Source organism: Mytilus californianus, unplaced genomic scaffold (assembly GCF_021869535.1).
Source record: "Mytilus californianus isolate M0D057914Y unplaced genomic scaffold, xbMytCali1.0.p SCAF_3, whole genome shotgun sequence".
NCBI classification, from domain to species: domain Eukaryota; kingdom Metazoa; phylum Mollusca; class Bivalvia; order Mytilida; family Mytilidae; genus Mytilus; species Mytilus californianus.
The window spans coordinates 22000420-22057623 of NW_026262679.1; the positions used below are offsets into that span (position 1 = coordinate 22000420).

The window sequence follows — 57204 nt, forward strand, 5'->3', positions numbered from 1 at the left end:
AAAATACGTTGATAAGTAAAATTAAGTGATAGAGCGGAATAGTAATCACCGTCGATCCTGAAAATTTTCTGACCAAAACATTTGACCGAATACGAATTTTTCTAATTGAAGCACGTTTTTTTTTTTTTTTTTTTTTTTTTTTGGGCGAGAGGATAGACAAGACTGTTCCCGGTAGAAACAACACAGACATAGAAAAATAAAAAAAGCATAAAGTATAACACTGAAAACTAAAGCAAGAGCAACACGAACCCTTTTTTTTAACTCCAATCGATGGAATGAAACACTTACGGTCAAGTCGCAGTAAAAAGCCGGGCTGACATGAACTTATCTTTGCAGTTCCTGTATAATATATATATATACATATCCTAACATCACTGAAGAGACATTAATTGTCGAAATCCGGATAATGGTGTACAAATTTTTTGCACCTCAAGTTTGCGGTATACCATCTTTTCTGCAAGTTTATTGTTTTCTGTTTGGTAATAAATTAATAATAAGATCTATTTTGTTACATATTGTGATCCGTTTATTTGTTAATCGCCAATGGCAGTCAGCAGGGTTTAAGAACATCAGTTGTTCGACCTGCTAGTCAAATGCGTTTTGTTAAAATATACCTTTTCACTCATCTGGTCTTTTGGAAAATGTTGTTTGTGCTGTATTTAGACCCCTCTACCAAGAAATTTGTTTTGCATGCACACGTATAAAAATTGCGGTTTTTATCCAACGCAATCATAGGTTTGAACGTTGTTTTCAATTTAGACTTATATATATATATATATATATATATATATATATATTCGAGATATCACATAACATATTGGCACTCAGGGTATTTGGAACCATTGACTACATCCAATTTCCAAATTAAACAAAGAATCTGCAATACAAATTTCAATACCCAATGCCGCTATTATTACTTGCATGCATTTTTTATTTTTTTACTGAAGTACATTTTTCGGAACAATGCTTTCCAAAGTTTTCAATTTGGGACTTAAACGTGACTATTGGTCCTTGCTTTGATTATTGAGAGTTTTTGGTTGACAAACCAATACCAAAATTACTTCCATTTACTTACTGCAACATTGCATTTTCTTATTTGAAACAGAATCCAGCACCTGATATATTATTAATGAAAATAGTTGTGTAATATGTGTTTATTACAGGTTACCGTAGATGATTAGTTAGATGTTGTATTATCTAAACTACTAGAAACATATATATGTCGTCATCGTTTAACTACTAGTATTAAAGACAAAGGTGGAATTTTAATTTGAAAGAAGTAACCTCAATATAATTTTACTGTAACTAGATCAGAGCTGTAACACTATATTCTGTAAGTCAAAAGTTTGATACATAGGTCAATTAAGATGGCCATGAAAGAAGGGTTATATATCAAAACCCACCTTTGTCTTTGTCAGATAATCATCACTGATGTTAATCTTAATTGTACTATATCAGTACAATTACTTAATATCAATAACCAAAATAACAAGCAGGTTGACAAAACTAGTTACGTACATACTTGAGAAAAACAGGTCAAAAGATATAACAATTTTGTTTTCACAAAAAAAGCCTGACTGTCTTGTCGTTAATTGTTTGTCTACTTTATTGTGTGCAATCTTTGCTGTTATTTCTATTAACTTCTTAACATATTTCACATGCATTTGTAAAACAGTTCTGTAAACTATGTATTTAGGGTATGAAGAAGTTATCGAAAGCTGTATTTAAAATATGTGGAAGCAACTAACAATCAGATAGTCACATTGGCTGACCATTCCAAGGTTCTATTCCATTTGTATCAAATGATATCTTTCCTGTTTTGTCCTGTTAAAATATTGCAATTATACTTTCACATCTTTTTGTTTAATCAGATTTCATCTTTGACAGCAAATGGGCTTGTTTGGAAATTAGATTAATTTATCAATAAAATATACCCCAATACCATTCATATTTCATGGTGGAGATCGTGTCATTAAGAGTTAAAAAAGATAATCTTGATTTGCAGACGAGATTTTAAAATAAGATTATTCATAAACTTGTTCATGCACATGCACCAACACCAGTTAACATGGTCATCTTATTTTGTGTCAAAAGTTGTCAAAACGATAAGGCAAAAGGATCACAGTAAAACCATTTCAATAAAATTTACTTGAGTAAGAAGAAGCTTTAAGAATGAACCAGGTTGTAGGTCGTTTTGTATGCTAAGGTTATTTGATTGCTGGTTGCTTCACCCCAGCAACAAATTGGTTGCCTTGTTTCGATTGGGTTGTAAAAGACGAAGATTTATATTATCATAAAGACAGACCACATAAATTATTTCAAACTACATTTGAATCTTACAAACAATACAGGAAAAAAAAGTGATTCTTCTTAAAAATTGCAAGTTATTTGCATTTATCATTACTTTAATTATCTGCCCTTAATCTGAAAAGACCACTCAATGTACATGTAACATACTTCATTACTTGGCTTGCTGTGATACTCATCTTGAGCCAGATAAAATTATTGAGGAAATCGGGTGGTTTATAGATAGCAAGTCTCATGTATATAACACAGAATGGAAAAGGACACAATACAATTCAGCCCAAGAACCATTTTATAAGAGCAACACAAAACGTGTCCTATAGAGCAGGATCTCTTGTTGAGCACCTATGTTCACCTAGATCATGTTCCTCAGTCTTTAGTTATCTGTGTACCATATTGAGGACTGTTGTTTATCTTTTTTTTCTTATGTCCGTGATATTGGTCTTTCCTCAACTTATGTTTTTTATTGCTCCATTTGTATCTTCTATTTTTTTTTTTTATATATGTATAATTCTTTAGTTACAAATATTGGTTATAGTATATTTAATCAAACCAAGCCTATTTGGTGAAAAATACCAAGATTTTATTATAATAACCAACCATTATGTAAATCCTTGGACATAAACCAAGTGCAGTAGATTCATTATTATTCATGGAATATATATTTTCGTGGATTTCGCGGGTTTATGTGTGTATGAAAAAGTAACAAAATCAACTATCCATGAAAATATAATTTTTCCTCAATCCTTGAAAATTGGTATCCAGGAAAAGTGAATGAACCCACAGCAGGCACCTCCATCATTCTGACCCAAATTTTCATGATAGCACAGATAACTGATTACTTGGAAAACAATGTCCCATTATATTTCCAAAAATGCTCTTATTCATGTGTTTCTTGAATCCCCACCTTAAAATCTTTAGATGGATGGCTGTTTAACGTCAAGTGGCATATTAAATGCATATTTAGGACGAGAACATGTTAGTTGATATGAATATGAACCCTGCTTTGTAAAATCTGTGGATTCAAAACAGTGACACTGCACTTCTCAAATGTGCACATAACATCTCAAGTTGTTCAATGTTCTCCTTGTAAGTTGTAGTTTCAATAATATAAGGTGCAATCTTGACTTTCAAGTTGTCCCAATTGATCATTTTTTGAATAAGAAATTGTGTTCATCTGATTTGACAGTCAGATTGACCCAAAAAAGACAGATGTAGAGTGATGTCTATAACTCATATGGAGACAATCTTATAAGTATTTTTTTTTTGTATTCTTGTTTCAAAATTCCTTTAGGGAACACATCGGGAACACATATTACATGATTTAAGTAATTAAATAATTTTTAAGACGTTCGGGCCACTGGCCTTCTTCAGTTTCTTTATTGTCCTTCTTAACTACATGGTAGATATGCTGTATGGGCTTTGTTCATTGTTGAAGGCTCTATGATGACCTATAGTTGTTAACTTATATTTCATTTGGTATCTGGTGGAGAGTTTTCTCATTGGCAATCAAACTCCATCTTAATTTTATGTAACTTTCACAATCATTAAGATGAAAGTAAATACCCTTTGTACATTTTTTCCTAATCTATACCAATATGTTGTCAAATTTTTGCATACAAAATGGTCTGTCAACAATTTTGGTCACATGGCTATGTTATTGTTTATTGTCTTGTCTGACAAGATGTCAGACTATTTAAGTTACAATATATTAAAGATGACCAGTTAAACAAAAGCACATTATATTTGAATATTATTTATTTCTTGTATCCCCAATTGGCACAAATATTCTCAAAACAAAAGAAAACAAGTAACAAAGTGTAATTTATGATATTGCATATATACTCAAAAACATTTATAACAATCTCATTCAAACAAAATAACAACAAAACATTTGTCACTAACATCAACAAAAATTTACAAGTTACAAAAAGCATTATACACAGCAAATGTACATACTCACAATATTATTGTTTTATTTCATTCATTCTAATTTGCATTCAAATTCAGGAGCCTGTAATTCAGTGGTTGTCGTATGTTGCTGTATATTATATTAGTTTTTCGTTTATCGTTTTGAACATAAAGCCGGTCGTTGGTATATATTTACAAATAAATCCAATCTTGCTGACATTTTTTCTTTTTTTTTTGTAAATAAAATACCATATGCTATATATATATATATATATATCGACATTGTATCTCCAGAATCAAAACAACACAACAATCCTTAACAACGGCTAATAATTTTATCTATTTGTTCATACTGTATTTAACAAAACAACACAACATAATTGATGAATTTTCAACTTCCAACGTGTAAATCCAACCTGAAAATTATATATAAAAAAACCTGTGCACACAAAAACTATCATTTTTGTAATATTCAAGATCTGTCTAATCATATCAACCATTCAATCAAATCTTGTTAATACTACATAATAACTGAATTTCCGGCTATCCGTTGTCTTCTAATGGCAATCTAATTAAAATGGTCAAGCAAACATCCTAACAAAGCAAGTCAACCAAACTTTTGGTCCTTACCAATCCACCATTTTCTACATAAGAAAATGCCTGTACCAAGTCAGGATTATGACAGTTGTGATCCATTCGTTTGATGTGTTTGTTTTTTTGATTTTGCCATTTGATTGGGGACTTTCCTTTTTGAATTTTCCTCGGAGTTCAGTATTTTTGTGATTTTACTCTTTATGTGAGATAACTATGACCTCAGTCTTCATGCAATTGTATAATAGCTTAAAATTCTACGAGGTCATTTGGTCTCTAGAGGATAGTTGTCTCATTGGCAATCATACCACATTTCCTTACTTTATATCGCTAATTTTTAGAGCTTTGCTGTATTGTTTGAGTACATTGACCTTAAGTAAAGCTTTTTTTATTTTGTATTTTAGCTAAACACAGTCTTTTAATGGATGTAATTTAGAGACAAGTTATATTATAAAGAGCAATATACCTACGTTGGACCATTTTCGATCTCTTAAGACTTTTATAAGTAAAATATGTCCGGGAGGCTCAGTGTACTTCGTAAATAAAAGGTAAAGTTTGCATGTTTGTTAAATCAGCTATGGATTCCTTTTAAGCAATTGAAGAAACCAATTGGCCAAACAGGTTTTTCAGTCATCCTTTAGTTTCTTATCGTAAGAATTGTTTGCCATGTACATTTTGAATAACTATAGTGACTGTTCCAAAATGTAGACAACAAATATGACATGTATTGTATGACCCATCTTTTAAACGGGTAAGCTTAACTTCCTTGTTCTTTCTATAACCAAAAGTGCATTAACTGTAAAGCCTCAAATACAATATCTGCTCACATCAATTTCGAAACCCATGTCCACTACTACTAAGGGGGTGATTAACGACCTCGACTACCCATGAGGTTCTCGCACGGTCGGTCACTTTGTCCGTGAAAACTAGCTAAATTCTAAGTTTAGACTTTTTTCTTAGAGTCTTTGCTGTTTTTTTTTTTGTTTTTTTTTATCTTCCAACAAAAATGATAATAATGTGCACATGTACTACTTGGTTAGTTATTACTTCACATATCCTGCTCAATTAAGTATTTTCAGTCCTATACAAAAAAGGGATAAAATGTTTACTTATTTTTTATTCTTCATCATGGTTTTATCGTACGTGCAAACGGTGTATTTATATATTGGTATATCACAATTGTAGTCCGTCATGTGCTGTATCTATGTCTATGTACAAGTCAGTGGGAATTTCCTTGCGCGGTTTTAATGTAAAAAGTGCGAAAATTATCTATATCTCGGAAATTGTGTTTACAACTAAAGCTTATGTTACAGTATCTGAATACCAAAACGAGATCATTTTGCATTCTTATACGTTTTTGTGTTTCCAGAAATAATTATTATTTTCAATTACGAACTTCCCTATAACGGATGTTTACAGATACTAAAATATTCAGTTTCCTTTTATAAAATCTATGTTTCTTTAAGTTATGCGTAAATTCTTGCATAAATTATGAAAAGGCATGAAAAAAAGTCAAAGTAAATAGCAGACCTTGACGGAATTATGCAGCAATATCTGATTTCCATATTTTTAAATACAACGTCAGAAATGACAACACCTTAGGTCCCATACATTAGAATAAATTATATAATCAACGTGATCAAAATCACTGGGTGGAATGATTGGAAGAATTGTGTGCATTTTCAATCCATACATATACTTAAATCTTCCATTTCGGTGTGATGGATAACAAAGATAAATAAGAATATAGTACTTTTAGATTAACATTTAGTTGCATTACTGCCATTTTTCAGACGGTTTAGAAATGTTTGTTCTGACTGTGGCGTTTTGCTGTTTGGCAAAATTTCTGACCACTTGCAACTTTTGATTTAATAAAAGTTTGCAGTTGTTTATGTATTTTTAATGAATTGTAATAGAAAAAAAAAAACACACGCGGAAGATACAAAGGGAATATTTAAAACCCATAAGTCGAGAGAAATGAATAAGCCATGGCAAAAAAAACGAAGGACAACGAAAAGACAAACAAGTACACAAAACACTACATATAGAAAACTACAGATTGAGTAACAAGAACCCAACCACATTTTGGGGTGCTCTTGAAGAATTATTAGATCCTATTCCACTAGTGGCATAAAAGAGAGGCGAAAGATACCAAAGGGACATTCAAACTAATAAGTTAAAAATAAACTGACAATGCCATGGCTTAAAAAGAAAACAGTACACAAAACCCAACATAGAAAACTTAAATCTGAGCAACACCAACCCCACCAAAAACTAGGGATGATCTCAGGTGCTCTGGAAGGGTAAGCATATCCTGCTCCACATGTGGCTCATGTAAGTACAAATCCGGTGATAAGTCTATTTCGGTAGGTCACATTCGAGGAAAAGGAGACGGGATTGTAGTTACGACAATTGGAACATATTCGTCATCATCTGTCAAACAGATATTCCATAACGGTCAACTAACTCGTGATGGCGTCCGTAAAATTTACGAAGGGATAATTTCAACTTCACCACTTGGAACTCTTGATTTAATAGCTTCCTTGGGAGCAGCAGCCCTCTATCAAGGAAATCATGATAGGAAATACAAGCCCTGTAATATCGTATCAACTGGGAGATATATACTCCGCTGCTGGAATGTTGCTGCATAGAAATGGAAAGTTCACAATTGGGAAGCTAGACTCATCTCTTTTGTCGAAGGTTTTGTTTTCAACCAACCCACAATGTCAATTTCCAGATGTAAGTCAAGATATGAGGCGGACTTAACTGTAATTTTGAATTATTTAGTGTATGAACATCATCTATATAGCGGAAAGTTAAGTTAAAGGATACTGATAACTTCTTTTCTTTCTTCCTTAGAAATTCCTGTATGAGTCAGCCTCATATGAATAAATGAACAAGTCGACAAGAAGAGAAGCACAGTTGGTTCACATGGGAAGGCCGATTATTTGTTGAAAAACACGTCCTCCAAACGTAACAAATATGTTGTCAATCAAGAAATCAAACATCTTGATAATGTCAGTTTCAGAGATTTTTTTGTTTGAATCAGAGTGATTATTTACAAAATACGATTTATCCCTTCCTTAGACAAGATACTTGTATCTACGTTAGCCATTCCTTTTTATGAAACAAAGAAGGACCAACTCTTTCAATTTGTCTTTTAGTTTGAATAATTAGGGGAATAATAACATTAACGGTACCAATTTGTCTGCACCAGATGCGCATTTCGACAATAAATGTCTCTTCAGTGATGATCGAGGTCGAAATATTTGAAAATCCAAAGCTTATTAAAAAGATGAATACTTGTGTAAAGTGTAGAAAAGTCAAATGTTTTAATACTATTGCAAGATGAAAGAGTCTTAGATTGTATGTACCCTAAAAGATCTTTAGAATTTTTTAGTATCCACATCTGATTTACGCCACCTATAGAAAAGGCAGTTTCACAATAACTTTGAAGCCCGGCTTTGATTGCTGATAAAACGTTGTATAGTTTAGGTATCAAATACTGTGAATGAAGATCCAGTTCTTCTCTTTGGTTGAAATTCCAAAGGAACATAGTACATACCTTTGATTATCCAGGATTTCCTCCTTGTTAAGTGTCGTGGGGGTATATGTTGACTTTCCAAGTGAATTGTCAATACCAAAATTAATTTACTGAGCAGTTAATGTAATGTGATTTAAACACAAAAACGATGTTGTGCGGGGACATCCGTTTAATATGCTATGAAATACGTTGATAAGTTAATTAAAGTGATAGAGTGGAATAGTAGTCACCATCGATCCTGAAAATTTTCTAACCATAACATTTGACCGTATACGATTTTTTTAAAACTTTTTTTACAGAGGATAGAAAAGACTGTTCCCGGAAAAAACAACACAGACATAGAAAAGTAAAAAAAGCACATAGTACAACACTGAAAACTAAAGCAAGAGCAAGACGAGCCCCTTTTAAACTCCAATCGATGGTGTGAAATACTTGCGGTCAAGTCGCAGTAAAAAGCCAGGCTTACATGAACTTATCCTTGCAGTTCCTGCAATATATATGCGAGATGTCACATAAGGGTTATGTAATATGTGTTTATTACAACACTGAAAACTAAAACAAGAGCAACGCGAACCCCTCGATAGCCGGTCTTACATCGATGAACTTATCCTTGCAATTTCTGTATAAAAAAATATATATATATTTGACATACACATAACATATTGGCTTTCAGGGCATTATGAACAATTGACTTCATTCAATTTCCAAAATAAACAATAATACAACTTGTAATACCCAAGGCCGCTATTATTACTTAGATATAAGACGATGTGGTATGAGTGCCGATGAGACAACTCTCCATCCAAGTCAAAATTTATAAAAGTAAACCATTATAGGTCAAAGTACGGTCTTCAACACGGAGCCTTGGCTCACACCGAACAGCAAGCTATAAAGGGCCCCAAAAATTACTAATGTAAAACCATTCAAACGGGAAAACAAACGGTCTAATCTATATAAAAAACGAGAAACACTTAATTATGAACCTCATCAACAAACGACAACTACTGCATGCATTTTTTATTTTTGCTAAAGTGCATTTTTATTTTTCGGAACAATGTTTTCTAAAGTTACAATTTGGGACTTAAACGTGACTATTGGTCCCTGCTTTGATTATTGAGAGTTGACAAACCAATACCAAAATAACTTCCATTTACTTACTGCAACATTGCATTTTCTTATTTGAAACGTAATCCAGCACCTGACATATTATTAATGAAAAGAGTTGTGTAATATGTGTTTGTTACAGGTTACCGTAGATGATTAGTATAAAGATGTTGCTTTATCTAAATAATTATATGTCTTCATCATCTAACTTCTAGTAATAAAGACAAAGGTGGAATTTTAATTTTAAAGAAGTATAATCTCAATATAATTTTTCTGTAACTAGATCAGAGCTGTAACACTATATTCTGTAAGTCAAAGTTTAATACTTAGGTCAATTCGGATTGACATGAAAGAAAGGTTATATATCAAAACCCTACCTTTGTCTTTGTTAGATAATCATGACCGATGCCAATCTTAATTGTACTAACTTAATATCAATAACCAAAACAACAAGCAGGTTGAGAAAACTAGTTACGTACATGTTTGGAAAAAACAGTTCAAAAGATATAACAAATTTTTTTTCACAAAAAAAGCCAGACTTTCTTGTCCCACGTTCTTATATAGTCATTTTTTTTTTTTTATTGTTTGTCTAATTTGTTGTATTCAATCTTTGCTGTTATTTCTATTAACTTCTTTATATATATCGTTGTCAATATAATGGAATTTGATGCGACTGTCTTACAAGTGAAAGGTTTAGCTAGCTATAAAACCAGGTTCAATCCACCATTTTCTACATAAGAAAATGCCTTTACCAAGTCAGGAATATGACAGTTGTTATCCATTCGTTTGATGTCTTTGAGCTTTTGATATTGCAATTTGATTAGGGACTTTCCTTTTTGAATTTTCCTCGGAGTTCAGTATTTTTGTGTTTTTACTTTTCACATGCATTTGTTAAACAGTATCATGTTCTGTAAACTATTTATTTAGGATATGAAGAAGTTATCGATAGTATGTGGAAGTAACTAACAATCAGATAGTCACATTGGCTTACCCTTTCAAAGTGCTATATAATTTGTAAAAAATGATATCTTTCCTGTTTTGTCCTGTAAAAATATTGTTATTATACTTTCACATCATATGTTTTTTATTGCTCTCCCTTTTTATCTTCTCTTTTTTTCTATATAGTTCTTCAGTTACAAATATTGGTTATAGTATATTTAATCAAACCAAGCCTATTTGGTGAAAAATACCAAGTTTTTATTATAGTAGCCAAACATTATGTAAATCCTTGGACATATACCAAGTGCAGTGGATTCGTTATTATTCTTGGAATATATATTTTCGCACGAAAACTTTGGAAAAGCAACAAAATCAAATATCCATGAAAATATAATTTTTCCTCAAGCCTTGAAATTGGTATCCACGAAAAATGAATGAATCCACAGCAGGCACCTCCATCATTCTGACCAAAATTTTCATAATAGCATAAATTACTGGTTACTTGGAATTTTTACAAAAATGCTCTTATTCAGGTGTTTCTTGACTCCTCACCTTAAAATCTTTAGATGGATGGCTGTTTAACGTCAAGTGGCATATTAAATGCATATTTAGGACGAGAACATGTTAGTCGATATGAATATGAACCCTGCTTTGTAAAATCTGTGGATTCAAAATAGTGACACTGCACTTCTCAAATGTGCACATAACATCTCAAGTTGTTCAATGTTCTCCTTGTAAGTTGTAGTTTCAATGTCCCAATTGATCAGTTTTTGAATAAGAAATCTTGTTCAACTGATTTGACAGTCAGCTGACATGACTCAATGGAGCAATCTTATAAGTATTTTTTTGCATTCTTGTTTCAAAATTCCATTAGAGAACACCCAGTGGCGGATCCCGGGGAGAGGGGGGTGTTTCCGGGGGTTGGAACCCCCCTTTTTTTTGACGATCAATGCATTTGAATGGGGACATATAGTTGGACCCCCCCCCCAACCCCTTTATCCTGGGTAAGGAACCCCCTTTTATAAATGGCTGGATCCGCCCCTGACACGTATTACACTATTTTAGTAATTAAACCATTTTTTTAAGACGTTCGAGCCACTAGCCTTCTTCAGTTTCTTTCTTATCCTTCTTAACTACATGGTAGACATGCTGTATGGGTTTTGTTCATTGTTGAAGGTCGTATGATGACCTATAGTTGTAGTACTAGTATGGTTGAGAGTTGTCTCATTGGGAATCATCCTCCATCTTATTTTTATGCAACTTTCACAATCATTAAGACGAAAGTAAACACTCTTTGTTCAATTTGTCCTAATCTATACCAATACGCCAGTTCTGGTATACGGTAGTTAGTTGAATCTGTCATGTGACTTCCATCACCACGTAACCAAAATGTAGGCATCGTCACTTCCAACACATATCGAGTTAACGGGTGAAAAAGTTTGATCTTATACTGCACAAATTATTTGGGAAATTAAGATTAAGTACTTATGGAACATATATTATTTCTAGACTACCCTGCATAATGACGATTCTGAAAGTGCTTGAAACTTTAATAGAGCAGGGATACAGGAGCGCCTTCTATCTGGTCAATGACGTCATAAAGGTGTGCGAAATTGACAATTTTTTCCGGTGAAAGACATGATTCCAGAAATAGCCTATAAGTTGTCAGATTTTTGCATACAAAATGGTCTATCAACAATTTTGGTCATATGGTATGGAACGCCACAGCTGTCTTATGTGGAACTCTGATATTACTTTATGTTGTTTTATTATTACTTGATGATATTTTGTCTCTACTTAATATGGTTTTGACATTACGTAATGATGTTTTGATATAACTCAATATGGAATAGTCATTACTTAATGAATTTCGATATTACACGATATGGTTTCGTATTGACTTGATATAGTTTTGTCATTACTCAATATGGTTTTGTCATTACTCGATGTGGTTTCACCATTATTTAATGTGGTTGTGTCATTAGTCAATGTGGTTTTAACATTACTTGATGTGAATGTGACTTAACGTTATGTAGTTGTTTCATTACATGATGTGGTTTTGTTATTTTGTAATGAACATTACGCAATGATGTTTCAAAATTTGACGATTTTACACTACATGATGTGTTTGTTTCATTATTTGATGTGGTCCTGTCATTCTTTGATGTGGTTATCCCATTACTTGATTAGGTAAAATCACGTGACCAATTCGGAAAAACCTGTTCTATTTTTAGATAGATTTCCATGTTGTATGTGCCTTGGATGAGTGTGGCCATCCATCGAATTAGAGTTCAAATTAAAGTTCGGGTTACTGTTTGAGTTAAACTTTGAGTTAGTCTTCGATTTCGAATTCAAGTCATTATTAGAATTAAAGTTTTAGTTAGCATTAAGTTTCGAGTTGGACTTCGAGTTTGAGTCACATTTAACTGAGGTAGTAAGAGTTCTAGTTACAACATTAAATTTGAGTCACTTTTTGAGGTAGAGTTTGAGTAAGATTCGAATTTAAGTCTCATTTAGATTAATTAAGATTTTGAGTTGAAATTCGAGCTATCTTATATGAGTTCGTAATTAAATTTTCTATCGCGGAACAAGGACTTTTGCTCGGGCTTCCGAAAATAGGGCTCAGGGGTATGCGTACAAAAGATAAACAATGTTACAGTATACAAAACGCAACATTGAAGTTGAAATAAAGTTAGATGTGGTGTGATTGACAATGAGACAACTATCCATCAGAGTTTAAATGCAGTGGATGTAAGAAATCATATATAGGCAACCGTACAGCCTTCAACACACCGTTTAGTCAGCTACAAAAGGCCACCATGCAACATGTGAAAAAATTCAAACGAAAAAACAAACGGTCTTATTTATAAATAAACAATCTACAAAAAAAAATGACACACATTTATACGACAACAATTGAACTTCATGCTCCTGACTTGGGGCAGGTACATAAAGAAAGTGCACGTGGCGGAGTTTAACATGTATGTGAGCGCTAAATCCTAACCTTACATCGGACTGTTACAGTTGTGTAACAGCACAACACGGGAAAAAAATGTAAACTAGACAAAGTGATGCCCCCGCACTCAACTCATTTAACCGCTTATACCCCAAAAATGACAAAAAAAAATTCAATTATCTCCCAAAAGAGCAAAAGATAATAAAAATAAAAACCCTGAACACATGCACACCTTCAATATATGTACAAACAGACAGTAAAGAGAAAACTTCCTAGGACTCAAACTGTAGGAAGAGTTATGCGGAATAACTATATACCCATAATGGGACAGACAGACGGACGGACGGACAGGGGTAAAACAATATGCCCCCCCCCCCCCAACTTTCAGTTGCGGTGGCATACAAAACAGTTTCATTTGGCTTTTTCAATAGATCGGTATGACTGGGTAATATAAATCCATCAGGGTGATCTCGGATGCTCCAGAAAGGCACCCGTCGTGTTATTCGAGAAAGTACAAACCCAGTGATTTGGTTTTATTTGGTAGTTTACATTCAAGGAAAAGATGACGGTTTTATGGTTACGACCACTGGAACATGTCCGTCGTCACATATGAAACAGATATTCCAAAAAGTTTATTTTTCAATTAGTGCGAGGTAGATTAGGGAATTCAATTGATTACAAATAAAAGATTGATATTCGTATAAGTTCAAATGATCATTTACGCTAAAAAAAATCGGAGAATTCTTATTTTATAGTATTGATGCTTTGTCGCTTAGTCCGAGCCCCCCTCCCCCCGTTTCCCTGTAACTTTAGTGTGAGTTGATTTGAAGTGTTTCATTTGTTAACAATAAAGTTCAAGTCTTTTGATTTGTGTCGAGCCTGCGACATCAATGTAGCGGCAGTGAGACACAACAAACCTATATTTCGTCGTCGATAGTGGCGTCGGCGTTTCCATCTCCATTTTTTTATTTCTATTGAGTTTAACCTTTCATTATACATGTTACTAAACTTGTATGCCATGTATATTACTTTTAGAATATCATACTCGATTTGTTTACCTCGACTATTGTATCTGTATTTATATTGTATGTTTCTCTGTAAACTTGTATTTAGTTTTTAGAGAATAAAGTATCTATCTATCTATCTATCTATAGATCGTTAGGTTTCTAGTTTTTTACATTTTTCATTTCAGGATCTTTTATAGCTTACTATAGGGTATGGGTTTTACTCATTGTTGAAAACCATACAGTTTTGTTTGAGTTAAATAAAACCGAATTAAACTGTTTTGACATGATAAATTTGTAAACCTCCATGAAGTGTTTTAAAACTTGTATAGGAGTTATTCCTCAATTTCAAGAAAAAGCATCTACAGAAAAACTGAACAACTACTCGAACTTTAATTTGAACTTTAACTCAATGGATAGCGATACCCATCCAAAGCACATTAAACAAACGATATATTGAAATCTGTTTAAAAATAGAACATATTTTTTTCCGAATTGGTCACGTGGTTTTACCTCATCAAGTAATGGGATAACCACATCAAAGAATGACAGGACCACATCAAATAATGAAACAAACACTTCATGTAGTGTAAAATCGTCAAATTTTGAAACATCATTGCGTCATGTTAAAACCATATAAAGAAAAGGCAAATCATCATTACGAAATAACAAAACCACATCATGTAATGAAACAACTACATAACGTTAAGTCACATTCACATCAGGTAATGTTAAAACCACATTGACTAATGACACAACCACATTAAATAATGGTGAAACCACATCGAGTAATGACAAAACCATATTGAGTAATGACAAAACTATATCAAGTCAATACGAAACCATATCGTGTAATATCGAAATATCATTAAGTAATGACTATTCCATATTGAGTTATATCAAAACATCATTATGTAATGTCAAAACCATATTAAGTAAAGACAAAATATCATCAAGTAATAATAAAACAACATAAAGTAATATCAGAGTTCCACATAAGACAGCTGTGGCGTTCCATAATATGGCTTTGTTATTATTCATTGTATTGTCTGACAAAATACCAGACTATTAAAATTACAATATATTAAAGATGGCCGATTATACAAAAGCACATAGTATTTGAACATGATTTATTTCTTGTATCCCCAATTGGCACAAGTATTCTCAAAACAAAAGAAAATAAGTAACAAAATGTAATTTATGATATTGCATATATACTTAAAAACATTTATAACAATCTCATTCAAACAAAATAACAACCAAACATTTGTCACTAACATCAACAAAAATTTACAAGTTACAAAAAGCATTATACACAGCAAATACACTTACTCACAATATTATTGTTTTACTTCATTCGTTCTAATTTGCATTCAAAATTTTTTGTTCTCTTCATCTCTTTTCCAAGGATATATCCCCACAATTCCTGTTTCAAAACCCCTGAATCCATCCCTCTCCCCATAAAATCCCACCACAGCTTTTCAATACCACTAGTCACTCCAATAAATAAATTTAGGGAGACTGGTGGATAATTAACAGTGACATTTGCAGCTTCTTTCTACCAATAACTGTTTGCCTATATATCTCAATAAAAATCTCTTGCCCTTTTTGCCAATTTACCTTACATCTATTGTCTTTGAATAAAAGGTTCTCTTCCCTTTTCCAATCATAAAGGGATCACTTTTTTTCAGCAACCACCAAATGTATACAAATGGGTTTCCTTTATTTTAGCCCAAACATGTCCCATCAACACAATCTGCTTTCCCAATTGAATCAAAATTTTAAGTAGATTAAGAAATATAAGAAAATCTTCTGCATTACACGTGATAAATATTTAAAATACATTATCATCCCAATTTAACCTAAAAAATATTTTTTATCTTAAACATGAGAGAATTTTCCATACCAAGAACCATTCCCACTTCCATCACTAAGGAAATTTGAAGCATCAGGTACTAATTGAAATAACTGTCAAGAGGAACTTCTCTGACTGAATATTTCACTGAGATTAATTTCTGATTTCCTTAATACTCTAATGGAACTGTAGTTATTGATAAGCAGCTGTCAATTTATCTGTACCAATATGTACCAGTACTAGATTTTAACAGTAAGTTTTATTGGTCAAAGACTGCTAATTTTCAGTAAACATTTGAAGTCTGAAATTAGAGAGAAAATTTAAATGTACAGAAATAGGATTTTTAGTACTTTAATATATTAGAATTTCAAAGAAAGCAATAAATCACATTAAATGCAATCATTAGTGATGATTTTAAACATTCCCAAGTCCATATTTAACATTATTTCCCCACTATAGTTGATTGTTGATTAATTTACTGATATATGAATCACCATAGTTTAACATCTGTCTACAAAAACACTATCCTATTTTGCTAATCTTGATTGTAAATTGACATGTAATTTTGTGAAAACTAATATTAAAATTGTACAATAATGATATAACAACACATCTGATGACTGGGTGAATGGAGTCCTATAGTGAGGTATTGATTATATGATTCAACATACATGCAATATGTTCACACTCCTCAAGCACATATAAGCACGAGGAATTGTCAATTATGAAATAACATACATGCATAATGATACAAAGCTGTCCATGTATATCACAATCTTTATATATATAAGGCTGGTTAATAAAACCTATCACATATTCATTACAGTTATATACAAGTTACATATAGATTACATTCATGATTTTGAGTTAGAGCTTAAATGAAAAACTTTTATTCTTTGTGGATATATATCTAGGCCCTAAAAGCTTAAAAATCTTAACTCTTTATATACACAAGGTACTTCATGAACTTTATAAGAAATCAAAGTACTAAATTAATAATGTATAAAGAAAAACATGGATTCTTATCTAAATTTCAATACTGCAATGTTGTTACGTGAATAGGTAATAAGTCTTAAAGATAATGAAAAAGACGGGTCCCAGATTAATACTGTTCACATATCATCTAAACTTCAAAAGTCAAAAACGAAACAGAGAACTGTATAACTAGCCTTCAAATTGATATTTAGAACTAGTTTTTTGCCAACAATGATTGAAAAAAAAATTTTCATAGTTTTTTTTCCACACAGGCTTGCCACCTAAATATTTTTCTATTTCATGTTTTTGGCCATTTTTTCTGTTTTAAATTATATAAAAGTTATTGATAAAAAAATCCCTAATCATGTGCACTCTGCATCCTCCTTTTTGAAACTACTCTGCCAATAAAAATTCAGGGAAAAAGCATTGCTTACACAGGCTTTTCATATTTTATCATGTTTATGTCTTAGAAAGGCTTATCTTGGCTTACAGTGAACATATCACAGCATTTCTAAGTTTATTTGCATAAAGCATTATACAACATTGAAAAATACATAAAGTGTAAAAGAGAAGGTACATTTTGGGATTTACAAAGCCCTGTAAATTTACTGAAGAAGAAAAAAATAAGCTTCCTGATTAAATATGTAGGGCGAGGATTCTGTATAATTTATCTGAATGTCTGCTTCCAATGGATAAGATTTAAACAATTTTGTCATATTACTACACTTTTACTTCATGGCTGTAAAACCTTTTTAGTGGAAATATATTTAACAAAAAAAGTACTCAGTTCTAATGAAGTTTTGAAGTGTTTTTGTATTAAGGGCCGGTTTGGTTCTAAATTGTACATTCTCCTTTAACTGGCTTGAGCAAAACAAAAGAAACCCTGAATGTAATAATTAAAAGCATGCTTCGTTTACATAAATCAATAATTCTCTGTCATTGTCCTCTGGTTGAGTGGGATGTCTTCTCATCAACAGATTGATTACAGCAGAAGATAAACTTAACCTAATCAAACTCTTCTGCCATCCTAATATAGAACTGAATAAATACTGTTGTTATCAAACCATTGTCTTATATGGATTGATGCAACGATGTAGCTTCATATAACCTCGGGCATAGAGGACTTCCTGCTTTTTAAGAACAGTTATAGAGCAATAAAGGATTTTTTTTGGCAAAACCAACTTTAATTAAGCATAACTATAAAAACTAGACAAGTGTTCTAAAAACATTCCAGCAGATTTTTCCTCATCCAAACAGTTATAAATTAACATTAAGTCATAAAATCCTTATCAAACTGTTTTATAACATTAACAAAACTAACTAAATGCAAAATATTGGCAAAAAGATAAACTCAACCAATTTACTGTTTCATATAACTACTGAACTGTATAAATTTAATGTTCTCCAAAGACACTTATGCAATGCTCCCCGTTCTGCCATAAAACCATTTGGAAGCAATTTAAATAAATAAAGTCAGATATTCATAATTTCAGTGCTAAAATTCATTATCACTCTAACAAATTAGAAGAATACGGAAATCCCAAAGGTTTGATAGAATTAACCTAGTTTGCTATTCTCCCAGATCCACGTAGAAATAACAGACATCTAGACACTAATCACATTACATTGATTTTTACGTTTAACAGTCAGAAAAATTGTATAATATCCATTCACAGTAGAAAATTATATCACACGCTTCATTCTAACACCATTGAGAGAACACCTTTTGATATTAATATTGAATAAAACATTATAGAGATGATAAAGTAGCATTCTGTTTGTCCCCAATAACCTCAACATAATTTACAAACCAGGGAGACACCTTCATTTACTTATCTAATTCAATTTCTGGACAAAGAGCCATTAAGTTAATGTTACCATTCCTACTAATTAATTTTCAATTTGGACAATAAAGATGTCATTTAATTTAAGGGAAAACAATTATAATACATTCAGTATGGTCACTGTTAATAATCAGATGGATATGTAATGATTTATAATACAATAAAACTACATGTATGTATGTAAAATCCAGAAATCTTTGATGTTTATTTCAGAGAAGCATGTCTATTGTCTAAGCAACAGTTTAATTAATAAGACTCCATCTCTATTACTCTAGGTATACATTTTAAATGACCCATTACTAAAGAACCTTTCATCATAACATACTTAGTCTAACATTTTATAGAATATATGGACAATTGGAATAATTATATGATATTAGATTGGAAAAACCACAAATATCAATAATTACCATCAGAAAAAGCAAACAGACCAATATAAATGTTATAAGATCAAACTTTATGGCAGTAAATATGATCAAATGATTACAGCATACAGACGATGGTCTGAGGTCTGATTGATTAAGTCAGTGCCATTAGAAAAATGTGCTTAAAACACCAATACTATAGTGGATGAATGTTTTTAATAAAACTAATGTTGATTAAAATAACTGATATGGTAAAACGGAAATATTCATACTTGGTTCCAGACATTTCTAATATATTTGTTGACTATGAAAAATTATATAATGTTATCACTTATTCACTTATTCTGAACTGTTTCCAACTAAGAAAAATCATGAATCTAATGCATATTATTAAGAACTCTATCATGATTTTGATAAAGATGACAGCAAGAGTGAAAACTAGGCATTAAGTGTACATTCACAAAATTCCAAAAGAATTTCATAAAAAGAAGAAAAGACTTATAAAAAATGATGTTTATGTAATTTTGTATGTTTAAAATGACTTTTAAAATAAAAAGGTTCTAAAGTAAAAAACACTTATAAAATGTAGGATGTACATACAAAATGACTTCTCATGAATTTTAGCTGAACTATTGCTTGTAATTTGTGATGAATTAATAATTATATGTCAGACAGGACTGTCAGTTTCTAGGGACATTGTGTTAGTATACATACACTAAGTGTACAATGATTCCACATTTTGTTAGTATACATACACGAAGTGTACAATGATTCCACATTGTGTTAGTATACATACACTAGTTAGTGTACAATCATTCCACATTGTGTTAGTATACATACACCAAGTTTACAATGATTCCACATTGTGTCAGTATACATACACGAAGTGTACAATGATTCCACATAGTGTTAGTATACAAACGCTGAGTGTACAATGATTCCATAATAGAATAACACTGTCAAATGGTACTACAAACAAAGCTACTTATATACACTTAGAAAAAAACTTTGACATGACAATCTCATTTGATTAATTTACATACTAGCACCTCACATATATATCACAAATGTTAAACCAACACAACTATACAATGTACATGGTATATTTGATTGCAAAAAATGTAAACCAAATCTTGAAAAATTGATACATATTACATCTACTTTTATAAGCTTTTAATAAGGAATACTTTTTTAAGGAACAAAGGAAAATTATTTAAAGTTATGTTATCATTTCATCTTTAAAAATTCATTACCATACATTTTTTGTCAGATTAATCGGCAAAATCAGTGAACTTGTAGATACACATCTTAAATACCTTCCACTGCCAATTTAGTTATGCTTGGTCAGGTCATGATACAAAAACCTCAACTATTTCAAATAAAACAAAAAAGTGTATATTGTAAAAAAAATTATAAACCAGCAAGACAATTTAGAAAATATAGTAACTGCAATGCACAAAATTAATAATATCACCTGTATCACACTTAAAGCAAAAGCTTTCAAAAGATAGTCAAAAGTGAACAACTGGAAAATAATTCTTTGCATACAAAGCTGTATCATTAACATGACAAGCATACAAAGCTGTATCATTACAATGACATGCATACAAAAGACTTTAAAATCACATTCACAATGCATAGTTAAATGGTTAAAACAAAAGGTCACAGAAAATCACAATCATGAATGTCAAACAACCAATAAAATCATTTCACTCTAATCTGGATCATGTTGTTAAAAATGTTTAAATGTTTAATTTTTTTAATCATTGCAGCTAAAATCATCATAGAGTGAAACAAAAGAGATTCCTAACAAAATTATAACACTTGTGTATTCATTACCTTTCTGTATACTTATTGAACTGTTCCTTCATATCTTCTAATTGTATCTCTACATTTAAGAGATTTTAGTGTTTATTAAGTACATTCTTCATGCAACATGTTAAAGTACAACAACAGCAAAAAATATCCTTTTTGGAGATAAAATTTGTTTATAAATTTTGTTTAACATATAACATAACAAATTTGACTTGTATTTAAGGGAAAAATCTTGGTGTAGCAAGGTAGCACTAGTTCAATAATATTTTTTGGCAACACATGGAAGTATTTTTATAACAAAATAATGATAAACAAAAAATGCACATTCAGTGTAAGATGATAAGAACAAATTTCAATTACACCCAATACTGATTATCACGTAAAACAGGATTTGTGGTTCTACAGTGCTGCAGAATTTCAGGATCCATTAAAGATGACCATTCAAAGAGTTCAGTACTTGTATCTGATTTAACACTGTATCCAGACATTCTACTTGCACTTTCATTGTCGTCTGCTAATAACGTCACTTTACATTGTGGCACTTTTGAACCAACTTCTGATTTTCCATCAGCATGTGTTATGAGTCTATACTCATCATTTCTGCCTCTCAGTGGCGGTAAGTTATAGTAATTTTGATGATCATCAAAAAAGGATGCCTCATCATCGGAACATGGAGTCACTTCCTGTTTAGGTTCAATATGAACATGAGGTTGGTCTAATGTCAGAGGGCCAGATATTGACGGCCTAAGTCTTTTTTCATTAGAAGGTGGGACATATTCTTGGTGGTGACGTCTTCTCCAAATGAAATAAATCACTAACAAAACTATAATGAGTAAAATGAACAATGGAATAAGAATAGCTAAAACAATCACAAAATCACTTCTGACATCAGGTTCTATCACCTCTCGTCCTTTTGGATTTACATCTGTACTATTACCATCTGGAGGTGCTAGTTTTATACTAAATCTACCGGCAGCAGGTTGTACACTGTCAGCTGACAGCATGTACCCAAAGCTATCCCACAATCCTTCCTGGTATGGAATGTTATCAACGGAATAAAACACGTTACCGTGTACGATATCATCATGAGAGAAATATGCAATGTCATCATAATGAGTTTCCGAATCAGTATTTCGTTTCACCCTTTTTGGACCTAATATTCTGCCATGTTTTGGCTTCTCAATGATTTTGAATTGAGGCATATGTCCAGTAATGTTAGCAAGCTTCCCTGCATCTAAATACTTAGTAGTTATTGCCACTTTCTCACCTATTCTGGCTGTAAATGGGTTTGTAACAATCAGTGGTTCTACACCTATATTAATCTGTCTATTATGTATGACAGCTGTAGGGACTATTCCAGGATAAAACACATCCACAATAAAGTAATCCACATAAGAACTCAGATCATGTTGTTTATAGTATATATTCTCCTCATCTATGTCGGTCTGTTTAAAAGACAAGACCACCGACTTGCCAGAATAAATAGCTCCATAACGAGGTGGGGTAGTGATATTATAGTACACATTATTCTTGAGACCATTAGTTTTAACAGCTACGTTCTGACTTGTTATATCTACAATGTTATCTGACTGCATTAGCTGTATATGTTGTTCATTTATAAGTTCTATAGACACTGGAATGACAGTAATGTAACACGACCTGCTGATGGCGGGGAAAGTTCCATCAGATACACGGAAATGAAAAGTTGTTGATGGATTTTTACCATCATGTTGGAACTGTAATTTCCCATCATCTATATCCTTTTGAGAAAATCTATTTATCAGCTGACGAGGATTATCCTTGAAAGCTATAATTCCATTTTTTGGTAAAATTGTAAGTTCATAAATAATTTGATCAGAGGGAGTATCTAAATCTTCAGTTTTTAAGTCATTACTTGTAATATCAACCTTGAGCCCTTGAACAACATATAAACGTGGATTGGTTGTTACAAGTTGGAATAATTCATCATTTACAGGTGTAACTTTGACAGTAAAATTTAATGATGCACTGTTTGGAAGTTTACCACCATCCAAAAGTTCTAACTTCACCATAAAATTATCCTCAATGGTTTCTGAATCGTCATGTTTGTATTTAACTTGCCGCCTATTGATATTATCCTGTGTAAAAGACTGGCCAAGCATCAATTCATTTCCATGCAACAAGATATTGCCATGCTTTGGTATAGCAGCCAATATAAATGAAACATCAACACGGTGTCTATCTACAGTATGCAATCTCTGAATGTAATCAGTCACATCAACATGATCTCTGGTAAGAGTTACTTCCCCTCCTTCTTTAACGGATAATTTTCCTTTTTCATTAAAACTGGCTCCACCTCTACTATCTATGTTAGTGTATGAAATATCTATCTGAAACCTTTGATTTTGGACTGGTGAGGCATATAATGATGAAACTTCAAAAGTAAACACATCTGTTTCATCCCATTCAGTATCAAATGATGTGTGTTCATAAAAGATAAGTCCATTTTCTATGTCATCTTGCTTGAATGACTGTAGTTCTAGTGGTCGTTGATTATATCGTGTGATGATTCTCCCTTTTTTTGGTTTTGCCATTACATTGTATATGATTGGATGAGTTTGACGAGGATCATTTGTTTTGGCATATAAATGACTGATGGTAATGGCTTGAGTTCTACCAGGATAAACCTTTAGTTGTACATTTCTTACCAATGTGACAAACAATGACTTTGCAGTCACATAAAACTTGTGTAAGCGACCATCACTGTTGACACCATCAGAAACATGGAAGCTGAATTCACCGTTATCTGCCCCTGAAAAAATACAATGTAAAATTAGGGTCAATACAACTTCTAAAGGTGTCCAACACCAATTTAATCATAGAATGCACAAAATTGTAATACTTTGAACACAGAGCAGTTTGAAAATAAACGGAGAATGTGTCATTGGGACACAGATGATGCCCCCACTTGCATATAACATTATAAAGGGACATAACTCAAGAACTGTAAAATTGACACAACCCAAATTCAAAGTGTTTTGTTGTAATAAGCATTGTGTATAAGTTTCATAACATTTGGTTGAGGCAAACTAAATTTAGAGGACAGAAAATAATGTTGGGACGTACAGACAGACAAGGGTAACACTTAATGCCCCCTCCACTGTGGCAAGGGAATAACAATATCTATATTAGCACAAATGTTGCATAAAGTGAAGTGAATATTATGGCCTGATAAGAATTGAAAATAAATAATTAATTTTGCCCAAGACAAGATGCAAATGAATATTCTGCTCTATCAAAATGCAAGAAATAATCTTGTACAAAGTCCAAAATAAATTTATGTGCGGTTATAAATGTTGGTACAACAGGTGAAAATGAATATTCCCTCTGCAAAAACAGAGGAAAATATATGGTTTAGGGGTGAGAAGTCCAATATTTTCAAGATAGTTGAACATTTTCAAATGTCAGGGAGTGGGAATGACCCCTGGGGAATCACCCTATAGTTCATTTGATTGGTCTTGTTACATTATGTAGAAACATTTATTAGAGTCTCCATATCTTTTAGGATGAATTGTTTTAAAAAATAGTGTAAATAAGGTCAAGGTCACAGATGATCATTGAACTTTTGACCTTAAATAAATTATCATTACTGAAAACAACCATCACTCTATCCCATTAATACTGTTCTCAAGTTGTAACCATTTCAGCATGGTTCTATAGTGAACTCCATCCTTATTGGCCCTCAAAGTATCCCTTAATAGCCCCCATGCACAAACAAATCACTAAATGAACAACTGTAAGAACTAACATATTGTAGGACCTGAAGTACATCTGTCTAGCAGTTTCTGAGAACTGTTGTTGACAAGTAAAGCTGTGAGAAACTGGAAGAGGAAGAACCGAGTAAAAACAATAAGTTCAAGACTTAGTTCGAGAGACTTGATTATTAATTGAATTATTGAATTTCAAAAAAAAATACACAAGAAATTGAAAGATTGTACGTGTCAATCCTTGTAGTAAAAAGTAAAGTAACAAAAATACCAAACTCCAAGGAAAATTCAAAACAGAAAGTCCATTATCAAATGGCAAAATTAAAAGCTCCAACACATCAAACAAATGGAAAACAACTGTCATATTCCTGACTTGGTACAGGCATTTCCTTATGTAGAAAAGTAAGTTACTTTTAAGAAATAAACTTGAAATAATTAATAATGTTCATGATCAACGCAGTCTACTTGACTGTTTAGTAAATCACCTTTATGGAATCATGCTTTTAATCTTTAGATCAATGTGATATCAAAGTCCAGAAATATTCTTGGAATACTAATGATAAATATATTTTACAATGAAAGGAGCAACCAAGTTAATCCTAATTTCCTCCCATAGCATGGCCATATGACAGATTGACTAAGTAGAAGCTCCACACAACCCACCCTAAAATGTAAGATACCTCCATACTTGACTAATCTTTTATGTCTAATGGTGTTCCCTAAACCAAACAGACTAACAGGTTCAGTCAGAAACACTATTTAAAATATAGATAAACTCAGGTTTTCTTTATAAAAAATCTTGTATGTTCTATCCTCTAGAGAAAACTATATGCTGTGCAGATATGCATTAAAGGAAATCATTGGAGCTATCAGATTGAGCGCTATGTTTCTGAGTTTAGATTTCCTTCCTTACCTCATCAATCACTGATAAAAAAACTTAAGTCAGTGATAAGTTTTTTTGTTTGTAGTGCTAATTGTAACCATCCTTTATCAGGTATCACTTTAACAATGCTCTTGCATGCCTACTTGCTATTATACTTTTTCTGTAGTAGACAGCTGGGTTACTATTGTGTTGTTTCTTCTATTCATAAAGACAATACCTAGCATGTTACAATCTGTGAGAAATGGCTGTTACATTATCAGATTTATAGAACACCTATTTATGGGTTATCCTATTAAATAATCATCTATCACATCACATCTGTGACATATACCTGGTCATAAGGTTAAATATGGATATCATTATACTAACAAATAATATAAGATTTCACCAGATGTGAAAGTTAACACTATATGAATAAATTTGCTTTCAAGTACTAAATGTGTACCTAATCTATTAAGATTTATTATAGTTTTACCCACAAGTATCTTTGTATATAGAACAGTAAGATAAGGTACAGCTGTAAATTATATATTTTTGGTATAAAAAAATACTGCACTAGAGTACTGCATGTCCATTCTACTATATATACATGATATATATATGTCTCTTTCAATCATGTTCAGCTAGAAGAATAGCAAAGTACTACGAGAATAGCATGCAGTCAATCTACAGTTAAAAAAAAATGTATGATAAAGGTGCTGATTCAACCTTTGAATCCAAAAAATAAAAATGTACATATACATGATGTATGATAAATCTATCAATATTTTAATATACAATTCAAGTACGTATATATATATCAGGCAATGGGTTTTCATTTTTTACTTGTTTCACATTTTGCCTTTTCTAGAATTGAGAATTTTATAGCTTATCATAAGGTATGGGATGCAGGCATTGTTGACAATTTATAGCTTTCAAGAATAGAGGTAAAACACAAATATTGGTAAAAAGAGGGTTGCAGGGGCAATAACTCCTACCAGAAGTATATTCACCATTTCAATTAAATTTACTTTTTCATAGGTGTTGTTTTTGCCATATACAAATGCTGTCCATCTTAAATAGTTTTTTGGTAATTAATCCTAGTTGGCAAAAAAGCAAAAATTGGTATTCATGGGCAATAACGCTTATAAGGAGTCTTCTGACAATTTTGGTAAAAATTGCCGGTAGACAGATTGAGATGTTGACATTGTAATCAATGTTGCCCCTGTCAGATTTTCTCTAACTAATGGTTCAAGATATTAGACAATAACTATGTTCTATTTAGCCATAGCAACCATTATTTTGGTGCAGCAGGCATAATTGACATTTCTAGGTACCCTAGGATGAAGGTTGCCAAGTTTGGTCAAGATTGGCCTTGTGGTTTTAGAAGAGAAGATTTTTTAAGAGTTAAAGCACATGACAGACGATGGCTACAACAATATATTGATTGATTGGTGTTTAAAGCCACTTTCAGCACTATTGTGGTATTTCTTGGCAGTCAGTTTTCATTGGTGGAGGAAGTCAGAGTGCCCAGAGAGAACCACCGACAATACGTGGGAAAACTGACAATCCAAGTCAATCAAGATTAGAGTCGAGCACACCTGCGGGTTTCGTACTGACAACCTCAGTGTTGACAGTCTAGTGATGCAATAGTTCGATAACTTAGACCACTCGGCCACGGAGGCACCTCGACAACTAGTGATGGTAATAGATCACATGGCCATCATAGGCTATGAAAAGGCAAAGTGTACGGATTTTTTTAAGGGAAACAAATAAAATCATTCTAAACAAAAAAAGGTATCTTGCAGAGAGTTGTCTCATTGGCAATCAGGCCACATCTACTTTTTATATATACATGATGCAAATGTAAGCAATGAATAATGATATATCTTGAAGGCTTTACTGAAAGCAATTGGTTTTAAAAAAAAAAGTGTAAGAAATCCCCAAGTCTTTCTGATAAAAATGTAAAAAGCTAACTAATTCAACTGCAAACCTTAACACTTAGGATGAAGTAAATTACTAATGAAGTCAGGTCTAAAAAAAAAAACGATATTTCCAATAAACCACTGTTACCACCTACCCTACAGATTTATTTGTCATTTTTTAACAAGCACTATTCAAATCAATATACAATATATGTACATTGTCGGAAAATATAAAATTTATTTGTATGAGCTTTAGAAATAGGACGAAAAGCGAGGCTCGCCGAGCTTTTCTCCTGTTTCGCAGCGAGTACAAATAAATTTTATATTTTCCGACAATGTACATATATTGTTTTTATCCTGAAATTTACACCCAACACTTGAAACTTTAGTTGTTAAAATCTAAATCATTGTCTCTAATTTTTCAAAGAAATCGACATAGTTTAAACGCAGACCGCGAAAAGGACCCCAAAATGAACTGGTACGCAAAAAGAAACATCCACATTACCGCTTGCTCAACATGGAAGCGGGGGTAACAGGAGACTTTATTTGTACAAGTACAAATAAAGCAAAAATTTATTTATGTACCTGTTATTTGTACAATAGTTGGCTGATTGCAGGATAAAACTATTTCCTCTGTTAAAATCAGTTTAAAACTTTTAGAAATAATGCCAGGGTTTTTTAATTCGTTGGTTTATAGATTTTTTTATGTGAAAGATACAGGATGGTCAGCTTACAAAACACAATTATATATAGAATTACTGTGTACTTCAGCTTTATAACAATATTTGTGTTATTTTAGTGCCAAACATTTGTTCTCAGCTAATAAACATACAATGCATGTCATCGTCGTATATAAGTTCGTTAAAAGGGGGTTACAGGGTTTGAAATTAGAAGGGGACCACTCACCAATGGCCCCTAAAATTTGATGTGGGCTACTTAAATTTCTGCTTTTCTTGTATAGGACTATGTATGTGGGCTACAAATTTAAGCTGTGGGCTACCATGCCAAAATTTTAACTTCAATCCCTGGGTTACATGTATATGCATTTACAAACATGACATAAATGGTCATTTCAAGATGAACAAAACATAGCTTTATGTTGTTACTTTTTATCAATTTTCACAAAAAACTGTGAATTATAAGCTTAATGCAGGAAAGCATGTGAAAAAAGAATTTTCTTTCTGTAAGTTGGAAAAAGATTAGTCGGCTAAACCAACAAATTATAATTATTTGCCTTTCTTCCTACCCTAAATTTTTTCAGCATGTTCAAAAGTAAGCTGTAGGAGATTATTAAGTATTCACAAACTTCCCCATAAGAAAAAATAAATAGGTTCATGTTTTGAATACTGGTAAAAGTCCAAATTTCAATCTGATCATAAGGTCTAAAACAGTCATATTTCATTCATTCAAGTTTATTCTGAAGGGGACTTTTGCAATAGCCATAACTTTCATATTTTTCAATGATGTAGTCACATATAAATAAAGGGACATCTGTAAACAAGTAAAATCAATGAAAAATTTCTAGTAATATAGTTATATTGTCGTCAGACAATATTTAATATACAATTCAAGTACGTATATATATATATACATGTACATTAGAACTACATATATTGATTTTGTACACTGTTTTACCCTTTAATAGTTTCTGGAAAAAGTCAGTCCTTTTATTATCGTCATGAATATTTTAAACTTAAGTAAATGTCAGATTGCGGAGAATTGATCTGTGCTATATATACATTCTAATTCATACTAAGAATGAATAATGTTTCAATTAAGACACCTAAATCATCCATTAGAAGGATATATGGAGGAAGGTAAAATCCTATGACATGGACACATTATCACATATCTTTGTGCCAAACAAATTATGCTCATCTAATTTGTATACCAGGTTCTGATTTAAGTACCCTTTATACCAAACTAAATCCTAATTTGTGTATTTGTAGAAAAAAAGTGTTTTAAATGAATTTGAAGTTTTTCTCAAGAATAAATCTTATTCTTACTGTCTAAGTGATAAACTTACCCTGATGGACAAAGGTCACTTGTCCAGCATTGACCAGAGCTTGTGTAAAGGATGCTATACCTCTGAAGGTGTTGTTTAGTAATGCCACATGACCATTTGTAGGCTGAGTTATTGTGTATCTGATGTTTTCAGGTGGTGAATCAGGATCTGACGACTTCAAGTTGTTGGTTGTAATTAATGTCATAGATCCCCGCCAAATTTCTAGTTTCTTATTGACAACAACTGATGGAGGCTTATCATTGACAGACTTTATAGCTACATGCATTACTGTCATTCGACTTTCCTTCTTTCTATTGTCAACAGCAGCTTTAAGAATAAAATTGTCTTTTGACATTTCACTATTGTCATGAACATAAAATATTTCTCCATTCTGAATAGATTCTGATGTGAATGATGCCAGTGGTGTTCCTAGATTTCTTATTGTTTCAATCTGTCCATTTCCTGGCTGACGTAAAACTTCATAGTCAACTAATTTACTGTTATAATACCGATTCTTTAATTTCAGATGTGATGGAGTAAGAGGGACTCTTCCCCCTTCTCTTACAGTTAAGTTTTTAGTATCAATTTCAAGAAATGAAGGAACAATTTCCATGACAAACTGTAAATTTCTCAAACTCTTAAAACCATTTGAAACATCAAAAGTGAAGAAATCATCCAGGGGACCAGACTGTGTATGACGGAATTTTAAATTGTTATTGTTTATATCTTCCTGCGTGAAATGATTCACAATGTTTTCTCTGTGTCCATTCAATAGCAAGCGGCCATGCTGAGGCTGGCTTTCAACTGTGTATTTAATTCCAGATGGCAGTGTATCAGGATGAGATACTTCTAAGTAATCTTTTGTAATTTCCACTTCTCGTAATTCCTGTACTTCTATAAGGTTATTGTTTATGATTCTCGGTGGATGGTTATGACTTTCTGTTATGATTCGGATTGGGAAGGTTCCTTGTATCTGAGCATTTTGTGCCATTACTATGAATTGAAATGCATCTTCAAATCCATTCCTACCATTATGTTTGTAACTGACTCTTTGACTTAAAACATCCTGATAGGTAAATTCAGCAACATCCCTATGGTTCTTTTCTACTTTTCCATAAAGAGGTTCCTCAATCAGAACAAATTTAAGTTCATGTGGTTGACAATCTATATTTGTTTCAACACTCAAGTTCAAAGAAGAGATAAAATTAAACTTTCCACTTTTAACAATAATTCCAGAGTTATTAACAATCTTAATGTAACGATTAGATGCTTGAATTTCAAACAAACATGTTGTGACAAACTGTCCATCTGAGACATGCATAACTGCTCGTCCAATCAAAACTGTTCCCTTGTTTCGGAAAGAAATATCACCATCAGCTATGTTCTCCTGTGTAAACCTATAAACAGCTGTTTTATTATCAGTGAATATGAAGTCACCATTTGATACACCACGATGAGAGTACACCAAATTCATAGCATTAAAGTCGATGTCTGGATCTCCAAATGCTAAATCATCTAATGTCAATACATGATCACTATTTACCACAACATGAAAGACTTTATCAACCAATCGTATAGGATAATGGTCATTTCTCATTGTTATTTGGATCTGGAATGTTCCATGAAACTCATGCTCTTTAACTGTTGGTTTGTTTGTGCTCTGAATTATTGGCACAGCAATAAAAGTAAAGGAGTCTGTAGCACTCTCAGAATCGTCATTCTGATAGATAATTTTAAAAGTTCGAATATCTTCATTAGTAAATTTAGAAATGTTTCGTTCAAGTATACCCATAGATCTGGGATGAACAGTTACCAGGATTCCATGTTTTGGAAAATCAATCACAGTATATTCAAATTCTCTATATTCACTTGTCTCAAGATACAAGACATCTTTCTCAATAGCTTTTTGTCCACCTTCAAAAACATTTGTCAATGGACTGTTAATGAATTTAATATCTGTTTGTTCTGGTAAGATTTGAAATCTCAATCTGAATAGTTTTGATTGAGCTTCAGGAACTTGTACTCTTAAGTCTATGAAGTCTGTGAGTGTGTCAAACACTTTCCTTCCAAGTTTGAACACAATCAGCCCATCATTTATATCTTTTTGGGTAAATATATCACCATTAGCTAGAATGTGTGAATCTGTGAACATATCTTCTGAATACTCATTGGTTGATACATGATACAAGTGACCCTGAGCTGGAGGTCTTGTTATCAGAAATTTGATATCGACTGGTGGCTGTTCATGGTTATTTGTCCCAGCTTCTAGTTTGTCGTGTGTCAAAAGAAAATATCCTTTTGAGCCATCAGCTTTGACAGAGTTTGGAGAATTAACTGTTATTGTGAGTGGAGTTATATCAACTGGAATAGTACTTTGAGCAAGTTTTTCTTTCAAGCATGTGACTATGAATGAGAATTGGTCCCTAGGTCCTCTGTATGATATGTTTGTATGTCTATAACGAATTTCACTATCATCAATATTTTGTTGATTAAAATGAGTAACTTTGATCCAACTTTGGTCAGACTGTAAAAGTTCTAAATTTCCCAAAAATGGTTGTGCTGTTATTTTATAGGTTACATTTAGCTTCTGTAATGGAACATTAGTTCTGGTATTAAGATTTGCATTAGTTAAAATTATATAACTACTAGCTGCCACCCTGATACGTGATCCAAACAACAAACCAATATGAAGCTCAATAGGTTGAAAGGTTAAAGTTACAGTATTAGTTCTATCCCCTTTATCATTGGCCATAACATCACATCTTGTTGTTCTCCTAGTTTTGTCAACAAACTGGATGATACCAGTTTGAACTTCTTCTTGCGTAAATGCATTAATTTTCAAACCTGGGCTGTTTTTTCGCTGAAAATAGTTTCTATTATTTTGTATATCACAAGATGTTGTGTAAACTATATCTTTAAGATCACTGTCTGGGTCAACAACTGATAAAATATCAGAATTAATGTCAAATGTTGAAAATTTAGCCATTTTTATAAAACCATTCCCTAAAGTTCTTATGATAGAGGGGTCATTGACCGGAGTTACAATAATCGGCAGAACAAATGCATATTTTTGAGAAAGTCGCTCAGGAATATCCTTATCCTCGTTTCCAATGATTAACATTTCAATGCTAACACTATCACTAAATTCTTCCTCGCCATTATGAGTATATGACACCTTTCCCCCAATCAAGTCCAGTAGTGTAAAAACATCGCTATTCCTTCTTCTCCCTAAATCAATTCTGAAGGAGCCAAATTTAGGCTTTTCAAGAACATAAAATTGAATGGCTGATTCTCTAATATTGTATTTTCTGTAATTAAACTGAATGTCAATGTTACTTGTTGTTATAATGGTTTCGTCTCCTTCCCTTGCCGATAATGGGGTTACAAATACAACAGAATCCCCCTGATCATTATTTGTATGTTTTCTTTCAGGTGCCTCTTCCTTAACTATTGAACAGTCACCTGACATACAGACACATTCATAGCCTTCGTCAGTTTCTTCACATCTGTAATCTGACTCACATGGATTTGAAATACAAGGGCTTTGAGACATACAACCTACACTTAGGCCATTACTAGATAAAATATCTGGAAAGCCAAATGCTTCTTTATTTATCACAATATGTCTTACACATCCTTGAAACGAGGTTGGAGACGTAAATAATTTGGAATTCTTGGCAATTACACTTGCTTCTTGTATTCCAACAACACCTCCTATAAACAGATCACTGGTCAGTCTAAAACTTCTACTGTCACCTGAATTATATCTTGATTGTTGCCTTTCCACATCTACTCCAAAAACAAATCTGTCATCATAGAAACCTGCTCCGATAAGGTGCCATTTGCCATCACTTATTGAAACTTCTGAACTTATACTTAATGTTGTGCCTCCACGATTAACATTCAATTTCAATTTCTTATTTATTATTTCGATAGCGATTAAGTGAGTATTTTCATCTGCATTTGCAGAATTCAACAATAAAAGTGCATTTTTCTGAAGAGTTTTAAATTCCAAAGTTATAGAACCTGTTGATCTAAAGTCCAAACAAGGAAAAGATGCATAAGATATGCTTGTAGAAAAGCTAATTTCATTTGACTTTTTTGCTCCAAATTCCTCCTCACAGTTCCATGAAATGTGATTTGTGCTCTCTCCTGGTAATTTAAGCGCCAAATTCAGAACATTGTACTGATTGTATAAAACGTTTTGCAAGCATCCTCTAAAATTTTGAAAACCATGTCCAGAAATATCTGATGGTGTCCCTCCTAAATAGATGCCATTTTGAATATTAAGCTTTGTTAGTGAACCTGTGCCGGCTGTTCTAATGATTTCATCATCATCTATTATTAGATTAAATGACAAGGCTTTTTGTTGAAATCTAACTCGATGCCAATTTCCATCATTCAGCTGGGTGTTTTTTACTGACGATAGTAAGATGACCCCAGAGCCAAGATCAAGTTCCACTTCCAATTTTCCACTTTTGATGACAACAGATAGGTAGTCTGTCGTTCCAGATGCCAAAAACAAAAGTCCATTAGGAAGAGAAGTTCTAAATCTTAGCTGGAGTTGAGTTGTGTCAGAGTCATCTTGGAAAGGAAGATTGATGTAGCTGTCACCATAAAAGGAGGCTGAAATGATAAATTCACACATATATAATTCACATTTCAAAAATATGTACAACATAAAGAAACAAACTAGAAATGAGCAGAACTCTCAAATATGTACTTCCTTACACCCCCATTCTTATAGATATAACAAAACATATTTGATTGTTGTGCTATAAGAAATTCCAAAAATCCACTGGATTAAAAAAGTTAGGAGGCAAACAATGCCTTTAGGTACCAAATATTCTGTGAAAGATTCATTGATATTAAGTAATTGGTTAGGAGAAAAAAAATGTTTTTAATAAACAAATGTAAGAAAGAGCTCTACATGAGAGTAGGAATGGAGGTACCGCATGACGAATGACAGTAAAATATTTGTTAAAATAACGATCACGATAAACATTTTACTCCATTTGACACTAATGGTAGCTACAAAATGAGATTTGACAAATGATGATAAAAAAATTTAGGCTCATTTGACGCTAACGGTAGCGAAAAACGGAAGTTTGACGCTTGACAAAAGGGCATTCCTACCCTGATTTACAAAGGAACTATATGCAAGTGTATATCTAAAATAAAGAAGTTGTTCCACCAATCTTTTCTTAATTTAAGGGCAAATAACATATCAAAAGTTAGCAGTAGATGATTAAAATGGTGTATAAAGTTTCTGCAAGTCATAAAAACAGATAATTAGTTTCATGATATGTTTTCAACTTAGAATTCTGCACCATCTCCAAATCCGGAGTGATCACATCGATCCAGCATGGCTGAATCAAAAATGATCTGACCCGTTACTAAGATAATATGTATGTATGGTTTTGGTTTGAAATGTAGTTAGTTACCCTGAATAAATTCTATATGGTTTTTTTCTTTTTAATTACACCTCAAAATTTTAGCTATGATCTGTAGAGTAAAGAAAAATACAAGGTACAAAATGTAAGTACAATGAAGTAAGATATTAAAAGATTCAACCCAAAATTTAATCCATTAATGGGTGTATCTTATTTACACCAAGATATTATTGTCAATGCAGAAAGATAGTTTTCAATAATTTAGGAGGGGGTCTTTCAGCAATTTGACCATATGTTATTGAAAACATGATAAATGTAGGGTATCCAATCTCATTTAACGACATCTTGGTGTAAATATGGATAAAACCATTACCATGGCAACAAAATTTGATTTTATTTTAGTAAATTTTAAAGAACTTACTAAGATGTATAACTGACCAAAATTTCAAAAGTCTTGTTGTTCTATTAAGATACAGTCAATATTTCATTAAAGTAGGCTTATTTTCAACATTTATTGAAATATCCTATGCGAAAAAAGTATGGAAAAAAAAGATTCTCCATGGAGGAAAGGGTTAACCACACAAATCAACTTTATAAAATGACAAATTACAAACAATATATGTTTATGCAAAATCTTTGGATCATACAGAAGGACTAACCAATCTTCCTATTGATTTGCATTCATTTAATACAGTATTGGTGCTAATAAGATTGTCAGGGGAATCTTCTGTATTACATTCAACAGTAGTGCTAATATTATGTACATAACATTGATTCTGGCAGGGCATCAAACTTTATACAGCAGAAAACCATTCACACATGATAATTTATACTTTTATCATTTCACAAACTATCTTTTTATCTAAGCACCTCTTCTTTGTTAAATGTTCTCAGCATGTAAGCCTACCACATAGATTTGCTGAGGGAAAATATGTAATTAATCAAGGTAGTACCAGGTGAAACAAAAACATATGTTAGTATAACCTCTCATACTTATAACTCTTAATGTCAAAACAGTCTCAGCTACTTATTACAACTTCTGTAACAGATGATTAGGAAAAAGTTAAATCAAATAACGTTATCAGTAGTTAGTATATAACAAATTTTCTTACACTGTATTAACCATTGAAAACCATAAAATTATGAGCTATGATATAAAAATGTACCTGCAGACCTATATTTTACTATTATTACATGTACATTCCTGAAGCATGTTACCAGATAAATGTCATACAATAACAGAACTTTGTTTAATAGATCTATCAATCTATAAAATTACTCAGTCTGCAGACATATACATGTATCACTAACAACAAAATGTCACAATAAATGTGAAATATCTGTGAATGTCACCCACTAATAGGTTCATCTTAAAATGATATATGTTCCTCTTATACTCAATGTCAATAACTAATAGGTTCATCTTAAACACAATGTCACCAACTAATAGGTTCATCAACTAATTAAGAAAATTAAAATGGAAAATATAATTATTTCAAATTTATTGTAGCATGGATAAACAGCAAGTCCAAGTCATATTTTTTGGAAAATCCTATATTCAGATGCTTTTACAATAGAATTCCAAATATTGTACCACTGTTCTTTCATAAGGAATTCTAGCTTGAATTTTCTATGAGCAACTCCTATCAAGAACATAGAATGCTAAAATATAAGCCAATGCAGCCTTAAGTAGGGGTTGAGTCTAATATAATAATTGAAACTAAAATGCAAGAATATGCTAGTTTAACAGTAATTTCAGTCACTAAAGCATGACAGAGATTGAAAAAAGGGGGGGGGGTATTTATCAAACATGCGAGTACAATTCTAAATGCATGGATGATAACCCAAAAGCCTACAATGCACTGATGGTCTTTCCTATACAAAAGGTACATCTTTAAAAATAAAAGAAAAAAGAAAAAAAACGCATACAATTGAAACATATTAAAGCTAATACTATTGTTTACCAAAATCCAACACTTTTCAAAACAAGAATGTGTCCATAGTACACAGATGCCCCACTCACACTATCATTTTCTATGTTCAGTGGACCGTGAAATTGGGGTCAAAACTCTAATTTGGCATTAAAATTAGAAAGATCATATCATAGGGAACATGTGTACTAAGTTTCAAGTTGATTGGACTTCAACTTCATCAAAAATTACCTTGACCAAAAACTTTAACCTGAAGCAGGCACTATCATTTTCTATGTTCAGTGGACCGTGAAATTGGGGTCAAAACTCTAATTTGGCATTAAAATTAGAAATATCATATCATAGGGACCATGTGTACTAAGTTTCAAGTTGATTGGACTCCCAACTTCATCAAAAACTACCTTGACCAAAAACTTTAACCTGAAGCGGGACAGACGGACGGACGCACAGACCGAAAAACATAATGCCCCTAGGTGGGGCATAAAAATACATTAAGAAATAACATTTGGACACAATGGTGTTGATGGTGCCATGACAGTAACTTCTTTGACTTGTTTTGAGACAAGTGTTGCATTCAAGACATAAAAGGAACACTATCTATACCATCAAATGACATGTATTTGAAGAATTACTGTTACTGCAAAAACATATATATCCAAAATTTTATTTCAACAGAAAATATTACGTATTAAAATATGTATCCATAAGGTGTAGATTCTATAAGGCCCAAAAATGGCCCCTATTTCTAGGTAAATTTTCAAATTAGTAATTATTGACCATTATCAAAACAAATCATTGAAAATAGGTCAGTTAGTTTTCGTAGTGGTAACATAATAGAGCAGTGTCGACAAAAATATCTTTTCATATTATGTTTGTTATAACAAGGTAACTATCTATCTGACTTGAATATTTAGTCAGTCGAACTTCCTAGGCCAAAATATGGTTGAAATTCAGACAATTTCGTCAACATTCATAAAAATCTCTATTTGTGACCTATTTGAAGTGTACATAACAATACAACCCTGACTCAGAAAAGCTCCTCAAAAAAATCTTCCTATTTCAATTTCTTACAAGTCTTTTTCATTATCTTGAAACGCTTTTCATATTGAACATGTTGAAACAATTTTCTGGGCAAAAAGGGCTCTTACAGTACTAACTCCTTTTATTTGTACAGAAAATATTAGGTAACTATACAATTTAGTGCCATATTCACCCAAAGGAATTATGCTGATTGATTTATATGCTTCCTATGCTCATTGATTTCTCTCCTATGCTAAGATTACTTGGATATCAGATGTTTCTTTCATAATATTTCTCATTTAATGATGTAATTCAATGTTCAACAGACAATATGAACAAAGAATGTTATATTGATTTTACAAGTATCATTATGAGTGATCAGTTTTACTTAAGAAACAAAACAGCAACTAAAATTATGAAATTTATCATTCTGAACAATCCTTGTCACTGCAAAGCAGATGAAGGGGGGTCAAATTACAGGTAATAGTTTTTGTTTAGAAAAAGTTATAATTGTGGTCTTGTATTGGTACAACCCTAAAAATGGAAAACAAGAAACCTACATACGTGGTAAATTAAGCCACACAAGGAACATTCAAATTTGTATCAATGAGACAGCAACCCAATGACATAAATAAACAAAAGACATCTAGAGGCCAATAAATGGGTGTATGTACAATATATCACATTCTATAGCTAAATCGCCTTCAAGAAGGAAAAAGTTGTGAATAGATTTGACAGGGACTATCAAAGATCAACCCTTAACACTAAAATTCTCTGAAATGAATAAACATTGAGTCTATTCAAAAACATATATTATTTGAAATATTAATTTTATTAAGAATTTATTGTTGTTGAAAGAATTAAATTCTATTAACTGTAGATATTTTTATGTTTAGTGACAGGGTTATGTTTTGCTGAGAGATCTTATGTCCATATAATAATTGCAACAACCGCGACACAGGGCTGTTGGGTGAAAAATTTTGATGTAAACGGATTTCATGATTTCTGGCATGGTAATTATTTAGCAGGAAGTTCATAATAAATAATCATATTTAAGTGAAGAAAGTAGAAAGTTTAATGATAAGTTTATGTAATATGTTATCAAAATATAGTGTCAGAATTGAGCAACCATAAAAACTACATGATTCCAGCATGACATAGAAAGGCAGAAGCTATCAAAATGACAGCAACTAGGCTTAAATACAAAACAAGGGTGAAACGGCGGGGGCATAATAAAAGATATTTTATGTTTTATAACTTTTAAGAGTTTGATGCAAGAATGGAGTGTCTCATATTACCATTGTCACATTGATCATATATAAATCCTCAAAGGAAAAACAAAATGTCAAAATTAAAAATGACTATCAGATCTAAAAGCCCTTTTCAAATGATTTTTATAGTTTGTTCTTATGTTGTACTGTTACACAACTGTCTCAGGTTAGGGGTATGGTGTTTGATGTCAGCAAACTAGTCTAACCCCCCCCCCCCCCCCACATGCACACACTGTATATGTGCCTGTCCCAAGTCAGGAGCCTGTAATTCAATGGTTGTCGTTTATTGCTGTTTCTCATATTTGTTATTCGTTTATTGTTTTGCATAGTTGTTCTTGTGTCATGCTAATACACCACTATTCCAAGTTAGGGGAGGGTTGGTGTCTTCAAACTAGTTTAACCCCTCCAAATTATTTATGTGCCTGTCCCAAGTCAGGAGCCTGTAGTTCAGTGGTTGTCGTTGGTTCATGTCTGTCTTATTTGTTTTAGTAAATTGTTTTGTAATAAATTAGGCTGTTAGTTTTCTCAATTGAATTGTTTCATATTTATTATGTCAGAGCATTTTATAGCTGACTATATGGTAAGGGTTTTTCTCATTGTCGAAGGCCACACAGTTGCCTATAATTGCTTACATTAATTTCATTGAACTTTGGTGGATAGTTGTCTCAATGGCAATCATACCACATCTCCTTATTTTCATAGCATGACTAACTGGACCATTTTATGTGCATTGTTGTATGTCTGGGTTTCAGGGAAAGTAATCATAAAATCAATTTTGACTCTCAATTTTCAAAATATTTGTTTGTGAGTGAATTATTCAAGTTTACACATCAATTAACTCCAAGGAAAGAAGTTTTTAATCCTGCAACTATCCTATCAAACTATATATGAGAACTGGCACATGAAGCTTGAAAACAATTTCATTATACCTTTGGAAATTACACATAACCCCATTTAATTTAAATATGCAAAAAATTATTCTACAAATGTGTATATAGTTGTATATCCTGTCCTCAAGATATCAAACAACACACAGACATGACAGAAAGTGACCTTGTGCAACAAATCAAGGTCCATAACTCCTGAATGTTAAATTTTAAAATTGTAAAAAATCCAATACATTCTGAACATAAACTGTTAACACTGAGATATGTCTCTCCTCTTTGTTATTTTGATAGTAAAATGCAAATGTTGAATTAAAATAGCAATACTTTAACATGTAAGTTATGGGAAACATTCAAAGTCAATGTACCATGACTGAAGGTACTGGGCAAAACAATCTCCATGGAAATGAGATCTGCCAATGCTAATAATACAACTGCATACCAAATTAATTGAACTGCAGTACCACTTGTGGTTCCCATAAACTGACCTAATTACAAACTAATATGTATGTTAACTAAGCAATGTTCAAAGTCAATAGATCATGACTGAGGGGACTGGGCCAAATAATCTCCATGGAAATGAGATGTGCCAATATTACTACAACTGCAAACTAAATATCATTGACCTACCACTAATGGTTCCCCATAAACTGACCTAATAACAAACTAATACTTGACAACTTAGCAAAAGATTCAAAGTCAATAGACCATGACTGAGGGAGCAGGGCCAAATGATCTCCATGGAAATGATATGTGTCAATGCTTATAATTATACAACTGTATACCAAATATCATTGACCTACCACTACTGACCTAATCAAAAACTAATACATGTACATGTTGATGCTGCTGCCGCCAGAAACAGCATACTTATGTCTTCGCTTTTTGACTCTGTCAAGGCCAGACAAAAATCTGAAAAAGGTCATTTTTGTGTTTTAAGTTATCAAATGAAAATGGTAATAAGACTCAATTCTATATTTTTTTAATTGTAAGCAGGTCAAAAAAAATGTAGAACTTTAATTTTCAGGAAAAGTTCCTACATGTACATGTAAAGAAAGGTGATAGAAAATATAAACAGTATCAAAAAGGCAGAAAAAAATTAGTCTGTAAAAGAATTACAATAGTGATTGATTAATCATTTCTGAACATTTTAATGCATTATTTTCATCACCAAAGCAAGCTTTTCATATACATGTACAGCTGTATTTAATCAGAAAAATTATTTTCTTTCCACATTCTTCCAAAATAATGCTATTACAATTTATATGTAAAATAATAAAATATACTACAATAAATAAAATGCAATCATTTTCTTCATTGTCTGTGCCAAGATCATAATTATTTCAAACAAATAAAAGATTACTCTAACAAAAGAACAGATTTTCTTTCATCCCAAACATCTAATTATAGGGATTTAAAATATAATGAACAAAAGATGATCTGCCTGACTAACAATATAATTGCTGGCTGTTTTATAATAATTTCTGTCAGACATTTGGCAAATTATTTGGCCAGACACCTTGCAGAGAGTCTGTTTGACCAAACTTCAATTTTCCTTTAAGACCTTTGGGATTATACATTATACAAGCAGAGCACTCAGAATTAACTATGTGGTCCAACTGCTATGCATCTTGCCAATCATACATGTTCAAGTACCTACAGTTGCAAGAGATTTTCTCTGCCATTTCAAAGTACTTATTAACTGCCTCAGTGGTCTCGTGGTAGCGTGTTCGCCTCAAGTGCGGGAGATTATGCTTCTCCACTAAGCACGTGGCATTAAGGAGTAAGAGCAAAGACTGGTCGGCTCGGAGTCAGAATAATGTGTCTGGTCAAGGTGACATGTCTTCCTGCGGACTGTCACCTTGTGAACTAGCACGTTAAAAATCCGGGTCAGAGTGTCGGTCTAGTACAAAGCAGGGTAAATATTCATATTACATTAACATGTTCTTGTCCTGAATATGCATATTAATTTGACGCTGGCCGTTAAGCAGCCATCCATCATCATTATCATCAAAGTACTTATTAAATTTTACAGGGTTGTAAATCACAGCAATCACACTGTTTCCCAGCTAATCTCTCAACTAAACAAAATCAACATATCTGCACTGCAGAAAATATAATTAAACAAGAATGTGTCCATAGTACACGGATGCCCCACTGCACTATTTTCTATGTTCAGTGGACCGTGAAATTGGGGTCAAAACTCTAATTTGGCATTAAAATTAGAAAGATCATATCATAGGGAACATGTAACAGGCTATTATTTGAACTTGGAATTATTTTTAATTATGGAATTTGCATAATTTCTTGTGCTTGAGATTTTTAATAAATTTTATGTTTATTCTGTATTTTAATGTTCTGTGCGGCGCACAACACTTTTTATTACAAAGAATATAGCAAATTTTCAATAGAATGTACTGTGCCGCGCACAACACTATCTATACAAAATACATTGTATGGAAAGTGTTATGCGCCACTCAAAACATTATAATACAGATTAAACATGGAATTCATTAAAAATTTCAAGCACAAGAAATTATGCAAATTCCATAATTAAAAATAATTCCAAGTTCAAATAATAGCCTGTATTTCAAGTTGATTGGACTTCAACTTCATCAAAAACTACCTTGACAAAAAACTTTATCCTGAAGCGGGATGCACAGACGAACGGACTGACGAAGGGACACACAGACCGAAAAACATAATGCCCCTCTACTATCGTAGTAGGAGCATAAAAATGTTGATCAACAAAAACTAAGTCTATTGATCAGAAAAATGCAGGTAAAATAAATTGTTTTTTTAATGTTTCTTCAGATGCTATTTTTTTTTATCTTGAATAAGCTTATTTCCAAGCTTCAAAATATTCCATAAAGGTTTTAAAAATGTATGAATGTTTAAAAAACATAATCCGAAACTGTATGGAAATGTTCTTTGCAAAAAAAAAACGAAATCTACTTATCAGGAAAATATTGGCAAATGAAAAATATATTTCTAAATTTGGATTCGTACATTATCTTTACTCATAGTAAAGCTTTTGCCAAAGTTTCATAACATTTCTTGATGGTGTGACAAAGATATTGTCAAAAAAAACTTTAATCACACACACTGAACCAAAATGTTGACAATGCCAAAAGAATGAAGGACTGCTATGTCTCGCTTCCACAAAAGATTGTTGTAGGTCCAAATAAAAAAAAATAAATTTAAAGTTCTTATTAATAAACTAGGTTTTTATTTTATTTTTGTTTTCAGCCATTGGAGCATTTTTAGTTGAATGAAATCTTTAATATATGTTAGTGATCTTACAAGTAATATTTTTTGTTGACACAGTAACTTTTATGATATTTCTATAGGTTTCTTTAATTTGATACATGTACCTGTGCCAGGTGATATATCTATTTATCATATACTTAGAGTTAATAACTTATAATTTTTGCAGTATGATAATAGCATTAAATTTATGTGAATTCCATATTTTCCGAAATCGTGTTTAGCGGGCTGATATGAAAAATTTATCACATGCCTCCAGCTATTATCACATGCCTTTCTGTAACGTTATCGCATGACATTCCGGGGTTACTCGGCAAATTCCAGAAAATACACCTCAATGGTAGGTTTTCAGTGAAAAACATAACAAAGTAGGGTACAAAACAATTATTAGGAAACAGGAAAATATATTATGTAAAATGCAAAAAAACAAATGATACAATAAATGCATTTTTCAAAGTTTCCAGCATAATTTAGGAAGTTACTTTCCAAATGTTGACTTTTCCACAGTGTTCATTATGTTTTGTTGATTTTTTTTTCCATCAATATAAAAATATATTATACTGTTGTTTTTCTCCTCTGTTGAGGCATATGATAGAAAGATTTCATATCAGATGTATTACATTTGGCGTCAAATGTCTGTAAACTTTTCACTTTTTGAACTTCTACTTGAGAACCCTTAAAAGGATCAATATATTAAACTGTTATTTTTCTCCATTGTTGAAGCATATAATAAAAAGATCATAACATGTCATTTTTTATATCAGATGTATTATCAGCCCTCGGTCAATATCAGCCCTTGAGCCTTCGGCTCTTGGGCTGATAATACATCTGATATGAAAAATACCATGTAATAATCTGATAGTACAATGTTCAAGTTAAATGATGCTAATTTACTACATAATCTACTGAAACAAAACATGTGCCAAGTTCTTTTACAATTTAATGCCAAATTCTAGTGAGATGCTACAAGAAATAAAAACACAAAAAAACCTTGCAGAACATTTGTTTCTTTGAAGTGATCTGCCAAACTGAGCAATTTTAACAACTGAACCATAACATGATAAAAACCACTCATCAAATATCTTGAATAATTCTGACATATTTTTTTTCAGGTGAAGAGAATGTCATATTTACATAAACCTGTATACAAACAAGTAAATAATATATGACAAACTGACTTGGATAACTATTCACATGCTAATTACTGAACGTGCAGGTACATGTAGCTATATATATATAGCTAGGAGGAGGAAGATAATCTGTATAATGTTTTTCGTTAGATCTACAAAAAAATGTGTTTAATAACAAATCCCTTGGTATAAGGATGCTGCTCCACTTGTGAAATCAATCTGGTCAGCTGGTCCTTAACATAAAAATAGGTGCTGTTTAAAAGACCCAAAATTCCAAAATACTTTAAACCAAACTAGTACTGCCACCATACACACGTGTATTATTATTATTATGATGAAAGATCAAAAGATTGTAATGGCAGGGTTTTAGCTATGATTTTGAGGGCTTTAAACACTTTTGCACAATATGGAAACCAACCTTTTTAGGGTAACAGCATACATGTACCTAGATAAAACTAAGGCAGTTATTGCATGGGGTTTAATACATGCAGAAATAAAATGCTTCGCAGAGCGCAGCCTGATACAACCACAGAGATCGAACCCTGAACAGTTGGGGCAAGCTTGGATACAATATTCAAGCTTGATACTGTCTGAATTTGGATTGTGATCAAATTTTTGACATAATATAGGTTTCCGACACAAAATAAATGTGGTCAAAGATCATAATAAACTATTAACACAGATATATGTCTCGCCTTTTTGTACTTTTGATAATGCAAATGTTGAAATTAAAATAGCAATACTTTAACATGTAAGTTATGCAAATATTCAAAGTCAATGAACCATGACTGAAGGTACATGGCAAAACAATCTCCATGGAAATGAGATGTGCCAATGCTAATACAACTGCATACCAAATACCATAGACTTATCATAAGTCGTTCCCTTTCAACAAACCTAAACACAAACATTGACTTGTAAACTACATGTATGTAAAAGTTTCAAAGTCAATGAACCATGATGAGGGGGTGGGGCTATATAATCTCCATGGAAATGAGACTTGCAAATGCCAATAAATTTGCATACCAAATATCATTGACTTTACATTAGCAGTTCCCCTTGAACTGACCTAATCACAAACTAATACATGTAAACTAAGCAAAAGTTTTAAAGTCAATAGACCATGACTGAGGGGGCGGAGCCAAATAATCTCCATGGAAATGAGATATGCCAATGCTTATACAACTGCATACCAAATATCATTGACTTACCACTAGTGGTTCCCCATAAACTGACCTAATCACAAACTAATACATGTAAACTAAGCAAAAGTTTCAAAGTCAATAGACCATGACTGAGGGGGCAGGGCCAAATAATCTCCATGGAAATGAGATGTGCCAGTGCTAATACAACTGCATACCAAATATCATTAAACTAGACCTAATCACAAACTAATACATTGTTGATGCCGCTGCTGTCGCAGCCAACACAGGAAACAGCATACCTATGTCTCGCTTTTTGACTCCGTCAAGGCGAGACAAAAATTTGAAATGGGACATTTAATTTACCTAGTTTGGTCTGATATCCAAAATCTAACAACATGGTTAGATTCAACATATCAAAAAACATCAAAAATATAATTTTAGTTGAAATCAATTTTGGACTCTTCAAACCTCAATATGTTCTAATTTGAAAACAGGGCCCAAAATAAAAATTCTAAATGCACAATAAGATTCAGCATATCATAAAGCCGCTATAATTCAGTTTTTGATGAAATCAAACAAACTTTAATTTTGGACCCTTTGGACCTCAATGTAGATAGACCAATTTAAATCAAAGCACTGTAAGCGCTGTAGGCAGTTAACCAAAAACCAAGGCAAACGTAATTATGAAAACTGTGGCAGTGTTGCTTCAATTTTTTTTTCAAGATTTGAAAGAACAAACATTAAACATTCGTAAATTGTACATTTATGTTCATTTAATGAATTGATTATTAAGGCAAATTAATTAATATTTCATCAAGGTTTTCAAAAGCAACTCATATATCAATGTAAATGACCCCCATCTTCACCCCCTTATGTATGATGTTACTTCATACCAAGTTTGGAATAAAATGACAGGTGATTATAAAACAGTTGGTCAAACATTCTCGGGCTTTACACTGCTTGAAAGATTTATATGTTTTCTTTAAAATGAGCCATAAATGAAAATTAGTATGGGCCCAGAAATAATTTATTAATAGTTAAAGTAAATTCAATTAACCTAGACTCATTTTTTGCATCAATAAAATTTTATAATAAACAAGAAATAATTGTGACAGGATGCCATTACGAAGTCTCCCAAACAAAGCCCCCATAATTCATCATTCCCATGGTCTCCTGACATTGGGCAAAGTCCAGTTTATATTGGTTTGGTCTAGTAAAGTGATATGCATATGTGACACCTAGGAGATTGACGCTGTATGTCATTCAAATCTTTTTGAAATGATGAACAGGAATAAATATGGTTTAGGTGTGGGTATCTCGACCGTTTACAAGTTCTCAAACAGGAGGGGTGGGGTGACCCCAGGGACTCTTTGTATTGTCCCATACATGAATACATATGGTTTAGGGGTGGGGATCTCGACCATTTCCAAGTTCTCAAACAGGAGGGGGTGGGGTGACCCCAGGGACTCCCCAAATATTTCATTTGATTTGTTATATTGTCCCATACATGAATATATATGGTTTAGGGGTGGGGATCTTGACTGTTTACAAGTTCTCAAACAAGAGGGGGTGGGGTGTCCCCATGGACTCCCCCTATATTTCATTTGATTTGTTTTATTGTCCAATACATGACAAGAAATAATTGTAACAGGATGCTGTTACGAAGTCTCCCAAACAAAGCTCCAATAATTCGTCATTCCCATGGTCGCCTGACATTGGGCAAAGTCCAGTACAAATTGGTTTGTGATATGCATAAGTGACGCTTATGGATTAACCCTGTATGTCATTCAAATCTTCTTGAAATGACGAACAGGAATATATATGGTCTAGGGGTGGTGATCTCGACCGTTTACAAGATAAAAGCACATTCTCAAATTGAAGGGGGGGTGGGGTAAGAATACAAGGGGGTGTGTGTGATCCCCAGGGGACTCGCCCTTTATTTCATTTGATTTGTTTTATTGTCCCATACAAGAATATATATGGTTTAGGGGTGGGGATCTTGACCGTTTACAAGTTTTCAAAACGAAAAGGGGGGGGGGGGGGGGGGGGGGGTTACTCCAGGGGATTTCCCCGAAATTTCATTTGATTTGTTCTATTGTCCCATACAAGAATATATATGGTTTAGGGGTGGGGATCTCGACCGTTTACAAGTTTTTTTAAAAAAAGGGGGGTGGGGGTGACCCCCGTGGACTTCCCCTATATTTCATTTGATTTGTTTTATTGTCCCATACAAGAATATATATGGTTTAGGTGTGGGGATCTCAACCGTTTACAAGTTCTCAAACAGGAGGGGGTGGGGTGACCCCAGGGAGCTCGCCTTTTATTTCATTTGATTTGTTTTATTGTCCCATACAAGAAAATATATGGTTTCGGGGTGGGTATCTTGACCGTTTACAAGTTGTCAAAAAGAAGGGGGTGCGGGTGACCCCCCTGGACTCCCCTATATTTCATTTGATTTGTTTTATTGTCCCATACAAGAATATATATGGTTTAGGGGTGGGGATCTCGACCGTTTACAAGTTTTCAAGAAAAAGAAAAAGAAAAATAATAAAAATAATAAGAACTGAGCAAAAACAATGAGTCTCCAAACTTTGTTTGGGAGACTTAAATATATATGGTTCAGGGGTGGGGATCTCGACCATTTCCAAGTTCTCAAACAGGAGGGGGTGGGGTGACCCGAGGAACTCCCCATATATTTCATTTGATTTGTTATATTGTCCCATACATGAATATATATGGTTTAGGGGTGGGGATATTGACTGTTTACAAGTTCTTAAACAGGAGGGGGTGGGTGTCCCCAGGGACTCCCCCTATATTTTATTTGATTTGTTTTATTGTCCCATACATGAATGTATATGGTTTAGGGGTGGGGATCTCAACCATTTCCAAGTTCTCAAACAGGAGGGGTTGGGGTGACCCCAGGGACTCCCCCTATATTTCATTTGATTTGTTTTATTGTCCCATACATGAATATATATGGTTTAGGGGTGGGGATCTGGACTATTTCCAAGTTCTCCAATAGGAGGGGTAAGGAAGACACCCGGGACTCCTCCAAATTATTTTCATTTGATTTGTTTTATTGTCCCATACAAGTATATATATTGTTTAGGGGTGGGGATGTCGACGGTTTACAAGATAAAAGTACATTTCAAATTGAAGGGGGTTGGGATGACCCCCAGGGACTCACCCTATATTTTGGTTGATTTTTTTTATTGTCCTGTTCTCATTACTGAAGACTGCATGTGTCTATCACTTACTGTTTTTGAGAAATATTCATTTGAAAATTTAAAATTAAAAAGAATAAAATCCCATAGGGTTCTATAGTAAATCCCTCCCTTCTTCAGGCCCCTCCAAATACCCCTAAATATACCCCAATGCACAAACAAAAGATTAATGGCTCCGCTAGACATGTTAGTCTAATATTTTATGAAACCCTAAGTAAATTTGACAAACGGTCAAAGTTGTCTTCTTAGACGGTTTGAGTGGATTCGGTCCGACTTGTCTCGGGGACGAGTTGTCCACATTACTTAAAACATCCCATCAACGTCGATTTCCGCATCCGTTTCATTCATAAAATATCAACAACCTTATTTGGCAAGATAAGTTAAAAATTACCGCCCACTTATATTACTTTATTTCTCTATTATAGAGATTTGTTGTACATGAACAATATTCCTGCGCATTTTGCCATTTGGGAAATATAAACGACTTGTAATTACCGATTTTCGGCGATGAAATATTTCATACAATTGTTCTTTGACATCGTAGCCAAAAGCACAGGGGATAATAAACTACATACGGATTTCTATTGAGCACTACTTCCTTTGTGCAACTTCAAAAGTTTTGGGTAGTTCGACGATCATTTAAGGTTTTTCTGGTCATATTTTTTGTATTCCAGAAATAAAAGTATTATAAAAATGTCCAATTAGTTATAAATAACATAATAGCCAGCTAGATAATAACAATGGCACGTATTTCAGCATTTATTGGGTAGAACACAAATCTAGGGTGCTCGCATAAGGCAGCTTAACTGCCTAAAAATGGGGCCCAATATTCAAAATAGTAATACAAGATTAGAACCCATTGAAATTGGTTAAAAAATTTGTATTTATTTTCAACTGAAGATTCCTTGCTATTGTGTAATACTGTGCTATTGCGCAATACATGTACTGTGCTGTTGCACAATACTTAGTTAATTTGTTATATATAATAATTTACACACCCTGTTTGGTGTGTATCTCCTGCCATATCAGTATTTGTTGCTTTTATATGTAAATCAGAAATAATCAATGTAAAAATTAAAAAATTTTGGGAAAAAAAAACAAAAATTAAAAAAAAAAAAATCCCCCCAAAAAAATTTTTTTGAAAACATTTGAAATTTTGAAGAATCGTGAAGAAAAAAAGTATGAACCCCCTTTAAAAAAATGTTCAAAAAATTTGTGAAATTTCTAAAAATTTTGAAGAAAAAAAATATGAATCCCCCCCAAAAAAAATTTGAAAAAAAATCCCCCCCCCCCATTTTTTTTGGAAATTTTGAAGATTATTTTCTTTTTTCAGGAAAATGTACAATTTCAGAGAGTTCCATAAACTTGAACATAAGTTATTGTCTTGAAACTAGAAAAATGCTTGTTTTTGGCCCTTTTTGCACCTAATTTCTAAACGTTTGGGGCAATTACCCCTATAATCAATCCCAGCCTTCCCTTTGTGATACATTGTATGGAACCTTGTGGTACAATTTCTCAGAGATCCATACACTTACACACAAGTTATTGTCCGGAAACTACAAAAATGCTTGTTTTTGGCCCCTAATCCCTAAACTGTTGGTACCATTACCCCCTCAAAATCAATCCCAACCTTCTTTTTGTGGTATTGAACCTTCTGGTAAAATTTCATAGAGATCCATTCACTTAAACTAAAGTTATTGTCCGGAAACCAAATGTGTCTTCGGACGACGACGATGACGACATGATAGCATTATACAAAGGCAAATGTTTTGCGGTCGTATAAAAAGCATGTTTAATGTGTACATTCATTTTCTTTTCAGCATTTCATTAGTAATACTGTATACAAATGTATTTTTATGGATTGGTAAGGCAATATAAGAATCAGAGTGAAATTAACTAAGCTTAAGCTGGAAAACCTTACAAATTAAGAATACCTATTAGTAGTGCATTGCATAATGAGAGTTAAAAAAAAAATGTAATTTGAATTTTGAATAGGATGTTAAAATTCTTGAAAATATAAAAATGTAATGCAATACATTTTATATATAACAGGTATCATTAAGAGCATCAAATTTAAAGAAACGTATAAAAATGGAAGCTACATGACACCACAGTGGTAAACAAATAAACTCCCTTTACATAAGCTGATATAATACCAGCAACAACATTATCACAATAATCTATCATTAATTATCTACAGGAAGTATCATGAATGACAGATAGCCCATAGATAAAGTAATGCCTTATTTCCTAAATGTCTTCTTATCCTGCTGTCATGTAAAATAAAACTTTAAGATTGCAGCCATAATAAAGTAATGTATTACATGTAGATTAGCCCTGTATAATGTATTACATGTAGATTAGCCCTGTACAAAAGATCATCAATTAGCATTAGAATTCAAAACATGTTCCTTGCCTTGATTTACAAAACAATTTTGGCCTTTCAAAAACAAGAGATTCATAATAAAATAGTAAATAATCATAAAAAGACAAATGAGGACATATTATAACTGAGACTCTGCACTTATTTCATAGTATACTGTTGTTCTAATATTAAAACTATAAGAGTATAACATACAGTGACATTACCTACATTGTAATGTATTTTTCACAAGTTTTGAATCATAAATAAAGAATGAGTACAAGTTAATTTTTAAAAGTTTATATATAAATGTACATTGTATATGTATTATTTAATTAATTTTGTTGGATTTAGACCACATACAGGTATATGTAGATGCAGTGAGCCAACAATAATAAACTGCTTCGCTTAGCGCAGCTGGATACGCCCGCAGAGGTCCATCCCTGAACAGTTTGGGAAAAAATGGACAAAATATTCAAGCTTGATACAGGTCTGAATTTGGATTGTAATTAAATATTTGACATATTATAGGTTTCTGAATAAATGTAGTCAAAGAACTTGAAATTGGTTATATGAATTGAATTTATATTCAATTAAAGATTTCTTGCTGTTGTGCAATACACTGTGCTGTTGCGCAATACTTAGTAAATCTGTTGTCAGACTATAAACAAATAAAATCTTATAACTCGGAAACGTAAAATCGAAAATTTATAAAAATCAAAAAGGGAGCTTACAAGAATACATATAAACAATTTACCAAATTTTCATAAAAAATGCTAAAAGTATTTTTGAGTTATTGTCTGAAAACTGGAAAATCCCCCATTTTGTAATGAATAAAACCTCATGAATCGGAAACAAATAGTCTAAAATTGATAAAAATCAAAAGGGAGCTCATGTCGATAGAAATAAACAATTCACCAAAGTCTCTAGCAAATTGGTGAAATTGTTTTTGAGTTCTTGTCCGAAAACTGGAAAATCCCCCCTTTTTTAATGAATAAAACCCCAAAACTCGGAAACGGTAAATGTGAAATTTATAAAAAACGAAAGGGAGCTCAGGTCAATAGATATAAACAATTCGCACAAGTTACATGCAAATTGTTGAAATTGTTTTTGAGTTATTGTCCGAAAACTGGAAAATCCCTCCTTCTTTAATGAATAAAACCCCAAAACTCGTTAAACGGTAAATCTAAAATTTATAAAAAACGAAAGGGAGCTCACGTCAATAGATATAAACAATTCACCAAAGTTTCATGCATATTGGTTAAAGCGTTTTTGAATTAATGTCCCACATGTTGACGACGGACGGACGGACAGACAGTCAACGGTATACCCTAATACGTCCCGTAAACGGGCGTATAAAAATGGATCAAATTATAAGTTCATTCCTGCATGTACAAAACATGTAATGTACATGTATCATTCAATATATCTTACTTGAAATAATTTTTTAATTTCCATGTTCATGTATATATTTTTTACATGCACTTTTACTAGACGTGTACATGTATACCTAGTTGTTATTTTTGACATTGCTAGTTTATCATTATTTTTCAGTGTCTGACACTCTTAGAAATGGTTTTATACATTTTTACCTCTCTATACAAATTTGAAAATGGACATTAACATGTATTTTGTATTTTCATGTTGACAGAGTGGATATGGGAAGAAGGCACCTGGTATAGATGCACACAAGATAACAAATTAATGAAATATTTGGTTTATCAATAAAATGAACGTTAGTTTTCATCTTGCATTGAAATCTGCTTGAAAATCTTCAATAATGAACTTAACAGTTCACACCTTACAGCACAAAAAGATGGCACATTTACCAATCAACTGCTACACATGTACACATGTACATATGTGTTTGAAGAAATATACATTAAAAAAATGTACAATATAGTCATCATTACTATTTTGTGTTTACTCTAAGACTTTTTGCAATACAAAATGAAACATGAATTTATATTATTATTCTGTCAGAGATATATATACAAAGGGTCCATTTTTGTAGATTTGCTCTACAACAAGTCAAAATTGTTGGTATCATGGAGTTATTCATTTGTGCATGTACATGTACATGTATATTGAATTAAAGTTTTAGGAATTATCTAAATATATCATTAAGGTAAAATATTTATTATATATATACAAATCTAGAATTTGCTAAAAACAGAATGGAACTACAACTAAGCTGTGCATCTTTAATTAGGTTTCCCAAGGGCAATGGATAATAGTATGTACTTCATAAAATGGCCCTTTGACCCTTACTTGGTTTTAGAGACATAGTGAATTTAAATTGTCTCCCTTATGTAACATAATAAAGGGAGATACATGTACATGTACATAAGCATGAGTTTAGTTTTTGTCTGAGATATGTACATTCCTTTAAATACAATGGAGGGAGGGGAACTTGTTTAATACATGTTTCATCAGGTTAATGGTCTACAAGACAAACAAAAATTGATGTATGTTTTTTTTGCAATTAACATTGAATTTACAAAAATATTAAAAAAAAAGATTCTTTTTGCAATTAAATTTTTTTTCTCAATTTTTGTGAATTTTTTACACAGAAATATTTAACTGTTTTTCTTTATAATGCTTGTCAAGTTTTTATCATGTTTACATACTGCACTTCCAGAATATCTAGAAACTGAAATTTCATGAAAATCTGTATTGAGGGAGATAATATTTTAATATAGTCCAAATACCAGGCTATTTTATATTTTTTTTTGCTGCGACACCTTCCTACAAGATATCATATTTGGATTACAATTTTAAAATATGCTCAAACTTAAGATGTACAAGACCTACAAAATGTCATTACAAAAAAAGCCAATGGTCTTCAATCTTTCTAGCACCCAAGGGTGACAGGGGAATAGAAATATGGTCACTTTGGTCATCCAACCAGCAGTAAAATTCTTGCCAAAGTGAGGTGACATTTTGTTTTTTTGGGGATGTACAAGTACGCAGCCACATCAGGTCAGAATGGGGATAAAAGTCTGAAGCCACGTGTTGAGAGTGCCAAGCTCTCAGCCTCTCAGGATGTTCAGAACCCTTGCAACAATTGTTTGAGAGGTCCTTTGGTGGCCTGTTGCAAGGCAAAATTTGTCCATATCTAATATACCCTCATTTTCCGTAGCAGTTCCCCAACCTTCATTCTGAATGAGCTCTTTACCTGGACCTATCTATTGTAATTATTGTTAATTTGTTCTCATCCTTAACATGCATGAAATGTTTGCCACTGGCCGTTAACAGCTGGTTAAGCAACCAACAGTCAATCAATCTAACGTTATATGTAAAATTAAATTTGAAATAATATTTAAAATATATACAATTAAGGATTTCAGCCTATTTTGCAGGCACATAACATTAAAGAAATCATAACAAAAAGTAAAATGTTGATGCAAGGTGAATGCAACTTACCTGTATTAACAACAACTGGGCCTACGCTGGAAAACCAAACCAGAACAAATAAACTTGGTTGGAAATCCATTTCAATTCAAATATATTTATAAATCATTATTCCTAATTGCATTTTATTAATGCACAAAAGATTTATATATGCAAAATCCATTTCTACTGCTTTCTTTGAAGTCTCGCATTCTCTCGCACTTTGTTGTATGGGGACTGCTACAATGTTTACCACGGACCTGACCTCGGTTTTACAAAGTCGTGGTATGCAAAAAAAATAACTTTTTAAAACAAAAGTAATGCAGATCTCTAATGGTCTGCTAACGTCAGAAATTTGAAACTTTTCTTAACTTAAATCAACTCCTTTTTTGACATTTTTTTAACATATATAAAATGGGTTATCAAAAGTTTGACCTTTGAAATGTGGTATGGTTGTTTAAACAAACAATACTTACCCAAAACTTAGTATATAATGTGATATTTTCAAAAACATAATGAAATACATTTTGTGAAAAAATTACACACTTTGTGTGGATTGTACAATCATAGAAAAGGCATCATATAAATGTGAATAGAAGGTAAACTAAATGATAGAATTTTGAAATAAAATATGAGAAGATAGTTCATATGAAATGCTTTCGGAATATAAAAAAAAAATGTCGTCATCGTACCTTTTTCATGCTTTAACATAAAATAGAAACATTTCCTGGAGATTTCTTTATAAGTTATACTTTTTCTGAGTTACTTCCCCCTAAATTCGAAAGTTGTAAACAAAATGAAATCAAGCACAAATATTCTACTTTTGTAAAGATATGAGTGACAATAACATAAGATTACATTAATTTCTTCATTTAAATGAAAATTATTATCAGTAAGTTGGAATCCTGCATCAAAATTTGTTAACTTAATTGAAATTTCAGACCTATTGTGTTTTGCTATTTTACAATCCAAGATGGCGGAAGACACCCATACCACCTTAAACTAGAGACTCGGACTTTAAATCCTCTTATAAACAGAACTCATGTTACTTTTTTTATTATGTAGATATTAGCCGACTCTAAATATGATTTACTTAATTACTTACTTTCAATAGTCCAACATGTTTGTTACATTTGATCAATTTAAGGTTGTCTTGCTAATGATTAAAAGTTAACTAAGTATTGTTCTGGTAAATAGTAATTATGAATGACATAATAATAGAAACAGCGTGATTTATTCATTATTTTTCTTCTTGCATGAGAAAGGAATAGAATACAATGATAAATAAATTTTGTGTGCTGAATTAGGATTAAAATATTACTATTCATTCTGCCATATTGCCAAATGCAATGTGCATCTTTTTTCTCTCTATACATAGCCACTAAGTTTTGTCCCTGAAAAATACCTATATACCGTAAAATAACACAGGTACTTGTTTCTGAAAAAAAACCTAAGAACCTTTATATCTCGCGTTATATTAGGGTATATATAGGTATAATACTATTTTTTCAGAGACAAGTGCCTGTACATGTGTTATATCAGAGACATATACACATGTGTGTATATATGTCTCTGGTTATATCAAGGTATAGAGTTTTTTTAAATAAATCAGTGAAAAGTGCCTATGCATATGATGCACAATTGATAGGATCAACAATACTATGTATATATTGTCGGAGGTAGATAAGATACGTTTAGACAAAATTGACAAGAAAATCGTCATATGAAGCAAAGAATGAGACTTTTAAAAATAATTAACTGCCTTACCTTTTCCAAAAGGGAGTTATAGGGGGTGGGGCGGATCTAGGATTTTTGAAAGTGGGTGTTATTACAAAAAAATCTATAAAGAAAAAAAATGGACGATTTTCTGACAAAACATTTTATATTTTGTCACTCAAAGGGCGGGCGTACACCCTCTACGCAATCCGCGACTGGTTATCTAGACATCTGTTGTGAGTGACTTGAGAAGACCGTACAAATTAAATGCAGTGTGATCAGTCTATCTTTTTCTAAACCAAATTGTAAAAGATATTTAAATCGTGATGGATTTTTACCTTTGTAAAGAAATTTCCTTTCATATCTTTAATCTGAATATTTTTATTAAATGGAGGCTATATATTTTCATCAAAAAGTCCACAGTGACGAGTAATGCATCGATGTGCAGTTTGAAAACGGAGCTGTGAAAATACCAAAGTACGCCGTGTTTTCAAATTTCATTATTTGATTTAAGATCAATATACCTGATTTATTTATACTCTAGACCATCATTTTCTGTTGTCTGTCGAAAATTTCAGTATAAAAAAGAATCTTTTTGCAACAACAACAAAAAAAGTTAAATAAATCAATTATGAAGATTTATCATATAATATGAAGTCAACGGACTTTTTAAAATTAATCATAATTATGTCGGTATGAACAAAAAAAGTATGACTACTGTAT

General features: G+C 32.4%; 1 protein-coding gene across 1 annotated transcript; it reads right to left on the reverse strand.

Moving 5' to 3' along the window:
• Positions 1-15468: 15468 nt before the first annotated feature.
• Positions 15469-54978, reverse strand: LOC127734123 (chondroitin sulfate proteoglycan 4-like). Its single transcript, XM_052243796.1, has 3 exons — positions 54799-54978; positions 29767-34371; positions 15469-23998 (listed from the first exon to the last, which is right to left on the reverse strand). Exons 1-3 carry the CDS (start codon positions 54866-54868, stop codon positions 21564-21566), a joined length of 7110 nt encoding a protein of 2369 aa, XP_052099756.1. The 5' UTR covers positions 54869-54978; the 3' UTR covers positions 15469-21563.
• Positions 54979-57204: the final 2226 nt, after the last annotated feature.

Coding starts and splice junctions, on each gene's coding strand:
- LOC127734123 (XM_052243796.1), bottom strand. CDS start 54,868: ATGGATTTCCAACCAAGTTTATTTGTTCTGGTTTGGTTTTCCAGCGTA. Junction 34,372..54,798: donor CCCAGTTGTTGTTAATACAG/GTAAGTTGCATT, acceptor TTATCATTTCAG/CCTCCTTTTATGGTGACAGC. Junction 23,999..29,766: donor AGTGACCTTTGTCCATCAGG/GTAAGTTTATCA, acceptor GTATTTTTTCAG/GGGCAGATAACGGTGAATTC.